The sequence below is a fragment of the Mustela nivalis genome (assembly GCF_964662115.1).
Source record: "Mustela nivalis genome assembly, chromosome: 15".
NCBI lineage: Eukaryota > Metazoa > Chordata > Mammalia > Carnivora > Mustelidae > Mustela > Mustela nivalis.
The window spans coordinates 38,532,108-38,604,196 of record NC_139034.1 but is presented as its reverse complement, the minus strand read 5'-3'; positions in this window follow the sequence as shown (position 1 = coordinate 38,604,196).

The window sequence follows — 72,089 nt, the reverse complement described above, 5'->3', positions numbered from 1 at the left end:
TAAGGAAGAACAGAAAAGAATCAAAAAGGTATTAATTTGATAGTGTACAGATAAAATTATGGCTGATGGATTCTCACTGATGAAAGGTGGTAGAAAGATTGGGAGTACGTAGTATCCTCATCTGTACATTAGGAAAGAAATGGCCCAAGCTTTCTGGGACAAGAAGTCCGAGTTTATGGGTATTAAGTATGCTTGGTAAACCAATAAACTGAAGACAATCTAAAAATTTATATTTGGAAAAGAGATGGAAATGGATGGGGTTACTATTGGTAAGGTAATCTTCATCTTCCTTAAATGAAAATGTAAGATCAAATGTTGATTATTCATAGACATGGAAGCAATTATCAGAGCTGCAAGTACGTAAAAAATAATTGTTTCAGCTCTGGGAGCTACAGACTGCTGCTTTATTGCATAAGTTCTTTTTGATTATTTGTATTTTCTATTGTACTTGACTTTTTTTTACTGTAATTTTTTTAAATGCCATAACACTAAATAGCTGATGGAGAACAAGGATAAATAGGCTACTTAACCTAAATCCATACATAACTACTAACTTAGCCTAAATCCATACATAACCACTAACACATATAATATTGATTCAGAAAGAATAATGCTATTGGGTCTGTGAAGTAGATGAATGGGCTTTCCTTAGTTGGCAGAGGGTTTCAGTGAGAAAAATACCTCAGAGGTGGGTAAGGAGAGTGCTGTGTTGGTTTGAAGATACTCAAACACTCATCTCATTCTCTTAATATTCTGAAGAGTGCTTTGAATAAAGTATTAATAAGATATTTTGGCCCCTAACAACACAAAAATAAAGGCAATATCATACCCAAAATAAATTTTGTTCATTAAGGAATTAACATCTTTTTAAAATCCAAATAGAATGTTGCTGAAATAACTAACCTCAATAAGTCATTTTGTTCTTGAAGACAATATCTCCCAGTATCTTTCTGCAATGCTAAGTTTTATTTTAAGGTATTTTATGAATCATTTCCATTTATTTATTTATTTATTTGTTTATTTATTTATTTTTAAGATTTGAAGGGGGCGGCGGGGGGAAGCAGGTGGGAAAGGCAGAGGGAGAGAGAATCTTTCAAGCAGACTCTGCTCTGAGCCACTCAACTTGACATGGGGCTTAATGTCAGAACCCTGAGGTCAAAACCTAAGCCAAAACCAAGAGTCTGATGCTTAACTGACCACACCACACAGGCACCCTTATTAAAAGTGTCTTAGTACAGCGTTAATACAAATACCTAAATACAAATAGCCTATTTTCTAATTTTCATTGACATTCTAAAAGGAAAAATTCTAACTACACTGGATTTTAATAAAAAATCACTCTCACAGGAAAAAGAAAAATCACTCTTACATGAATACTAGTAAAAAATTTTTGTTAACTGTCCATATCTTTATTATATTGCTCTATATAATGTTCCCTACTTTTTTTGTGTTCCTTAAATAATGCATTATCCTTTTAATAAGCTCTCAAATACTCCATATTCTGCCACCAAGGTCACTGTCCTTTTAAATCAACTCATTTCCTGAAAAGCAGCACTTATGATTTCCTGAGTTATTTGTCAAATTTTTAAAACATTCACTCCATAAAGAGTAAGGTAGAAATTGTGAATTTCTGGTGTGTATATATCCAGTGATATGACAAACATTTTGAACTCAGGTTTAGATCAAAGACATATAAGTGTTTTGTTTTTGTTTAGATAGTGGTCCTGACACTCTTATGATACTCAGGATATTTAGGCAAAGTTTCTATATTCTGTTACATTTTCTAGGTCATATGAAACACATTGATCTAGTAGACATACTGATTTTAAGAATCAACCTAATTGTTCAAGATTAATTTGGGGGCATACAAGCTTAGTTTTTAATGTTCGGTGTTTGAAATTTTTGAAGCAGAGAAACTAATGTAGTTGAGTACAACTAAATACCATTTAGTGCAATAAAAAATGGGCAAATGATACACTTTTTTGAAGATTTTATTTATTTATTTGACAGAGAGAGATCACAAGTAGGCAGAGAGGCAAGCAGAAACAGAGGAGGAAGCAGGCACCAACCAGAGCGCCAGATGCGGGACTCGATCCCAGGACCCTGAGACCATGACCTGAGCCGAAGGCAGAGTTTTAACCCACTGCGTCACCCAGGTGCCCCAAAATAATACATTTTTAATTTAGTTTTATACTTGTGTTAAAAAGAAAAGGTTGGACATTAGTGGAATCATCCTACCAATAGAAACCCACGAAAGACATATGGTAGCCATGATTAAAAACTGAATAAAATGATGTAACACAAAGGATATCATAAAAACTTTTAGGTAAAACTAATTTTATGAACTCTGTTTAAAGAATGTATGATAGCAGCACTACATAAAGCCTGACATAGGCAAATATAATTCTCACGACATGCTATTTCCCCAAGATTAGGATCAAACAAGATCACTTATGGGCACTGTACTTTGGATTCTTGGAGAATTTGTGATAGAAATTGCTTATTTATTCACCAACTTCCCTCTTCCTCCTGTGCACCCAGCTGTGTTGCATTTCTTTCCAGACAATTCCAGTCATGGGGCTAAAATCTGGCTGGAAGAATGCAGGATGGAAAAGTCCTCCACTTGGCCACTTTGCTCCTATTAATCCTCTGATGTGACCCTCAGCTTTTTCACAGTCTTGTACCTGGATCAGGAGGACAAGTTGTTACGTGCCTGGGTCCACAGAGGATTGAACAGACTAGAGCTCCTCCACTTTGCCTTGCACTGGATTGGGACATAGGAAATATGGTTCTATTGCAGAAAGCCACTGAAATTTTGAATTTTACAGCAAGTAGCCTATCTTTAATCTATTAAACATACCAAGTTACCAACAACATAGTATAGCAAACATACCCAGATTAAGAATCAAGAGACCTAGATCCTAGCCTGGACCTGTCTTCCACACAAACAACCAGTTAGCATCAGTAATGTCCCTTCAGACATGCCTCATGTAAGCAACATCACCACTGCTGAATTCTACTACTGAAAAACCCACATGATAGTTACTTTAAATGCTCATTAAGTTGCTTACAAGAGGAGACCTATATTCTGCTAATTCCACAGGTAAAAACAGGCTCAGATTTTTTTCAAATGACATAGCTACAAAGTAGCTGAAGCAACATTAGATGCCCAGGCTCTAAGACTCCCACAGCTTGCTAATGACTCCCGGGGGAACTTCACATAGGCTCTTGACTTCTCCACACTCTAGCTTCCTCCTCAGAAAAAGGAGAGGACTCGGCCAGAAAATTTCTGAAGGCATCGACTCCAAGATTTCTTTACGAGAAATGAGGAATGGTTGTCAAGAAAGCATGGAATATTGGCTGACATCCTCCCCTGTGTTAAGCTATTTCAGCTGTGTTATGTTGCCTACTAACTGCGGGGACAAAGAGAGTGGTCTGACTAATCTTTGCTACCTGCACACCTACCCTGTCTTCCGTAACTTAGAGCAATTCATAGTGTGACTCATTTATTTCACAGTTTATTTGAAAAGGAAACGCCAACCAGAGGGAAGATTAGACATTAGGGAGCTTGAGGAAGACCACCTTACACAGGATATGAACTTTATACCCAAAGAAATTTTACATATTACTAAATTTTCCATATTACTCTAATATTACATATTACTCAAATAGCAATAGTCTTTCATATGAGGATTGCTTTATAAACAGGGTTAGTGATCTCAGTACAAAGTCCTTTTGTGAGTAAGTTGAAATGATCCCTGAAGAACCAGCAGAATTTGTATGATGTTACACAGGTGGGCAAGATGGCAGGTGACAATCCAGCCGAGGAAGTAGAAGGAGCTAAGCGGTCATGAGGGTGAAAAGCAGGAGACTATCCATTAACATAGGGTACAGTGTAAGATATTTCACTCTATGTGGCCTCCCCTTCTACCCCCTGACCTTAAAAATCTGTTTCTGCAGTTCTCCTGGCCTCTTCCACGTCTACCACTTTATCACCTGTATGTTTACGACTTCCACACCTAGGTTTCGTTGAACAAACACATATGGCACTTGACTACCGACTCTTGTCTAAGCAGTAGCAAAAATTAGGTCATTTAATTCCTTACACAACCTTATAAGGTAGGTGTGTTGTTTCAATTCTCATATTCTAGGTGAGAAACAAAAGTAATCACAAAAACTACTCAACATAACCTCCAGCTCCCATGCCTGTCAGTGTGCACAGAATACTGGAAAAAGAACAAGGGATAGAACTCTGGAAATTTCCACTTTTATAAATAAAAGGAGGCAGAGTCAAGGATAGAATTAGAAGTAAAGGCAATGCGAGTGAGGGCTTGCACTGCCATACAATTTGGGGTAGATGGTAGAACAGGAATGTGGTCCACAGTGGCCTGAGTTCTAAGAAAACACCATCGTACTTGACATTCTTGCGACCTGAGAGCATGATCGAGGTCAGTAGGGAGGCAACAATAAAATGGGGGAAACAACTGTAAATTAATAAAGGAAATGATGGTGTGGCAGGCAATGCATTAAGAGCTCTGTTCTGCTGAGAGATTTGAGAATGCCTTCTCCCCACTACCCACCATTTTAACCTTTATTCTCTGTAGTTAATAAAACAGAAGAGTTTGGCTGAATAATTTCTCCTCAGCTTTATGACCTTACCAGAATATTGACTGCAGAGGGACAGAGGAGGTAATTGGGAGATTGGTGTGCTTGTTTAAAGCAAATGTTTATTGGTAAGCATGCTGAGGAGTAACCTGGCTCTGCCAGCTTCCCAGCTATCATGAGACCCAACTGACTAAGTTAGGGACACAAAACCACTCAGAAGAAAGCGAAGTTAAAAAAAACAAAAACAAAAACAAATCTAGTAGAACTTTGTTTTATTTCTAATTTCACCTTTTAAGTGAACATTCTTAGGACTCCTTGAGAGACTGAGGACTAAAATTATTACCAGCAAATCCTTCTTTTCATGTCAGTCCTTAGTTTTGGCCTTTTTATTCCCTTAAGACCCTGGGTTCAGATATAGCCATCAAGTGCTTGGGGTGACCAAAGTGAACTTCTGCTATTTGCCATCATTTATGTAATTTCAGTGTCAACCTGTTCACTTTTAAAATGTCAATAACATTTCTTCAAGCTGAATCAAACAAAAAAACTTTGGGTTGTCAGGGCATCCTAAGAGATCACAGAAGGAAAACAAAGTACTCACTCGTATAGGTTCCAAAGGATGTTAGAGGAAGGACCATAAGCACAGAGATGTTAGGAGCCCTGAGAAAGATGCTATAATTGGTACATATAAACTCACTATTCCAAACTCAAAAACATTCAGTCTATATCAAGGCCAGCAGTAGAGACTAATGGATGCCACAGAGCCCTATGTGAAATTTTGTAATCATAAAAACTACTTAACATAACTTCCAGCTCCCATGCCTGTCAAGGAGATAGAGCGAACAATTCATCCCATTCAAACCTCCTGAATATGGCTTCTCCATCTTGTAACTTTTGTCCAGGAATCCTTATTTCCCCAGGAGAAGACTTTGGCCAGCTGGGACACAGGCATGCTGATTCTGCAGGGAGGCCAATCAGAAACATGCTGCCGTTTCCCTAAAAGAGGGAGAGTGATGTGAAGAGGGCAGAACTGTGAAAAGGGGAAAAGGGCAGAAGGATGTTTAGTTCTCAGAGGCAGCAACCATAGAGATGTAAGCCAGAGACCCTCGTGCTCAGGGGCCCAGGCATAAGACACCTGCACCTGGAGACAGTGGTGATCGAGTTTCCTGTGAAGGAGACGCATGTGTAACAGGGATGTAGGTCCAGGCTATCCATTCACCTGGGCTTAACTCCTTTTCCTCTTGAAAAAGAAGGATGCCTCTTAAAGTCCTTTACAATATCGCTTTCACCTTAAATGGGAGAGGTTTTAGTTTTTGCAATTAAGAATGCTTAGCTTTAAACAGAAAATTCAAACAGCTGATTTTTGAAAGAGAGGAGTATAATTACAATAAAGATTATATTCTGGTCCTGTCCGCTGTGCCAGTTTTGCCCATGACTATTTTTCTGCCCTCTCAAATCTCTTCTTCATCTACACATGGCTTCTTAGCTCTGCTGTCTTCATTCATTTGTGTATTCATTCAGCTGTGATGTAGTGAACATCCATAATGCTTATTGAGTGTCTAGAAGCCAATGAATAATGATGACTGAAACTCTGTCCTTGACTTCATAAATCTCTCAGGGCTAATGGCAGAAGTAAACTAGAAAATAAGTATGTATAATACAATGACATCATACAATTAATACTATGATAAAAAGTAAGCACTAGAGGAACACAAGGGTGAGTGCTCCAGTTACCAGAACCCTAGCCATGGGAAAGTCAGGACAGACCAAATAAGGGAAACTCCACGTCAAAAAACAAAGGATGGGCAGTGGCAGGTCAGTGTGAAGGAGGACTGACAGAAGTAGAAGAATAGTGTAAAGTCTTCATGCCAAGAACAATGACTGTATGCCCAAGGGACGGCAAGGTATGCGGTGTAATTTGAGCTATAATAAAACATGGATGCGAAAGAAGTGACACTAACAGGGAAGCAAAGAACAATGTTCCATATAAAGGAATTGGATAAAATTAAATAAAAATAAAGGAATGGGTCAGTAATGGGAACTCACTGCGGAACTGAGGTCTTTAAAGCCAAGATATGCCCTCAAATGAATGAGGATGAAGAGGATGATGGTGCTATGATGATTTTTTAAAGGGATATTTTTTCCTCTGGTCTGATTAGAAGCAACTTTTTCTACAATGTGCAAAACAATTAAGGGCAGATTGGTGCCTCATAGTAGGTACTGATGTAAGTAAGCCTCTTGGTCGATTTCAATCAGCCAGAGGTCGTATGTGCACAGAAAGTGCTGAGCAGCCACAGAGCTCTCTCCTCATTTCAGATAATACTGACCAGGTTTCTCTCCTGAAGTTATCCCTCAGGAGTTTGGCCCCTCCAAGGTATAAGCCTTGGTGCCTTAGAAACGAACAGTCATATTTATAAGGAGTCTTTATGTCATTACTACCAATGAAAAAAATCCCTGCTCTTCTGACCCAAAATACAGAGCAAAACCTTTTCATATATCCCTGCCTCTTCCAAAACTCATCCTCCTCTGCCTAAAACAAAGGTTCTTCGTAGGCCCAAGTCAGGAAATCCGGTACTTTTCATTTACTTTATCTTCTTCTACAAAGTAATCAAGTCTTCTCTTCACTCTGCTAAAGCATAGTGCCCCAGAACTGCGTTCTCAAAACTGGCTACCTTCCTTATTCCTGGAAGCTTACTTCTTTATTATTTTCCCCTTTCATAGACCCCTTATGAAATAGTAAGATCTGAAGCAATCCTGATCCAAAGCTTTAGGGAACTCTTTCCTACAGTCAGTCATCATACACGCAATGACCGCAGACACCATGTCAGGACTCTGCGAGGTGCTGGCAGAGCAACAGTGAACAACACAGCCATGGTCCCTGGGCCCAGAGCTTAGAGAAGTACATTTTCCCAGTCTGAAGTTCTCTGAAGGTCAAGGACTTAGCATGGTTTGGCTGTACAATGGTATGAAAGTGACAGGGATTCAGGAGAAGCCATACGTTAATTTTTATCTTTTCCCAGGCCAGTGATACGCAGTATGGTACTCTCTCATGATGCTGAGCAGGGGCAGAGAGCCACAGCTCACAGTCATCCGTGAGATCACAAGAATGAACGGCTGATATACCTGCAACCATTCTGTACCCATACAACCATTCTGTTTTTCACTTTTGTTGCAATATTCAGTAGAGTACGTGAGATTTCCAATATTATAAAACAGGCTTTGTTTTAGATTTATGTTTTAGGCAAGGCTAAGTTATGATATTTGGTAGGTTACGTGCATTAAATGCACTTTTGACTTACAGTATTTTCAACTTAAAATGGGTTTATCAGGATGTAACCCCAACATGAGTGGAGGAAGATCTGTAATTACTTTCTTACCAGTACTTAGCTGAACGTTGTGCTCAATTAAAAGCATGCCAAATAGCTATGTATTTGCCGATAGTTGCTCTGAACCACTCAAGGGAAGGTGAATCTTAACAGATTCAGAATTTTTTTTTTAATGCAGTGGAGACACATATTCAAGTCCTATCTATAGCCTAAATAGCTGATATTTTAATTATTTGTCCTCGGCAAGTTAGCTTAGAAAGTGTTTTATTGAATTATTTAAAACTAATCATAACCTATTCTCTATCAAAGTGAATACTCAGATTTTTATTAAGGTGATTCTCTGGTTTGGCATGGAATTGCAACTTTGAGATCAGTAACAAGTGAGCTACACAATGAATGACAATTGTAGCTATTCTTTGGAACATAAGCCTTGGCTCTTCCTATAGACCCCTGATGCTCAAAGTATGGTTCCCAGAATAGCAGCATCAACATCACTTGTTAGAAATGAGAATTCTCTGGCCTCACCCAAGACTTACTGAACCAGAATTCTGGAAACCTGTGCTTTCCCAAGCCTTAAGGAGACTGATGTGCTCTCAATTTTGAGAACCATGCTACAGCAACATTACACCTAGTGGCTTTCAAATATTCAGCTTTAAAGAGTAAAACCCTCACAAAAGAACACAAAATAAGTCATGTAAATGAACTACTTCACTAAAATTAAGCAAGTGGACAATAAACCAATGTTATTCTATGTCTTAATAGACTAGAGAATATTTTACAATCTTGACAGTATTGGTGCAGGCTCAGGGAAACAGATCTTAGTAAAAATATATATTTGTTCACATTCTAGAAGGCACGTTGCTAATGATCAAAAGACTTTAGATATCTGTAACTTTGCCCCCAAATTCCAGTTCTAGAAGTTTAATATGAAGAAATAAGATTGAGAGCTTCAGCTCTGAAGTTAGGCAGACCTGGGCACAAACCTTACACATACTAGCTTATGACCTTAGGGTAAGTTCTTTAAAGCCTCAAAAGGTCAGTCTCTACTGTTTGTGAAACGGGTTTAATCACACAAGCCCTTTCTCAACTTGCTGTGAAAAATGGTATAATTCAGACGACTAGGGTTGCCACATAAAATGCAGAACATCCAGTTACATTTGAATTTCAGATAACTAATGGTGAGTATACATATCCCTCAAATACTGTGTGAGATGTACATACTAAAAAAAAAAAAAAAAACTATGTTATTACCTGACACTTAAATGTAACTGGCTGTCTTGCGCTTTTACTCCATAAATATGGCAACTCTACCTAGAGTGAGGTAGGAATTCAGTAAATATTAGGTGTTTATTTATTGTACTTCTACTTAAAAGATTTATAAAGCAAACTGGTGGCAAGTAAGTTTGCTGGTTTAAATTGTGATTAGCAGTTGTGTGAAACTCAAAAAACATTTGTACTTATGAAAACTTCATGATATGCAGATGAATGTGCTAAAATACAATCTTAAGATGGCTCATATCTAGAAATACCCCTGAGTAATCAAAGACATTCAGTATCTTGGGTTTGAATAAACCCAAATTAACTGGAAAACCTGATTTGTTAAAACATTTTAGCATCTCAGTTCTGCTGCACTATAAGAAAATATTTGCTTATACATGTATCAAAAAACTCCTCTGATAATAGAACAAAATAGAGTGAAAGTAGGTCTGCTGACTTTGTAAGAAAAAGAAAGAAACCCATGTGCTATCAATTTGTTACTAATAAAATGTAAACATCCTGAAACTTAAAACTGCATTTGATTCTGCAACCAAAAATAAATTCATCTCTTTAAAACTGTAAAGTTATCTCTTTATGCCAATAAAACTTAGTGACTTATAATTATGCCCCAAAATGTATGTGACAGTTTAAAACATAAAGTACGAAGTGGAACAGTGATGGTTATAATTTGCCTCCCCTCCCCCTTAAAATCCAGAGCTGGATGCAAATGAAACAGGAGGACAACATTGTGACAGACCCTGTCTTCACTATCAAAGACTATCAAAGACAGTGACTGGATCGTGACTGGACACAAATGATCAAGTCATTCTGGCTGTCTTACTGATAGATGGAGATACTTCCCAGATCAATTCTGCCTGCCACTATGAGAGGGAATGACCTACAGGCGGCTGGAAATGACTGAGCTGTGGTCAAAATCACTGGCTACAAAGATCTGGCTGAAGTTGGGATTGTCCAGAAAACAGTGAGATCGTTTCCAGCAGGAAGGCGTGGGAGTGAAGGGGTGAGGAGGGTGGCTGCTGTCTGAGAAAGATCTATGGAAGAAATATTATTGGATTTTGGTCTTGTAAAGGACAAGGATTAGGTAAAGAGAAGAAAAGAGGCATCCCGGCCAGATGGGAAACACAGAGCTCATGTCCACGAGGGACCAACGAGTAAAGTGGAACAGAGCATTCTTGAGAACAAAATAAGGTGAAATAATTTTGGGTCTGCCTACAGGTCCTAAGGAGTATGAATCTTAGTCTAACCCAAAATCTTGGGGTTTTTTAAACACAGATTAGATTTTCAAAAGGTTAATCCCACAGGAATATAGAAAGTGTGCTGGTAGAAGGAGGGAATGGAGTCAGAGATAGATTAGAACCTCTCCTAAGAGTCCTGGCATTAAGATGTGAGAGATATGCTTTATGGAAATTGCATGAACAGAAAGCAGCCATGATGTAAATTAAGCCATGGGAAGCAAGAATTGCTAAAACTCAGTCTATACTGGGAGTGGTAAGAGGGATGAAGGGGAATCTGGCTTAAACTGGGAAGAGGGCAGGGGTCAATTTAATTAAAGATCAGTGAGGTCTTAGTAGGGTGTCCAACTGGAAATGTCCACTAGCAGCTCAAAATGCAGAATTACATCTTTAAAAAAAAAAAAAAGGTTTAGTGGCATAAATAAAAATCTGGGAGACCACTACTGGGAGGGAAAACAGAAGCAGTGAGAATAAATTGGAGACAGGGGTGGAAAGAGTAGAAGGAGTGCAACTGGTTAACATTTTATACCAAAATAACTCCTGTTGCAAGGGCAGGTGAATACAGAGCACTTACAATATAGGACCAGGAACTGTGAGACCCAAGAGGAGCAATACTAGAGAGACAAAGCTAGCTTAGAATTCAATAAAAAAAGGCGCCTGGGTGGCTCAGTCAGTTAAGGGTCTGTTTTCTGCTTAGGTCATGATTCCAGGGTCCTGGGATCAAGGCCCCCTTCCCAGTGGGGAGTTTTCTTCTCCCTCTGCCTCTCTTGTTAGTTCATGCTCTCTCATGAATAAATAAAGTTTTTTATTTTTTTTTTAATTTCAATCACAAAAACCAAAGTTGAAAGATAATCAAGAGGTGGGAAAAATGTGAAACCTGGGTGGCACATGGTGTACTATATCGAATTTTCTAGTCATTGTTATACATCTGAAACTAAAATTGCATGTCAATAAATACCTGATTTTAAAAAAAGCAGAAGTAGCCAGTGTGGATGGAGCAGGCATAGTAAAAAGAAAAAAAAGATGTTCTAGGCAGGTCAAATGGCCAGTGTGAATTCTGACGTGAGAAAGCTGAAGTTCGGAAGAAAAATAGGACTTGGAAAACAGCAGAGTCTGAACTCCCACCTGGGTTGGAATGCTGATATTCTTCCATTAAATGGAAATAATAATGCTGTTATCAGAGTTTCCAGTCAGGTCATCTGGGTCAGATAACCAGAGCTCCAATCAGTAAGGGGTCAGAGAACATTTCCTAAATACAATGATAAAAATCGATCATTTCTAGAAACTTCTTGAAGAAAGACTGTGTGGTTAGAAGGAGTACTTTAATTAGCTATTTGTTTGGGGAGGAAGCATAATGAGCACTCCACAAATTACTACCCCATCCTTGGCAAAGGCCATTCAACATAGAATTGACCTCCCCTTGACTGAGAAAAAATTGTCGAGTTTTTTTTTTTTTTTTTTTTTTTTTCCAAAGTCAGCTGTGCTGCTATGGTCACATTAAGGAGAATCATTTTTGTCCCTATTCCTATTCAAGACTCACTGTTGCATCTTATTAAACACTGAACAAATATATGAAGAATAAGGTTTAAGGGGGAGCAAATTAGCCTGCCTGAAACACCCACAGGTCTCTGCCCGGCCCTGACTTGTCTCGTTGTAAAGATTAGACATAGATGATGAACCAAGCGTGGTATCTTTCACAATTGTTATCCAACTAATGTGGCTTCACCAGGGGTCTTTATAAAGCACTACAGAGAGATAAAAACACAGGTTTAGGGGAGAACATGGAAGGTGTTATGCCAGACCGAGGGGTGAAGATGAAGGGAGACACTGAGATTTTTGTAATCCATGTTTTCATGTGGGCAGCCCTGTTTTAATCTCAGCCTACTGTTTACAAGCTGTATGAGCTTGAGCAATACACAAACTTTCTTGAGTCCGTCTGCTCCCTAACTCTAAAATTAAAAGGACACTTAGTTTAGAAGCATGTTGTGGCAACCACTGACAGCCAGCAATAGAAGGTGGTAGAAACCAAACTGAAGGGGGCTAGAAAGGGGATAAATAATAGAGCATGACATCAGTTCTTACAGACATTTAGAAGATCACCAGAAAGAGTGGCCACAGAGCCAAGGAGGGCCCAGACACTGACCTACCTGCCTAGCCTCCTCCCAACTCCACCTCCACCTCCCTGTCTACCTCCTTCTCCCTAATTCTCAACGTGGGAAGAACTATCACTTATAACGAAGAAGCCACCGGCACAGTTAATAAAATGGTAAGTACCAATCCCACTAAAAATTAGGGTTTCTGCGGGGGTTCCTTCTTTTTCCTTTTTTATACAGCAGAGAAGTACATTCACATAAGCCATTAAATACAGAGTTTCCCTGAATTTGGGATCGTTGTCATCTCGTTATGGATTGCTTGTCAAGGATTCTCCCTGTCACTAAGAAGTCAAACTCATTTCTTGACTAAGAATACGAGGAGTAGATAAGTCTAATGCTGCCTGGAAAGAGATGCTAGATAAACAGGCCCCAACAGAAAGCCCTTTGAGGTGCTGTAGCAAGCAGTCCCTTGTGTTTCACTGAAACCCTGCTCATAGACAAACATGCCTCTCAAGGATAGGGAGTAGATGGAAATTGAATGATACTGTGACACTCGGAAAAGTCTGTTCTATCAAAAAAAAAAAAAAAAAAAAAAGCCAATCTTCCATGTCTTTTTTCCACCCGATTCTTGTTTTCATTCTTGTTTCTTAACGCATGAATCACATAAAAATACCCTTTGGGGGCACCTGGGTGGCTCAGTGGGTTTGGCTCAGGTCATGATCCCAGAGTCCTGGGATCGAGCCCCGTATCGGGCTCTCTGCTCCGCAGGAAGCCTGCTTCCCCCTCTCTCTCTGCCTGCCTCTCTGCCTAGTTGTGATTTCTCTCTGTTAAATTAAAAAAAAAAAAATACACTTTTATTCTGGTCAAGAAAAGAGTGATGTTTGAATTTTAAAACCACCAAAAATATTCTCTTCCCATCCTCATTATCCTCAGTTCTACACCATTAACAGATAATTACTGAAACCAATAATTGATACAAAGCTTTTTTTTTTTTTTTTTCCTGCTTCTTTTCAACCTATTCATCCCAAACTTCTATGAAGAAAAACATTCCCTGGGCCAGGGATGTGATTTATAAGGAAAGCCAGAGCTTATATGAAAAGGAAAATGTTCAAGTTTATGCATCTATAAACAAGGAGTGGGTGACAATCCCCGAAGATTTGGGGTGATTTTCATTTTAATCAAATGGCATAAACTATTAATGTTTCCTCTTAAATTTATAATCATGGATTCAATAGTAATATTGCTATCTGGGAGAACAGACACCATGGGGCCAGTTGCCTTGAAATTGCATTAATAGAGAATACAGTGGTTGTTTTGGCCTTTGGTCTGTCGTATTTTACATTCTTTTTAAATTTTTTTAATTAATTTATTTATTTTCAGAAAAACAGTATTATTTTTTTCACCAAACCCAGTGCTCCATGCAATCCGTGCCCTCTCTAATACCCACCACCTGGTACCCCAACCTCCCCCCCTCCCCACTTCAGACCCCTCAGGTTGTTTTTCAGAGTCCATAGTCTCTCATGGCTCACCTCCCCTTCCAATTTCCCCCAACTCCCTTCTCCTAACTCCCCATGTCCACCATGCTATTTGTTATGCCCCACAAAGAAGTGAAACCATATGATAATTGACTCTCTCTGCTTGACTTATTTCACTCAGCATAATCTCCATATTTTACATTTTTATTTTCATTGGTGTTTGAAGTGATAAGCCTCAACCACCATTTCTATAAAGAGAAAAAAAAATTGTATCTTTGCTTAATTGCTAAAAAAGTGTTATAATTCCATTTTAGATTCCACTTATTTGAAAAACATAAGTGAGCAAGTCATTTTTCTAAGTCAACATGGCAAAGTCAAGTATAGATTAACTCAACAGTGGTTTCACAAAACCCAAACGTATAAAACCGTATCTTATCTCTCACCTGACTTCAAACACAACCCCATTTACACCATCTCCGATGGAGAAAACCCTTCTGCTTTTAAAAAACTCCAGACAGACTTTCGTCCCTCATTTTCCTCAGCTTCTAAGTGGCTAAAATTGACCTCATAAAACTGGAAGATTAATTATGCGTGGTACTTAGTACACTGCCCAGCATACTTTAGCTATTCAAAAAATTAACTATTATTTTCTTATTACCCAAAAAACCTCATGTATATCTATAAATATAAATGCAAAATATTTAAGACTGCAGACTAGCCTGAATTTCCCTACAGAACCATTTATTTTAGGCTGCATTGTTTTTCCTCAAACATTTCCTGAGCATGCACCACATACCACACTATCTGTTGGCACTAGTAATAAAGAAAGCTAAGCCCAGGACTTGGCCTCATGGGACTTGCATTATTTTACACTATAACAGCATGCAATTCCCAGCATGCTTTTGTAGGCTAGTAGCTCTAATATCTTATATAAGAACTCTTCAGAAAGCTACAATATCAGGATGTAAAGAGCTCCCTAGCATAACAGGAAGAATGCGGGCGTAAATTGTTTTTGTTTTGTTTGCTTATTTTTGTAAATCAGATTTTTATCTTGCTCCTAAAATGAGGAAATGAAATCTTGATTTATCTCAAAATCAACAGGGTATGAGGGATGCACAAATCACAGTTCAATACCCATTACCTGTTCCAAATCTGTTTAATGGATAAACTCACAAAATTTGAAAACTGTAAAAACAAAAGATTCTTCCTTTAAGCACAGCAAATTACATAAGTAGGAAACTAACAAAATGGTGTCCCTTCTTTCATATAAAAATAAACATAAGAAATGACAAGTTAGCCCAGCAGCCTATTAACCACCACCATGGATTGGCAGTAGAGCATTCTTCCACTACTGAGATGGGGAAGGGTAGATAATACATGTCACTGAACAGTAGAAGCACAGTGGAAGATTTGGGAGGCTACTCAAATCAATTTGAGCTTCTGAAATGAAGAATCACTTTGGAAATGCAAATGAAATAAAAAGCGAGTACGACAAAACACACACACACACACCCCACACACAATTACTCCCTTAAGACTGTCAAACAAGGATATTATGCATGCTACCTAAAGCAATGACTATGTCTCCACCATGAAGGAAATCTTCTTTTAACCTGTCTAAACAAGAGAAACTGTTTACCTAGTCATATAAATATTTGTTCTGTGTTTGTACACTATGTAATTCAATAGGAAACAGAAGCTTATTATCCATCCTTCTCTTGCAAGGGGATCTATACTTCTTCATTTTTTATTCTGATGGCCGTGTCATTGACAACATCATCAATAAACACTTACCATTAAGCCAACAACATTGTAGCTGTAAGGGCAAAAATTGTACTGTTACACGTCAATTGCTCAATTGAAAGTTTAAAATTGTTCAGATCCTGTGAATGTTTCTAGAACTCTGGCATTTAAACACTCCCATCCATTTCCCAAAGGATTCATAACCACTGCCCTTGTGCCCAGGCACTGTGCTCGACATTAAAACAAGTTCAGTCTAGTGGTAAAGATGGATAGTAAACAATATGAAATCTCAAATCTGTAATTATGTATGCCAGGGGAAGATCTCATTGACTTTGGAGAATGAAACAATAGTCTTCCAAATGTAAAAACCTCATAATGTGGTTAAAAAAAAAAAAAAAAAACCAGGATTCCCTAAGTAGAAAATATCTGTTGGCAAAGGAGAACAGGAAAGAAAAGAAAAGCATACTGTAAGATCTTGGAGGTGGTGAGAATAATTATTTTATGAATTTCTTTGGGTCTTTGGTTCTGAAACCTTCCTTTAAAAATGTACTAATGTATTGTTTTCTTGATGCAGCATTGGATATACCCTACAGCAGAAGTGTTTTGACCTCCTGGATGGAAGAACACTTTACAGAAACTGTTGTACTCTTCACACAGGCAAGGAAAGCATGAGTAATCTTTGAAACCAAATGTATTTCTCCCATTTCACATTTGACAAAAAGCTTTAGAAAAATAATAAACAAGTTATTAGAACCCTTATTGCGTTAATCTTGAACAGTGATGGATTAGTTACAAAGTGTCCCAGAATGGCACCTTTTGGCATATTTATTTTTAATCAAAGACCATTTCTGGGACACCAATAGCCCATTGTTCCAGAGTATTGGGTCTGAGGATTTTCCAGAGGGAGAAGGACATGTGGCTTCAGGATGGATGATCTTCTCTGTTACCTGCTCTTTCTGTACAAGCCCTCATTTTATAGGGGTGTGTTACTGATTATTAGAAAGAAAGGGATATCAAAAAACAACAAATCAGGTTTAGAGAAATCTTGCAAATACTTATCATTGACCATGGCTTATCCAGGTGCCCACAAAAGACAACTGAATGAATGATGTCTATTCACTAATGCTTCCTTTGTCCCATTATTTAATTTGGAAAAGAGGGAAGAGGTTTTTTTTTGTTGTTGTTGTTGTTTTCTTTTGTTTTTAATTTCCTAAGGTATTAGTAGCATTAGACTGTGACCAAAGAATAAGAAACTCAGCTTTCAAGCAGAGGTCAGCTTTTGGTCTACAACTGGATCTCTTTCAGATTCAGACACGAAATAAAAGAGGGTTTTTCAGTCCTTCTAGTCGCAGAGATGGACAGCTTGAGTAATGTGGGGTAAGGGGTGTGGTGGAGGAGAGAGGTGTGGTGAAATAGATGGCTGTAACTATGTAGATAGTTTGAATTTCGTAATATTATTTCTCTCTACGTGAGGGAGCCAGAAGCACTGAGGAGGTCAGTCATTAAAACCAGTTTATAGAATCTCCATATCCTAATCGTATGGTCAAGAGCCATCGCTTGTGATGAAAAAAATACCTGAGACCTTAGGACACAGCGAAGTGCAGAACTAACCTGTATGTGAGAGAACATCATCCCCAGACAGCCTTCCTTCCCTTTCCTCCACACCATTTTCTCTCAAAATCATCAATCTCTCAACCCTCTTCCTCTCTTCTCCTACCACTTTGGTCAGCAGCTGCCAACACTCTTCAGATTCTGACTATAAATCACATTCTGAAGCCCCCGCTGCCCAGCCCTGTCGCTGCCATCACGTTTGTGTTTGCGACGACAGCACCAATATCTCTTTAGCTTCGAGTGCCTTTGTGCCCCTCTTCCTCCACATGCACGATGTGGCTACAGCCTTCCCCTCAACTGTGGTCTCACTACAACTTTGGTGAAGATCAACAGAACTGCCAACACCACAGAAAAACAATTCCTCAAAACTTTTCTGTACCTAGGTCTCATACAGGCACAAAATTCAAATTTTAAAACTAGAGAAATTCTGGGGCGCCTGGGTGGCTCAGTGGGTTAAACCTCTGCCTTCGGCTCCAGTCATGATCTTAGGGTCTTGGGATCAAGCCCTGCATTGGGCTCTCTGCTCAGCAGGGAGCCTGCTTCCCCGGACCCCTGTCTGCCTCTCTGCCAACCTGTGATCTCTCTCTGTGTCAAATAAATAAAATCTTTAAAAACAAACAAACAAACAAACAAACAAAAAACTAGAGAAATTCTTTAAGAAGTATTTGATAAAAGAGAAACTCTTAACTGAATAACTGGAAGTCTATCCCAATTCACAAAATTGATTATCTTTAATTTCCTTTTCCTGTTCACCTGTAACAAAAGAATGTAGTTACCATGATCCTTCTTAAAAATCCAAAAATTTCCAATTTCCTAGACCTAAAAAAACACAATTATTTGCTAACTACCTACTTTTCAGAAAATAGGGTGCTTAGCATGGTGGCAAGTAACTAAGTCGAGGCATCCAAAAATCTTAAAAGCAAGAGACAAATGCATTTAAAACACTATAAATGCAAATGTCGTGAAGAGATTAATTCCTTTCATCTACAGATTGTGTCTTCACATAGCAGTCAACCTCCTCATTAGAACTCTTCCCTTAGACTTGTTTTAAATGCCACCAGTATACACAACACAGGAAACCCACTTTGCCTGAAGGCAGTTTCAAAATCCTTCCCCAAATTGTTTTTAAGAGATATAAATAGTGTAGACAGGCTTTAGATATTCAGTAATCCTGATAACATTTAAAAATTTCCATTACTCCGACAACTTTGCCCTCTGAATAATAATCAGGACCTTTCTTTTGAATAATATCATAGTAGTATCTGCTATGCATTTGCCTATGTGCCTTATTACCACCAGGGGATCAATAGACCAGTTTTGAACTTCTGTTTTTACCATTTTTCTAGACAATTCCAAAGCTTTGAATACTTTCTTCCACTACATTTCATAGATTATATAACTAGTGAAAATCTCACACTAATCTTCTCATGTCTTCACTCCTTTGGTTGCAAACCACATTCTATTATTCTATAATTTTTTTTTTTTTATAAATGAATAAACCTACAATTTTTTCTTTAAGCAATTTAGAATGAGCTCACGGAAAATAAGTTTTCAAAAAGCATCCATTTCTATTCATTAGCCATCAAATTTAACCGATCTGGTATTTCAAATTTTTCTCCAAAAGGTAAATGGTTAAAAAAAAAATTAAAATTTACAATTTTCGTTACCTGAGCTCTGCAGTTTCTGTGATACACTTAGAAATCACTGATTAATTATGTCAATGCTTTTATGAAATGAATATTATCTCTATAGTTATAGGATTTTAAATTGAGTCTTTTTTTTTTTTTTTTTTTAATAAACCTGAGCATTTGTAATCTATTTTAAGTAGAATTCAAATCACTGTCAGGGGAAATGTTTTAATGTGTGAATTTGGTGATACAAAGCAATTTGTCAGTGTATGGTTTAGATTAATTCTGATTTCTTAAATTACCTTAGGACATAATGAAAAATCTTATATGTTTTAGGACCAACAGTTAGTGAAAAATGTTTCTATGCCAAAGCCCAACAATATTATCATTTAAAAGACCATGAGGCTGATTGCAGAGGTTTGCAATCCATGTGTTTATAAGGCTGCCAGCTTAAAATATTGATAGAACTCTTTTAAAATTTAGCATATTTAGCATAAAATTTGGTATTAAACTTTTATGTGAGAATTTGTACTAAAAAACCCATGACTTCTCATTAAATCCCAAGGAAGCATAAGTGAATAAAATTAGCTAATCATTATCATCATTCTCTCGTCTCTCTAGTATACCAGTGCACATGCTGTCCCTTCCACTTGAATTTGATATTTACTAAGAGTGAATTATCTCTGTTTTAAGACCTACTCATGGAAGTTTTAATTATGTAATTTAATAAAATATAAACTGATGAAATATGAGCACAAAACAGAAATATTTTGTTTTACTATAACTATTATAAATGATTTGGAAATTTTCCAAAACGAGGAGTTTTTTTTTTTTTTAAATGCTTTCAAATTTGGTGTAGGTGAAGCCATTACAAGAGACTAATAATTATAAAAGTACAGAAAGATCTACTGTTGGATTGTATCACGAGTATTTCTAAGTTCCCATTGTACCAAAAACAGAATGAAATTGAACTCAAAAATCATTCCTTTCTGCCATATGAACATGGTTTCTTACATGGTTTTTTACAAAAAAAGAAAACACAAAGAACATGGTGTCCTTTCACTCAGATAGGATACTTATGTTCACTCCTATGTTGTAAATTAAAATCATTTGTGGATCATTTTTAAGGACTCTACATTTTATCTGATGTTCTTGAGTTGTTAACTAAAGATGCATCAAGAAAGGATTTGATAAAAACATTTCTACTGTAGTATCTTAAATCCTGAGGAAAATCAACCATATAGAGAGTTCTCCTCCAGTTTTTAGGGTTCTGAAAATATGGATTTATACCCTTAAATAATGATGTTCATCCTATTCTTTCAGATAATAAAGATGGAGTAATCAAGACCAACTGTCAAAACTCAATTTGGATAACTTACCAAAAATGCCTTTTTTTCCAAATTTGCTTCTACTTCTAAGTAATTCCAAACCCTAACAGATGCCAAGAACCCTTTTCTCCTCTGTTCAAATGCCTCATTTATATTTGTACTCTTGGACCATACTTATAGACATCACTCTCCTTTACTCTAATGTAGAACCTGATGGGGCTCAGAACATGCTACACTAAAATACTGCACCTTGGTATACTGCATATCTTAAGCTGAAGGAGTTTGGGAAAATAGCAGATGCAGGAAGGTTACTCTGGACTCTCCCCACTTCCCCTAAAGCAGGTCACAAGACCCTAAGAGGTGCCCTCTCTATACCCAGAGGAAAGGAGCATTCTTATCTCTAAGAGTGATGTAGGAAAGACATTAGGGTTTGAAGCCGATGGCCAAAAAAGAATTCTTGAGACATCTTTGGTGTAAAAAGGTGATTTTATTAAAGCAGGGGGACAGGACCCATGGACAGAAAGAGCTGCATCGGGGTCACAAAGAGTGACTCATATATTATATACCTTCAAGTTGGGAGGAGGTTAGGGATAGAGTAAGTGGCTATAGGAATTTTGGAAGCAAGGTTTCCAGAAACTTGAGGGGGGCTGGCTGTTGTTGGGAAAAGGTCATTTACATCTGAAGGGTCTCTTGACTAAGGTTTTTCTTACACTGGTCTTGAGACCCTTCAGATGTATATCAGTAAGCCATAAGCTTGGGAGAGGATTGCTAACATGTATCTTGGTGGGTTTAGAGACAAAGTTTCCAAAAGAATTTTTATATGCTAAAGTAGGCTTATGGGATCCTGGAAGTGGGGGCTCGGGTGGGGCAGATCAGGATAGGATTCCTTTTTGCCCTTAGCAAAGTGTCAACATCCAGGCAGATGAATCCCTAGAGGAATGTCACTCTGCTGTTTCAAGGACTTGTCAGTGGGCTGTAGGTCATAAGGAAATTTAGTAGTTTTTCTTTTGCCTTTGTTTCCCATATCAAGAGGGACAAGAATCCACAAAAATAAGCCTTGCTCCTTTCCCCCAGTCTCCTGCACTTCATACTCTGCCCGATAATTCCCCACGACGGTCTAACTCCTCATCAAACCTAGTTTAAAAATAGCCAAGTTCAACTGTTTCTTCAGGTCTTCATTTCCTTTTGAAGGTTCCCATGCCACGTAAAATTTATCTTAAATCAATGTGTCAGCTTTTCTCCTATTAATCTTTGTCAGTTCAATTTTCAGACTGAGCCAGGAACCCTAAGAGAATGAAGAAAAACTTTTCCTCCCTTGCAAAGCCAAAAGAAGAGCTTGGCTAGTTATGCTCAAGTGATATATTGAGAGAAAGCCCATTACAGAAAAACAACGATTTGCTTCAATTCTTTCTTCTCCCTCTTATCTGCATGACCCTTGAGAAAACACTTTGGGACCTCAGTTATTTTATTTGAAATATTAGGTAGTAAAACTAGAATTAAGATACAATGTACCAGACACTATTTTCCATTTATTGTCTTTTAATTCTTACAATAGTCATATAAGGTAAATGTTAATACCCCCATTCTACATATAAACAAACAGAACTCTAGGAGTCAGTAGGTGGCAGAGATGAGGGGGAAAAGCTGGGTGTGTCTGAACCTTAAGGTCAACAAGGTAATTTGAAACTCCTTAAAATGAAGTCAAACTTTTTTTTTCCTACATGAACCAGGCTTGTTGACTGCATGATTCAACTAGTTTTAGTGTTTAACTATTTACCTACTGTGTCAAGCCCCAACAAAAATAAGCCTAGAAGAAGACAGAAGAGAAAGACAGCTTACCCATTTTGCAACATTTATAAACGGAGTTTCAGGTTGGCCACTTCACCTCTGTGAGCCTTCTGACACATGTTTAATATATATGTTTATTTATACCACCCTGAAAGGAAACAAAAGGTCTCTGGGTCAGGAACAACCTATTATTCACTGCAATAAGCACATTGATTCCTTATGCACCATTTTTCCCCTTCAGGGCAATGAAAAAGGAACCAGAAATATCTTATGCAAACTATACGTTTCTTTTTTTCCCCCCACTGCAGGAATGAACCCCAAAATTATGAAACTATGAGTTTATGTAGACTACATGCTTCCTCTCAGCTACCCTCTCCCCCTGACCCAGAGGAGAAGGAGAGAGACTTCATCTTCATTAAGGAAACAAATTCTCACTGGGAAGAGAAGAAGGAGAACATTTGGCTCTGGGGGGGCTACATGAGAGCAGATGGCTCCAGGATAAAAGAGAAAGCCACTCTAGCTCTAATGCCCTTGAAATATGAGGAATGAATGTATCTAGAAAAAAGTTATTTTAATTATATATTATTCTCTATACTTACAGCATAGTGTTTATTTTGCCGAGAATGTCCCAGTCATATAGTAGTATGAAAGCATCCGTAAGGCTTGTCAGCATTTGAGTATCTTTGCCTGCAAAATAAAGGATTTGCTATACAAGGTCTCCAAATTCCATCCATTTAAGATGTTTTAATAGAAGTGATAGCTCCACTTAGGAAACATGCAATGGCTAAAAACAAAGTTAAGACCCCTACAGGCAAAATGGCAAACTGAAGAAATCGCTGAGCTAGAGGTCCTACCTCTCATCTGTGGCAAGTCATGTAAACTTCCAGCCTCCACGTTTTTAAGTGGCTCAATGAATAGGTTGGACAAAGATAAATAATACTCCTTTCAACTGTAAGGCTATGAAAGTACTCCTGAGTTAAAATAAGTGAATATGTGTGTTTTAAAATTTCATTCCTATAATTTCATTTCCATTCTCAAATTTGCATCAGTGATGCTACCGGCCAGATTCTATAGTTACAATGTAAAGTAAATATTTCAGTCATTCATATAATTGAGGTCATGAATCTACTTTTCATCAATCATAGCTCACTGCTGGTGTTGATTTTCTTTACTTTTCCAAAGGAGGCTGGGAAAGAGGAGGATATTTTGAACTCCAACTTGAGCAGGCAACAGAAAGAATCATCCAGAGATCTTGCTTTTTGCACCAGTCTCTAATTCAGTACACTGGGACGAGTCTCAATCACTTGCCTGTTGAAGGCCCCATGTGACATCAATACTGCTGGTCAAGGGTCCACACTTGTAGAACCACTGACTTACAGATCTCTAAAAGTGTTTCTAAAACCTTAATTAATAGAAATCCCTTGGGGATCCTGGAAAAAAATGCACTCTGATTCAGTAGGTCTGGGGTGGAGCCTGCCATTCTGGGTTTCTAACAAGCTCCCAGGTGATGCTGTTTTCCTGAGCAACAGCCCACAGGACACTCCCTGAGTGTAAAGGGTCCCTATCAGCATCACCTGGAAACTGTTAGGCTCACAAAATTGAAACTCCAACATACTGACTGCATACTATGTCTCACACACTGTAAAAATGGCTAGTGCCCCCAAATTAATTACATCCTGCCTATGAACTCAGTAAAGTTTAGGGAGGAAATCAGAAATTTAAACACATGTAAGCTCAAGATAAAAGCATAATAAAAAGCACTACAGAAAGAAAAATCATGACCCACTTAGCTTTGACCAAAGGGTATGAGGTTTGGAAACCTCAGCACAGGGGGACAGGTCTTTCCTGGAAAAAAAAAAAAAAATGTTAATATTGTGTATTTTACTGGAAAGGCCAAGAAAAATTAAGCTTAAGACACAACGTGAACATTTTGAACATCTTTGGATTAACACACATACTAGAATAGGCAAGAAAAAAGAAAAAAAGCCCTACTTTAAATACTTAGACCAAGCAACAACCATTTTCACTTTAAAAAGATCTAAACTTAGCTAACCAAATAAGCAGACATGTTAAGCCTCCCTTTAAAAATAAAATAAACAGAGGCGCCTGGGTGGCTCAGTGGGTTAAAGCTTCTGCCTTCGGCTCAGGTCATGATCTCAGGGTCCTGGAATCAAGCCCCGAATGGGGCTCTCTGCTCAGCGGGAGCCTGCTTCCTCCTCTTTCTCTGACTGCCTCTTTGCCTACTTGTGATCTCTCTCTGTCAAATAAATAAAATCTTTAAAAAATAAAAAAAAATAAACAAATAAAATGAACCTGAAAGACCCCTGCCCTGAAAAGTCCCCTCCCCTGGCAGATAGGATAACTAACCGCTTGTTTGCTTTTCTGTGAACCGCTGGCTTTTAGGCGTAGATTAGGTTATTAATTGCGTGATTAATTGCTCTTTTGCCCTTCTGTAATTGCTTGGCTTATAGAAGACGCCATGATGGCATTCCTACCTTCCCCCTTCTTGTTCCCCCTCCCTGCCTCTCTCCTCCCGCGCGCGGGCCCTCAGAACCAATCAGCTTGTTCCCCCTTCCCGCCTCTCTCTTCCGCGCGAGCGGGTCCCCAAAGCCAATCAGCAAACTCCACATATGCCTTTTTCAAAAGTTCAAACTGTCAACCAATCAGTTGCGCCCCACCCAAAACTTGTTTGCACCTGTCTATAAAAATCCTGCACCACCCCAGCCAGGTGTGCTCAGCTAGCAGGAGCTGCTGACCACCCGCAGGCGCGCGCTGACCACCCGCAGGCGCCTGCGTAACAATAAAGAACCTCTTGCTGATTGCATCCAGTGGCAGTGTTGGATTCTTGGGTAAGGGGATCCGCGGGTCTTTCATTTGGAGGTCCCACCGAGATCATCGGACTCCTGCCCAAGGATCCAACAGACTCCCACTGGGAGGTAAGCTGGCCAGCATTTAAATTTTAATAACTATGTGTTTTTGTCTCCTGTCTCGTGCTCTTGTTTGTCTCTCGTCTTGTGAGGCCTCTGTTCTGCCTGTTCTGCGGGTAGCAGAATAGGACTGTACAACAGCGTGCGTTGTTGCTCTGTATTCTGTAGGCAGCTTGAGAAGGAGTTGACGAACTCGGACTTCTCCCCTGCCACCCTGGGGGACGCCCCAGGGATCTGTCCGCCGCAGAGAAGCCTTTTGGTTCCCCTGGGCTGGTTCTGTCCGCCGCAGAGGAGCCTTTTGGTTCCCCTGGGCTGGTTCTGTCCGCCGCAGAGGAGCCTTTTGGTTCCCCTGGGCTGGTTCTGTCCGCCGCAGAGGAGCCTTTTGGTTCCCCTGGGCTGGTTCTGTCCGCCACAGGGAGACCTCGTGGTTCCCCTGGGCTGGTTCTGTCCGCCAAAGGGAGACCTCGTGGTTCCCCTAGGCCGGTTGAATTTGTATTTTCGGTTTTGTACCGAAATCGCGCAGCGCCTTCTTGTTAATTGTTTTGTGTGTCTTGCTTATTGTCCTTGGTGTTTTCTTGGACTCCGAATGGAGGCCAACAATGTATGTCTTCATGCATGTCTCCATGTTATGTCTTTAAATGTGGATATATGTTCCTTGTACTGGTCATGAAGGTTACATTCTGTTTAAGGGGACTCTGGCTTTATTTCTTTCTGTTACTCCTAATAGATGTGGGGGGCTTCTCCCTCACTCACTTCCCATGTTAATGGCTATAACTGGAGCCAACTGGGGTTGGTCTAACTCGAGACAGAGACCATAAGGAATATTCCCAAGCAGCTGCCGAAACTCTTTTTGTTTCGGGGAAGTTTCCTTGTGTTCTCTGGCCTGACTTGGACTGCCTAACCCCTCCCCCCTTGCTGGTGGGAAAGCATGGCCTCTGCTCCTCTGTTGGGGCTTATGAGCTCTAAAACTGGTAATCTTTTCTCTGCCTCCTGGTAGCACTTTGTTTCTTCCGTTTCCCCCTTACATGTTTCTGTACCAACGTGTGTGCAGCCTGCATGACTGGCCTCTAGATCATGCACCACGGCTCCTTCTCTTTTCACTGTCAAGGAGCAAGAAGAGCCCCCCCTGGGCCTAACACCCCCACTCCAGATCTTCCCACGCATGTCTCAGGTAAACATTCAAAGTGGAGTGGGCCCAGGTGGAACGTAAATCAGTATTGGAACTAAGTTAAGTTTGTTGGTTTAATTAAGACCTGTCTTTTAAGTTATCAGCAGTAAATGTGAAACTTCAAAATTTACTGAAGATCAAATAAGCTTGTGTTACTTGTTAAAATTTGTTAGCAGAGAAATGACTAAACTGATGGTTAATTGTCTGTCTCAAAGTTCTAATGGGTAATTGCTGAAGTAGCTTTCAAAGTCTTTGGTAACCTGAAAGTTTTAAAGTTTTGCTTGGATGACAAATGGAATTAAATTGTGGACATCTAGGTCTTAACCAAACAGGATAAAATGCTAAGTCGTTAAGTACTGAATGTAGGTTTGTGCTTTTGACTTTTACTGCAAAGAAACTAAGAGTATTTAAATCTGCTGGTAAACTTGTTTTCCACTTAACTGATTCATAAATTTGCCACCTGAAGAATTCTGTTGTAACAGTTCACAATTGGTTAATAACTAAAGGTGTTTCTAAGAATACAAAGTTCTGCTTAGTGTAGCTAAGACTGATGGAAATAAAAGGAAACTCTGTATGTAGGAAAATAGGAGATATGTAGGAAAGATTTCAGGAATGGGAATACATTTTGTTGAAGGTAAAGAAAGATAATTTTGTCCTAAATGAGATGGTTGTTTGGAAGGAAATGGCTTGGGACAAAACCTGAATGCAAAGGAAAGTTGTAGAAGGTTTGTGAAGGGAAATCTTCAGAAAAGAAATTTTAGCTATGGTCAAGAATGGATTAAGATTGAAATGAATGGGTTTTAAAGGTACATTGGTACAAGACTGAAATTCTCTGTTCAAAGGACAATGTTTTCTTAGATCAATTGATCTGCTGTTAAGAAAATGTAAATGGTTTTTTCTTTGCCTGCCCAGAAAAACGAGTTTCTATGTTCAGTTTTATCAGGTGTTTAACATCCCTAATTATATTTAGGCATGTGCTTTAAAACTTTCTAAGATTTTAGCAAATGTTGACAAGATTTAAGTTGTAAATCTCTTTAACTCAGGTTAAAGGTATGCGAAGTTGCTCATGAAGTACTACTGAACCAATGATAAACCTTGGGTTACATTTGGGAAAATGCTATAACTGTTCTAGAGATTCTACGCACTTCCTAAAGTTTTAACGTTTTGAGAGATCATCGCTTGATACTGTAATTATGGAAATGTTATGTATCACAGAAATAACCTGATTTCCTTGCAGCTAAATTGTAAACTCCTGTGTCTCTTTAGCTCTAACCATATCCATTCTGAGTTTTCGTCATTTATAATTGTTTTAATTCTCTGGTAAAATGAGTTTTATCTTCAAGGAGATTCCTATAAAGGACTTTTACAGATATTTGATATGCTTGAAAATCCTAAAACTGAAATGGGTAAGAATTTCCAAAACTGACTAAAGCCGCATTCACCAGATTTAGTAACATGGGACTAAAAGATTATAGTGTTGTGTCCCTTAATGTTTTGTCTTTAAACATTGCTGGTTCTCTCTAATGTTTGCTCTTCCAGACTAGGGATACTCCCTCCTAGTTATCTGTAACTTATAGAGATGTAAAAGTGCTCATTTGTAAAAGTGCTCAAGGCATTCACCTTCTCTCTCTATCTGAACCCTCTGAAACCAAAAGGTCTTAGTAAGTATTCTTTCTTCCAAGGCAATCAGTCATTTGCATAAGTTCAATAAGAATCTGTTCTCCTTGTAACAGGAAAGAATTGGAAACTGGTTATTTTACCAAGGCTTTGACTGGAATGTCATATTTGAGAAAGACATGCATAGACTCAGATATGACCAGACAGCTTTAAGGAACTAAGGTTGACTTTATAAAACCTGGAGCCATAAAGCCCCTTGGGACTGTTGGCCTGATACCTTGCTTACAGAGTTCCCAGCAGCCCCACCAGGTGAGTAAAGAATGTCACTCCTTGGTAGGTGCAGTCTCGGGAAGAGGAATTCGCCCAAAGGCATTGCAGGCATGCCTCATGGCAAGTACAGGGCTTGGCTTCTGGCCTGGAGAGGCTACTAAAAGTTCAACCTAGAGATTCCTTATACAAAGTTCCAGCAAAGCAGATTCTAAAAGATCTATTGATGACACTCACTGTTCTTGCTGAGCTTATGTAAATAATTAGGCCAAGTTTGTTAAAACTGGACTTGTTTCACAAGTGAATTAGTCCTGATTTGGCTATCTCTGGAAATGAGGGTTATTTTAGAGAGAAAAATTGTTTTAGTAACACACCTTTATGAATGTTAAATTCTAGATTTGATTGTCTTTAAATGTTTACCTAAGCTAAACAATTTGAGATAAACTTCAGAGAAGTTGTACAATCGCTTCTTTAGTCAATCTTACTGTTTTGTGGGGATATTAGCAGACCCCACAGCACATGATTAAACAACTGGAAAATGGGATTGATTCCCCTACAATTGTATAACTTAACTAACACCTTATGTGTGGCTGGGATAATGAAATTGCCTAAAAACCACCATATCGCACTCCATAGGATTAACTATGGACTTGTGGAGATAATGGATGACCCCACTTTCTTTGAGTGGATTGAATGATCCATGGGGGACTCCCCTTATCTTTTGACAAGTTTTCTCACTTGCCAGTGATCCTCTGTAATCAGGATATTGTTAAGGCTGGACCACTCAAAGGTCTTATTGGTTTTATCCCTTAGTCATATTTATCTTAGAAGTCACCTCTGTTGAGGTGCAATTGCAAACAGATGCTTTAGCTAAGCATAGAACAGCCCTCATAAAAAGAGCCTCAAAGCTCACTATGGGACAGTCCTTGACTGTAATGATGGCACATCAGGTCCAGATTTGTCTTAGAAGCCAAAGGCCATCAGTGGATGATAGAAACAAACTAATTAAATATTGGACTATACTTATAGATATGCCATAAGTAATACTTAAAACTTGTCATACTTTAAACCTAGTTACCTGTATGCCTGAACCTGACCACTGTACTTCTTTCTCTATAGAGCAAAAATGTTCAAAAGTTATTGATCTTGCTTACTCTATTTGTCCAGATTTAAGATGCCCCTGTTAAAAATACGAATGACAGTTGGTTTTCTGATGACAGTAGTTTTCATAGAAAAAAATAAGAAAAGCTAGGTGTGCCATAGTGCTCACTAGCACTTTGCAATTGCCAAAGCCTAAGAATTAACATTTATACTGACTCCAAATATGCTTTCCTGGTACTACATGCCCATGGAGCTATTTGGAAGGAAAGGGGATTGCTATCAAGCCATAACTCCCCAATCCAATATGGGCCTAAGTTCCAAAACCCTCCTCATCGCTATACTAAGGATGGCATATATCAAATCTGGGATATACATCTGTGTCTCACACCCATGATTGGACAGCTCAGTCAGAAGGCAGTTTTATGCTGGGAACAAGAATCATACGAGTGGTACTTGGGCAAATAACACATGATGTCTAGGATGGCTCACTAGAAATGTGTTCCCAAGTACAAAGGCACTCAATGATTCACTAAATAGCATCTCCCAGCTTAATACTGAAGTGTCACAGATATGCAAGGCAGTCCTACAAAATAGGATGGCCTTGGATGTCCTGACAGCAGCCCAGGATGGCACATGTGCAATTATCAAGACAGAATGTTGTGTGTACATCCCAGACTATCACAAAAATGTCACAGGAATAATAAAGGATATGAACACCCAGATTAAGGCCCTACAAGATCCTTCTCTCTCAGTAAATGGTTAAGTTCCTAATTTGAAGGAGGACTATGGCCGAATCTCTTTTTCGGGCTTTTCATTCTTATCGCCTTATTAATCTTAATATGTTGCTTTGTTCCATGTTTCTCTACTTGGTGCCGAGACTCCATTGCTACAATGACTTCGCCACGACAGACGATCCTTGTCGCGCGCAAGGACGCCTCTTCACTGTCAGCACTGGATTCAGCTGCCTCCACCTTTGTAACTCCCCTATATATTCTCCACTGATCAATATTGACCCGAGCAGGTAGGGACAGCTCTACGCCCCTATTCAGCACGAAGAAGTTACAGAAGATGAGACCTTCCACCTTCAACCCCCTTAAAGATTTCAGGGTCAAGATTGTTCAGGGGGAAATGACGGAGCAGGAGGCTGGCTGAGGAGAAAGCAAAAGCTGGCGCCTTGCACCCCACTTAGAGCAGGAACAAGACGAATGGATATAAGATTCTATCCATGATAAAGAAAAAGGGGGGAATGAAAGACCCCTGCCCTGAAAAGTCCCCTCCCCTGGCAGATAGGATAACTAACCGCTTGTTTGCTTTTCTGTGAACCGCTGGCTTTTAGGCGTAGATTAGGTTATTAATTGCGTGATTAATTGCTCTTTTGCCCTTCTGTAATTGCTTGGCTTATAGAAGACGCCATGATGGCATTCCTACCTTCCCCCTTCTTGTTCCCCCTCCCTGCCTCTCTCCTCCCGCGCGCGGGCCCTCAGAACCAATCAGCTTGTTCCCCCTTCCCGCCTCTCTCTTCCGCGCGAGCGGGTCCCCAAAGCCAATCAGCAAACTCCACATATGCCTTTTTCAAAAGTTCAAACTGTCAACCAATCAGTTGCGCCCCACCCAAAACTTGTTTGCACCTGTCTATAAAAATCCTGCACCACCCCAGCCAGGTGTGCTCAGCTAGCAGGAGCTGCTGACCACCCGCAGGCGCGCGCTGACCACCCGCAGGCGCCTGCGTAACAATAAAGAACCTCTTGCTGATTGCATCCAGTGGCAGTGTTGGATTCTTGGGTAAGGGGATCCGCGGGTCTTTCAAACCCACAGGATTTCAAATAAAGTAAATAATGCGCCACAAAATTACTCAGATGCCCAAAGATTCAGGTAATGCAAATGCCAAGTAGGCTAAAGCAAACAAAGACTCCATGGGTCCCAGAAGGAAAAGGCACCAGTGGGAGGCACCTGGACCAAATTTAAAGTGCTACCGGGACTCTGATTGGCCAGGAATCTCTACCTCCAAACATTCCCTGTCCTGAGAGGGCAGTTTCATTCTGAGGCGCTGTAGACAGCTGAGTCCCATAAATTTGAAAGCCTACAAGGAAGTATTTTCTTCTGATCTAATGGAAAATGTGGACTCCCTAACTTCTCAGCTAACAGTGTTTTTTGGATTTTTGGTTTCTGGTTTTCATTTGTGTGTGGGGGGGTGGCAATAGAAAATTAAGACAAAATGACAACAAAGCTGTCCTTTCTAAACAGAGAAATAACTTATAAATTAAAACTTAAAACCGTCATGTAAACAATTAGATATAATTGAGTCAGCACTTGAAAAAAAAAAGAAAATGGTTTCTGGTAGAGTGTCAAGTCACTGTCACCACATGAAGTGAAGAGAATAAACATACCACATGATGTATGGGGGATTTGTGTGTGTGGTTTTTTTGGTTGTTTTTGTTTTGTTTTGTTTTGTTTTTTTGTTTTTGTTTTTGTTTTAAGCTGTGCTATTAGGAGGAGGACATGAAGATAGGACAGAACTCTGACCAGAAAAGAGAATTGGCCTTTTCCCTCAGGGCAGGTGAGAAAGGAGGGGAGCTGGGGCTAAGGCACCGCTGAATACAGATGAAAATCCTCCTGTTCTCACTGCTCTCCGTGTAACCTCAACGGCCGACCTCGTTGTAGAAAGTCAAGAGACAACAACTAGAAAAGAATCACCGCAACACAGCAAACAAATGACTGTGTGGAGAGTTCAGGCTCAAGGGTCTTCCCGCTGCGTCCAGGAAGAGGGTTGAAACAACATTCAAGAGAGGGATTCCCACAAGGGGGAAGCATACCCACCACTAAGGAGCCACAACTGCCCAAAACTAGTTTGGATTTTTGTTTGTTTGTTTGTTTGGGGGGTGGTGCTTGTTGTTGTTATTAACAGATTAATGAGGGGAATTAGCACTATTAATTCCTATGACTTAAAAACTGACTGTAAAAATGACGTTAAATGGGCTCATTCTTTGCCAAGTTTGGATTATGCTCAGTGTTTACTGAACACCTACTACACATTAAAAGTTATAAATACAGAACCTCGGGGTAAACTTCATAGTAAAGTTGAGTTGTTTGGAGTTTAGATTACATTGCACCCAATGGAACCTTATCCTGCCCAGAAAGCTGTTGGCCAGCACTACAACAAAATCTGGCCAGCACATGCCCTCCGTCCTTGCATCACAGAACACCTGGGTTGTGGCTCACCTCTTGCTTTCTTCATTTTAATGAATGCAAAAACTGAGGGAGATTTTATACACCCAGGACTCTGGGTACTGTCCCTTAATGGAATAATTAAAAATCTGCACAATGCATGGCCCTGACTTGTGGACAAACTAAATGGAGGGGGAGAAAGAATAGGAAACATGGTTTTATTTTGTTTAAATGAAGCAAAAAAAAAAAAAAAAGTAAATAAAAAAAATAAGGAAGGCATTACATCACTTTGCTTTGTTTTGCTTTGTTTTGAAATACCTGTTTCGAGAGTTTAACACATAACAGTTAAAGCCTAGGCAATAAAATACAGAAAAGAAAATGATTGTAAACATTTTCTGAGAACTGCTCTTTATAGATTTTAATGTGATGTTACCCTCTATTTAAACATATGCTTGTAAGTTCACTGACTCAGAGTATATTGGATGTGTCAGAAGGTAGAGTTTTAATAACTAGGAAAAAAATCTCAGATAAACTCGACTCTTAGACATGAACAAAAATGTCATTCTCTTTGCAGCTAGATTTTAATACATCCTTCAAGGTGTAAGGAGTGTGGGAAATCAATAGCAAATCCCAGGGCCCTTCTGCTGAGATATTCAAAATGTTAACTCTAATGGGAGTGATACCAGAGAAAAAAGGCAGATATAACCTAGGGTTGAGCAGTTCACTCAAGAGCTAGAAAGAATTATTGTGCAAAATCTAAACACATCTTGTGTCTTAAGCAACAGCACAAAAGCTTGTATTTGTCATCATAATTTCAACAAACAATGTAGCCATTTTTCAGAACCGGAAGCACTGATACAAAGGTAGATAATTTTGGAGAAATTATTTTCTCTTGTTTAGTAATTATCATTAATGAAAGAAAGATTTCTTAAATACTAATAAATCAGGGCTGAATTGACTGACCATGCATCCAAATTGCTGCATTATTCACACTGGAATTACTCCAAAGATTAGCTGCAAATTGTCCTCTAAATTGAATTTATGGTTTCATTTTTCATAACTACTGTGTTGTGACAGATGAGAGGAATCTGAGAGGAAAATGACAGCGATGGACCCAATTTCTTAGTGCTCTATCTTCAAGATAGAGCCAAACTATCTCCATAATTTATTTTGGCAAGCATAAAACCCTGAGAGGCTAACATCCAGGAGATTCCACTCCATGTTCCTTTCAGGAAAAGGAAAAGGTCAACACTGTTTTTGTCAAGTGGAGGGTAATCAAATGGACATCCATAGAGAAGAAAGGAAGTTCACATATGTGACACAGTTATGTTGTGTGTCACATTCTTTGATTTAATCCCTACAACAGCACCATAGGTTAGGTCCTTGTATCTTCATTTTAGAGAAAAGGAAAAAAGTGAAGTGCTGAGAGACTGGAAATCTGCCCACATCTGGACTTTTGAGAGGACTCTCTAATGGCTAAATCCATGGCAGATCTCCCGCTACGCCACCACCCTGAGAGGGCTACCACTTTGAAACCATTACCAAGGCAAACACATTAATTTTATGTCAGGCAAATCATTCTGGGGTTCCTTTTCCCGCCAAAGAAAATAAAAATGACCACAGTACAAGTTAGACTTGGAGGGGAGTGCAGGAAGGCACACGAAATGATTCTACAGACTGGGCATCATGAACACATCGAAATCTTTAGCACGACTGTTGTTAGACTATTATTGAAAAGCTGAGACAAAATAAGAGCACCAGATCAGAGGGACAGTACAGGCCTCCCTCTTTATATGAGGTGTGTAACTTGGTGCAGTACAGAGAGGGGAAAACAATTTTGTTAGCCTTTGAATTGGGTTCATATCATCCAGGACTTCCCGGTTAAAAATGATTGAAAACAAATATTGGATTGGAGTTCGCGACAAATGCAGTTGATGCCTTCAGGTTTATGAGACACTGGTATGTGAACATACATTGTGTTTGTAAGACAAATGATTAGGCAGCCTCCTACAGCTTTCTGTTTCTAAAGGGTTAGGACGAGTCACCATCTTTCTTCTCTAATGGTCTCTGGTATCCTTTCTTTTATCAAGCTACCTCTCACGTTGATGCACGGATACCCAGACATTAATGGCATTTCTAAAATGCGTGGTGGCCAGAAAAGTAATTTTCACTTAAAAATAAATGTTTTCACTTTTGTTTCTTGGCTTTTTTGTTTTGTTTTGTTTTTGTTTTTTAAATGTAGGTTGCTAAGAGGGGATTGAAATGTTCCTTTAAGAAGACAGAAGGAAAACCTTTACCAGTTAGAGGGGAAATGGCAAAGCTCTGGGTCTCTAGATAAATCTTTGTGTCCTTTACCCTTCTAATGTATTTACCTTATCACTGATTTTATGATGTATCTTTTTGTAATGCATATGATTTAATTTTTTCTCCTCTGAAGATAATTTTTAATAATTTAACTTATGCTATATAATTTAACTTACATAAGTTTTCAAATAAATATACATCCACTGGTACCAATGCTGCTTTTATCCCACCAAACTGGACCATTTGGGTTTTCTCTTGGATCATTTTAAAGGAAACTAAAGTGTTGACAGTTGAATTCAAATTTAAATGCTATTCTTAGCTGACAACAGATGTGAAAACAAACTTTACTCAACCATTCTACACACATAGACAATATAATACTAACTCTGGATGTCCAGAATAACTAAATTCTTTTTATTTTGGGTTTTACCACTACGTAGAAAACACAAGCCAAAATCCATGATACACAAGATACTTTAAAAGTTCAGCTAACCTCTGTGACCTCTGGTAAGCTCCTCAACATCTCTGGAGCTTCTTCACTAAGGATGTGGTTAAAATTGCCCACTCACAGTGGTGTTGGGAGGACGAAAGAACCATGTTTCTGGATCTTATTTAGAAGGCCTGTCCTCAAGACTGCATCATTTATGAGAAGAAGGAGTTCAACATCACTGTTGAATAAAGAGGAAAGGATCCAATGATGAAAGAGGAAAACAATACTAAGCCCAAGTCAATGGCCTGGATTTTGGTTTTCAGGAAGATTTTCCATGTACAGTATGCAAACATATATGATCAAAGAAATCCAGGGGGAATATCCACAGTTTGAAAACAATGGTTACCTTGGGAACCAGGTTAGATGGACTTTCATTTCCTGTTACCTATTTCTGGAAGGTTTGAAGTTGTTTACAATAATCATATATTACTTTTGTGATAAGAAATTCTAATAAATTAAAAAAAATAAAGTAAAATAAAATAAAAAAGAAATTCTAATAAATATTAAAAACGTAGATTATTGTAGTACTCAGTTAATGAGTTTCTTTTCTCATCTTCCAGAGTCACTGGTTATAAAAAAAATAAATACAACTAATATTTATTGACTGCCTACTAGTTCTGAGCTCTTCTGGGTGCTGCTGATTCAAAGTGAAAGGAAATAGACAAGTCTCTGTCTTTCCTATGTGACAAGGCATAGGGAAAGTTAATAGAACTTTCAAAATTTCCTACAAGGAAATTTTTCAAAAGCTTTCTCTCAATCTGATTCTCTGTCAGTTAAGTTCTTACCACAGTGAGTCTCCCCATCTGAAAATTGGCCAGTATTCTCTGAAAAATAATGTTAGAAAAATACTTCAGGTATATGTAAACAAAGTATAAATTGTTGTGATACTATGATATCCTTTTCTGAGTAAAACATTCATAAGCATATATTTGCTTGAACTATGTATATAATTCCTATTTTTATAGGTCAAAATGGCCAAAGAACAATTTTCATGAGCTAATGTTTACTCTCAAGATAGTTTCAAGACAATATTGCATCCATGTTTCAAGGAAGATCCCCACAAAATAAACACATTTCTCATTTTACAAACCTGGCCCTGAGTGCAGCTAAGAATTCTCAGAATAATTTTCTAGACAATTTTTGATATCTGCATGAATGGATGGGAGCAGCAACACATACGAGCCGAACTGACTGAAAGTCCAAAAGTTATTCACATATGGCTTTCAAATATTCCCCAGAAAGCACAAGGATATATGCCTTAATGAATGATATCAACAAACGTCTCAACCACCCATTCTGTTCCACCATATCAATAACTCAAAAGCAGGGTGTGCAGAACAGAGAATCCTCAACTCCTCCAGAAAATGCTTCAGTGATTTTGTTGTGCCAGTGATTTAAGCAGGGCAAACTCTAGCAGAGCAAGTCTCATTCCCAGAACAAAGAAAATCTTCCTATACAGAAGCATTGTCCATTTATCATCTATACCTTAATTGACAGAAGCTGAGAGCTAAGTCATGACAACAATGCCGTCGTAGAAAACAAAATAAAACACTCCCAAGCAGAAGCTGCCTCTGTGGTTAAATTTGTATAACCCTGAAGTGTTTCCTGGCACTCTTAGAGCAACATGAGATCAGTGCCAACACTCAAGCGGGAAAGTGCAGAGCATGACAGGATTTCTGAACTGCACAGAAGCTGGTGTTGATAACTAACCTGTTTCTGACACACCTCTTTGAGCAAGGAACAGAGAATCTGGGGCTTGGCACTGACACGGATCCTGGGGGCTAACAGTAGGTGGGAGCACGCAGAGATGGCCTCAGGGATAGCAACCTGGGAAGAAAAGTGGTTCAGTGGAGCAGAGAGCGCAAATGGGATTCTAAATGTAAGGTCAGGAGTAATGAACCAGGGCAGTGGGCTAGAGCCTGTGGCTTAACCTAAGGATAAATTTAATTCTCTTAACCTCCTTCTGTCTTACAGGTTATTATTACTCTGTATTTTAGTTCTGCCCCACTTACAATTTCATAATCTGAACACAACTGATCAATGCTTAGCCTTCATGTTAAAGGTAATTGCCCACTACTGCTTCCTGCATCTCATGCCTACCTTCTAAGTATAATATTCTTCTTACTCATATATATCTCAGTACTTTCTTGATAGCTAAGGTCTCTGGGTCCTATACTTTTCTTCTCTCTGTCTGAAAATGTTTTTATTTTATCCATTTTTTACAGATACATGTGCTATATATACAAATATACATACGATTTAGTTGGAGTACAACATGTTGAGAAATGCATGTGAGACTGATGTGAATTTTTGTTCTGTGAATACATCCATGTAACTGTAACCAGGGCAAGGAGTAGAACATTATGATCACCCCAGAATCTCTCCTCATGCCCCATGACCCATGGCCCTAAATAACTGTAGTCCTCAATGGGTAATTACTTCTAACACCACAGATTAGATAAGCCTGTTTTGTTGTTGTTGTTGTTGTTGCTGTTGTTGTTGTTTTTTACTTTATATACGTGGAATTATGCATATAGTCTTTTGTTTGTGTTTCTTTCTTTCCACATTATGATTATAATATCCACTCATGTTTTATAGAGGGTTCTTTCTGTTTTGGTGTTCATTTTAATTATCATTGACTTAATTATTATTAATTAATTATTATTGACTTAATTATCATTAATTATCATATATTTCATTGCCTATTTATAACATAATTTATTTCACCATTGTGGTGTTGTGTACATTTGAGTTGTTTCCAGTCATAAGTTACCACAAATAGGTCTCATTATGAATATTCTTGCATCTTCTTTGATGCACATATGTACATAGTTTGGAGAGAAATGTACGTAGTATATTAATATGTTCACCTTATTAGAGAGACTGCCAGTTTTCCAAACCAATGCTACCATTTCATACTCCCACCAGCACTGTAAGAGATTAAAAGATATTTTTCAAAGTAAGATAAAATTATTGACTCTCATAAGATATAAAAATGAGCACGTTAAACATTTTATTTAACATATTCAAAGAGAAAGTCAAGCTGATGTTATAATCAGGTTGAAAGCGAATCCAAAGAAAAACATTTTCTTGTAGAGTTGAAAATAGCTCAAAGATAATAAACAGAAATAGAATCAAATAACCAGAAAGAGCATGGCTTATGTAGAAGATGCAGTTTTGTAAAATAGTTTCAAGATAAAAGCTAGAATCAAATGACGTACAGGAGCGTCCTCTAGATAATGCAGTTTTTCACTGAAATACATTTTTCCCTCCTCTATGCAGTATTCCAACCGATCAACAAATTCTTTAACACTCATTAGGTCTTTTTTTTTTTTTTAATTTTAGCTATCTTGATGGCTGTGCATTGTGACTTGATTTGTACTTCACTAATGATTTATATCTATGAACATGTTTTCATAAGTCAATTGGTTCATTGGCAACCTTCTTTAGAAAAAGGTCTATGGAAGGAGTGCGTCGCTTTATTCTAGTGTGTTGACGTTTTTACTTGTGCATTTGTAGAAATTCTTTACCTATTCTGGATGCAAGTTCTTATCAGTATATGCATAAGTATTAATTTGTGGCTTGTCTTTTCACTTAACTGCATCTTTCAAAACGCAGAAGGAATTACGTTAAAATAGTCCTTGCTTAATACAATTCTTGAATTCCAGAACTCATGTTAGGTTCTTTTTTTTTTTTTTTTTTAATGTTAGCCCTGTAAATATCTTACATTTTTTTATGCCTCTAATTTTGCTTTTGAGATAAATAAGTTTATTATTTCTCCACAGGTCTCTTTGCCTGCTTTTACGGTCTTTTTCTTTTTTTCTTTGCTCACAGGACCTTTATTTTGACTGTAAGATTATACAATCTAGATAACTTGTGTCAGGGTGTGAATTTACTCATATTTATTTCCACTCGGAAATCTTTGTATTTCCTAAATCTGAGTAATCAGGTCTTTCAACGATAGTCTTCAAATTCATCTCTTGGAATCTTGTACTTCCCTCATTCCCGCTACTGCTCATTCAGGAGCTCAGGTCAGACATTTGATAAACACCTAGTTACCTCCACCATGTCTCTGAACTCTTCATATTTTCCATCTCTTCATCTTACTCTGCTGCATTCTGTGTAACTTCTACAATCTGTTTTCCAGTTTGCTAACTGACTCTTCTGCTCACTATAATCTTGCTTGACCCATTTTTTGTGTTTTAAGTTTTAATGACAATATTCTTTCCTTAAAAGTTCAGTGTGAAAAAAAAAAAAGTTCAGTGTGGTCTTTTTACATAACAATTCTACACTTGTATTATTTTGGGGGATTCTTAATCTTTTTTATTTTTTCAATTATGTTTTCCATTTTTTTCTCTATTTGTCATGGTAAACATGTAACATAAAATTTACAATCTTTTTTTTTTTAAGATTTTTTATTTATTTATTTGACAGAGAGAAATCACAAGTAGGCAGAGAGGCAGGCAGAGAGAGAGAGAGGAGAAAGCAGGCTCTCTGCTGAGCAGAGAGCCCGATGCAGGACTCGATCCCAGGACCCCGAGATCATGACCTGAGCCGAAGGCAGCGGCTTAACCCACTGAGCCACCCAGGTGCCCTAAAATTTACAATCTTAACCATTTGTAAGTGAATCCTATATTTGATCATGATTGACAAGTCTCCAAAGCTACACAATGGAAAAAGAATCCTCTCTTCAACAAAAGCCATCTGGTCCTGGGCTGGTTTCTGTTGTGAGGTGTTCCTATAGTGATTCAATCTCTTTAGTGGTAATAGGTCTATTCAGACTTTCTATTTCCTCATGAAGTCATCTTGGTAGATTATATGTTTCTAGAAATTTATCCATCTCTCCTAGTTTCTTCATCTTATTGGAGTTCATTTACTCATTATAGAGTGTTATGTTCCTTTTAGTTATTGTGGCATCGATTTTAATGTTTCCTCTTTCATTTCTGATTTTTTAATTTGAAACTTCTTTATTTTTTCTTTGTATAGTTAAGGGCATGTCAATTTCATTGCTCTCAGAAAAAAACAATTATTAGTTTTATCTTTTTTCTGTTTTTCCATTTTCAATTTTACTCCTGCTACTATTACTGTTTTATTTAGTTTATTATTCTTTTTTAGTCCTTGAAGTATAAATTTAGGTTGTTGATTTGAGATCTTTCTTCTTTAATGTATATATTTATCACTATAAATTTCCCTCTTAGTACTGTTTTTGCTACATCCCATAAGTTTTAGTATGTTGTGCTTTTATTTCCATTTGTAATTATATTTTTTTAAATTTTTCCTGTGATTTCTTTTTGAATCATTAGTTTTTCAAAAGCATGTTGTTGAATTTCCACATGCTGGTGAATTTCTCAGTTTTTCTTTTGCTACTGATGTCTAGTTTCATTCCATGTGTTGAAAAAGGATTGGACCTGATTTCAGTCTTCTTAAGTTTAAGAATCGTTTTGCAGGATAACATGTGATCTATTCTGAGGAATGTTCCATGTGCATTTGAGAAGAATGCATATTCTGTATATGTCTGTTAAGTCCAATTGGTCCATAGTGTTGATTCAAGTCCTCTGTTTTCTTACTGATCTTCTGTCTGATATATCCATTATTGAAAGTTAGGTGTTAAAAGCTCCTATCTATATATGACTATCTATTTCTACCTTTAATTCTGTCAGTGTTTGCTTCACTTAAATGGAAGCTCTCTTGTTAGATGCTTACTAATTTATAATAGCTATATCTTAGAGAATGGATTCTTTATTATAGAATCTTTTTCTTTTATAAGTTATTACTTAAAATCTATCTTCTTTGATATAAGTAAATATGGTCACCCTGATGTTCTTTGGTTACGATTTGCATGGAGTATATTTTATTATCCTTTCACTTTCAGCCTATGTATATACCTATATCTAAGGCAAGTCTCTTGAAGACATGATTTAGTTGGATCTTATTTTTTAATCCATTCCACCACTCTATGTCTCTATGTCTCTTGATTAGGAAATTTGATCCACTTACATTTAAAGTAACTATGCACAAGGAAGGATTTACTATTGCCATTTTGTAAATTGTTTTAAATTGGTAATTTCAGTCACATGTATAAACTCTTCTACATCTTTACATATTCCTTTACATGTCTCTGCCCTCACCTTATTCTATTGATGTCAAAAATGAATTTTTAATAATTTGTATCCATTAATATAGTGTTATGGTTATTGTTATTTCTTGCTTTTATTTTTTTAATTCTATGCCTCTATTACAGGTGATTTATGCACCATTACAGTATTACAGGGTCTGCATATGTATTTGTCTAAGATGTATACATTTTCCTTTACCAAAGATCTTTATATTTTCATACTTTTTTTGTTGTTTTCTAATTGCCCTTTGCTCCAATGTGGAGAACTCCTGTTAGCAATTCTTTTTTTTTTTTTTTTTTTTAAGATTTTTATTTATTTGACAGACAGATCACAAGTAGGCAGAGAGGCAGGCAGAGAGAGAGAGGAGGAGGAGGCAGGCTCCCTAATGAGCAGAGAGCCCAATGTGAGGTGCCATCCCAGGACCCTGGGATCATGACCCAAGCCAAAGGCAGAGGCTTTTTTAACCACTGAGCCACCCAGGCGCCCCCTCCTGTTATCAATTCTTAAAGGCAAATCTAGTCATAATAAACTCCTTCCAGTTTTGTTTATCTGATAAGGCCTTTATTTCTTCATTTCTGAAGGATGGTTTTATCAGATATAGTTATTCTTGGTTGGCTGGTTTGGGGCTTCCACCATTTTGTCATCCTGCTGATGTCACTCTCCTATCTTCAGTGATTTTTATCATACTGTTTTAAATCTTCTCTAATTATCATATAATCTGTTTTGGTAGACTATTACTCTGTTGTCTCAGCTGAGACTTCTTTGGTACGCATTTCTTCCTCATGTATTTGAAGTTCGTACTGTGGCTCACCATCCTGGATACTGTGAAGCTTGAGTTGAGGCATTGTGCATGCAGAGCAGTTTTTCATATTTTAACTAGTCCCCAAAGTGATTATTACCAGCTAAAGACCAATCTTATGATAATACCTTGAGTAGTAGATTCCTGAATCATGCATGTAATGGAAAAATAAGCCCCCCCTATGGTATGAAATACATTCCCATAGTTACAAATTCTCAGGGAAACCTTCCAACTTTGTATATTTGCTCAGACCTGAGACAGAACTAGCAAACCTCTTTGTCATCTCCCTGAGTCGGTGGTCAGATTTTCTTTTTTTTTTTTCCCCCATGTTCTAATCTTAAAAAGAAAAATGTATTATTTTATATTAGTGTCTGTTAAAATATTGCTCCTTAACCAGGGCAAATATATTTCTTATGTCATAATTTTTCCCTCTACTACTTCAGAAGTTTATACTCTATTTCAAATTTGCCAATACATAAACTTAATCAACATCATTACCTTCCTCAAATATGAGGTAGAAAACTTTAACATCAGTCACTCCTCCCCTAATTTATAGATTATAATTGTCTCTTTCTTTATCAATTTTTATATTAATTTCAATATAGTTAACATACAGTGTTTTATTAGTTTCATGTGTACAATGTAGTGATTCAACAATTCAACGCATTATTCAATGCACATCATGATTAGTGTACTCTTAATCCCCTTTACCTATTTTACCTATTCCTCCACTCATCTCCCCTTTGGTAACCTTCTGTTAGTTCTCTATAGTTAAGAATCAATTTTCTGGTGTCTCTCTTTTTTATTCTTTTGTTCATTTATTTTGTTTGTTTCTTTCTTTCTTTTTTTAATTCCAGTTTAGTTAAAATATAGGGTTATATTAGTTTTAGGTGTACAACTGTCTCATATTTTTGATATATGCTCCTTAAAATTTCATAAATTTTATTATTTTGGTCCTTATAATTAATGGTTGTCTAGCCATATATTTACTACTTCTTTTGCTCATAATTTTTGCTTCATGTGCAATCATTTTCTTTTTGTGGATAGTACATGCATTAGAATTCTTATTAATGTGTATCTGGTGGTGGTAAAGTTTCTTGGATATGTTGTAATTTTCTTTTGTATCACCATTTTGAAAGATATTTTCACTATGAACACAATTTTAGATGGACAGTTATTTTATCTGAATATATTGAAAACAACTTCTGTCTTCTGGTTTTCATGATTATTGGAACTCACTTTTCAAGCAAAATTTCACTCCTTCAGAGATGATCTGTTTTATTCTTCTGCTATAAAGATTTTCCTTTTGTCTCTGAAACTTTTCAAATTTACTGCAATAGACCTAGACATGAGCTTCAGACCCTATTTTGAATCTAAGAATAGAAATTCTTCATAACTTCTGAACAGCATTCAACCATTTCTCAACTTATTTTTAAACTTTTTTTTAGCTCTTTGTTTCTCTATGCTATATTCTGATTTTTTCACTTAAGTATCAACTAAACTGCGGGTAAAACTACCCATTACTTTTTCATTTAATACATTATATTCTTATTTCTAGAGTTCTATATGGTTGCAATTCAAATTTTTTGGTCATCCTGTTATGCTCAAATATGTAAAAATTTATTTTATCATCATTATGGTCTGAATGTTCATGTACCTCCAAAATTTGTATGCCAAAATTCTAAACCCCAAAGACAATGGTGATAGAAGACAGGGACTTTGTGAAGTGATTAGGTCATAAAAGTGGAGACTTCAAAAATGGGATTAGTGCCCTATTAAAGAGACTCCAGAGTTCTCCAGACCCTCCCATCATGTGACAACATAGCCAGAATGTACTGTGTATGAACCAGAAAGTAGGGTGTCACTAGACACTAAACCTGCCAGCGACTTGATTTTGGACTTCCAGCCTCCAGAACTGTGAAAAATAAATTTTTGAAGTTTATAAGCTACCCAGTCTGTGACATTTTGTTATAGCAGCTTGAAGTCTAAGACAGTCATACTGCACATATATTATATTCTGAAACAGATACTTTCTGAATTCTTAGCATATCTGTTACTGTTATTATTTCTACTGTATGCAATCCATGATGACTTGTTCCTTTGAATGTTTTGAAATTTTTCACTGAGGGGCACCTGGGTGGTTCAGTCAGTTAAGTGTGTGCCTTCAGCTCAGCTCATAGTTCCAGGGTTCTGGGATCAAGTCCCATGTCAAGCTCCCTGCTCGGCAGAGAGTCTTCTTCCTCTCCCTCTGCCTCTCTTCTCTGCTCTCTCCTCTCTCTCACACACACACAAATAAATAAATAAAAATCTTTTTAAAAGATGAAATTTTTCACTGAGGCCCCATATTTCTTAAAATTTTATCTGTGAAAGGAGGGCACATGCTGTGATGAGTACTGGGTGTTACACACAACTAACATATCATTGAACACTATATCAAAAACTAAAAACATACTATACAGGGCTTACAGAACATAATAAAAAAAATGTACCTGTGAAAATTATGAGTCCTAGTATGAAATGTTAATTCCTCCAGAAAGGACTTTTTCTTAATCTGCCAGGTATCTGTCTTAAGTTTATATGCCCTGCCATGTAACATGGATTTGGGTTGCAAATCCACTAGAGGTCCAGTTTTTAGACACAGAATTTCAAAAGGGGATTTCTCTCATCTCGACTCAGCACCAAAGTTTATGACAGATAACTTTCCTGCAGCAGAGCCCTATAAGGTAGCAGTTTATTGGTAATCAACTGTACACTATTAGAATAATTTTTCAGGGTGTTCTATGTCATTTTTCATCACACGAGAGAAATAATTAAAAGGCCTAAGCCAACTCCACTGTTCTTACTCCAAAGGATCTGCCTTTACTTAGTTTTTAGCTTCAGTGTATGCTTTTATTCCTATTAGCCCATTAATACATTTTAATAAACACAGTAAGAGTGGAAATCAGATTATAAAATCTATCATACTGGAAAAAAATGGCAGGCTTTTTCTGTTTTGTTTTGTTTTGTTTTTTTAGTCCATTTTCACTGAGCATGAAGCCCCTCAAAGGAACCAGCTCAAAAGTATGGTCTTTACACCTTCTCCCTTGGCTCAATGTGGGCAACACACATGTTACCTAAACCAACATCCTCCACCATTCTCATCCTCCGTCCTCAAATAGAACATCAGCAGGGGTTTAGCTTCTTTGTTTTTACTCTCTGCAGTAAATTTTATTTACTCCAAATTATATGGAGTAATTTTTAGTTACTTTATTTAAAGTTCAGCCTGTATTTAAAGAAACACTTTTGGTATTTTACAAATATTTTACAGCATTTCTAGACTTTTATAGCAGATGTTTCATCATCTTAGATATTTCACCAAATTGGTGAAATTAAATTTTTGGCACACCTATTTACTGAAAGTCAATGGAGTAAAAAAAATAGAGCTGCATTTGCGAATTTTAAAATAGCCCATTATGTGGCTTAATTAAACTAACTTTTATCAGGACATTTTGTACTGTATAGAATTTATATTGCCTTAAAAATCGAATATGGTATCTTGCACATTTTCCACAGTAATTTTTCTGCGATTTCTTTTTCAGTTTGCAATAATATTGTCGTACTTAGGGGAAATACTCTATTTGTTTTCTCTATCCCAAATATTCCATTTCCACCCAAGTCCAGCACTACAATATAATTCTGGCACTAATTATCCTATTGTCACACTCTACAGGCTTAAGGGCTCAGTAAACCAGAAGAGTTCCCTTAGTTCAGATGCCAGCCACACTTTTGCCTTACTAGTTACAAAGTTAGCATTTCCCAGGATCCCCTCAGCTTCAAATTAGCCAGAATGCCTCACAGAATTCAAGAAAGTGCTATACTCATGATTATAGTTCTCTTACAAAGTTTACAACTCCAGAACAACCAAGTAAGGATGAGTCACAAAGGGGAAGGTCTGGGAGAGTCCAGTACACTGAGTTTCCAGGCTCTTTGTCAGATGAGTCTAGTACATTACCTTCCCTGTGTATCATTGGGTTCACCCATCAAGAAGCTCCATAGAGCTTCAGTGTCCAGAGTTTTATTATGGTTTCATTATTTAAGCATGATTGATTAAATTACTGGCCACAAGACAGAGCTCAACCTCCAGTCTCTCTCCTCTACCTGAAGGTCAGGCTGACCCCAAATTCTGACACTATAATCCTGTGTCTGGCCTGTTTGGTGATCAGTCCCCAGGCCTTAAGCTATACAGACACACATGATGAGTCATTCATTAGCACAACAAAGACACTCATCACTAAGGAAATTCCTGGGTTTTTGAAGCTCTACTTGAGGAACCAGGGTCAAAGACCAGATATGTTCTTTATTATACCACAATCATATATATCAAAATACCATAAAATATGTAAACTTATGAAGTACTTCAGAAAAATGAATAGGTTATAGACGTAATGAATAGGTCAATTCATTCCAAACACGTCTTATATCTAATATAAGTGGTATGTACTTCTAAATAGTCTAGGTGCAAATTTATATTCTTAATATCATCTTCTGAAGTGTTTAAATAGGTTGCCTGGGTGGTTCAGTCAGTTAAGAGTCTACCTTCAGCTCAGGTCATAATCCCAGGGTCCTGGGATCGAGCCCCTCCCGGCTCAGTGGGGAGCCTGCTTCTCCCATCCCTCTGCTGCTCGCCTACCTGTGCTCTTTCAGGGAAAGAAATAAAAAAAATTTTTTTTAAAGATTTTATTTATTTATTTGTCAGAGAGAGAGAGAGTGAGAGCGAGCACAGGCAGACAGAGTGGAAGGCAGAGGCAGAGGGAGAAGCAGGCTCCCTGCGGAGCAAGGAGCCCAATGTGGGACTCGATCCCAGGACGCTGGGATCATGACCTGAGCCGAAGGCAGCTGCTTAACCAACTGAGCCACCCAGGCGTCCCAAGAAATAAAATTTTTTAAAAAAATAATAATTAAGTGCTTAAACATTAAAAAAGAGATCTCCTATACTCGTCATTCCATTGTTATGTCCAACTTGCAAAGTAGTATTAGCATGCCATTTTTACAGGTAAATTAAGATTTAATGACTTGCCGAACTCATAAAACTGTAGCAAATCTAGAGTAAAACTGACTCCAAATTAAGCCATCTCTACCTAATAACATAGGTTCCATCTTAATGCCTGTGATTTTTATCAGATGAAATAGAATGCATCTTTTATTTATTATTTTGTATTTATGCTCCCTCACCACCATCAGCAGAGATGAAATCGTCTTTGTCTTTAAATCCTTCAGAGTCCTTTGGCCACAGCCAATTAATGCTGCTGTTCCTTTGACCTGAGAGAAGGATGTTAATTTGGTTAAAAAGCACATGGTGATTTGTTTATTGTAAGTCAGAGTTAGCTAAAGAAGCTAACCATAAAGCAGTGGTTATATTCCTTTCTCTCACGGAAGGCCTCTGCTGAACTTGATTTAATGCAAGTACAGTGCTGCAAATGAATATTGCATTTTCCATTTCTATAGTGAACTAACATAACCTATTGTGAGTGTTAGAATATAATAATCCATACATTATTATGTTTTATTGATAGACCTTTACATTCTAGAATCCATTCAGGCATATCCAACCCCAAATACCTTTACCTGAATTTAATTCTGTGCATGAAAGTTATTATATACATCATCACACTTTTTACCTAACTGCACAACATTTAATTTCATGACTGTAATGGAACTGTAGACATTAGCACTATTTCCATATATCGGATTGGAAAAAAATAAAATTCTCTTTTTAGTAAGATTGAGGGTGCATTGTTACACTACGGTACTTAATTGAAACTAATATTCAGTTGAAGTGATTGCTTCTTCCAAATTCTTTAAAAAAATAGAGGTGATGGATCAATTAAAGTCAGGAGGTTATAATTCATCAAAGTTCATTTAGGCCAGCAGATATTCTATGAGGGCAAACACAAAATGTCATCCTTTTATATTTTTAGTTAGTAATCAATTTTTATGTCTAGAATTTAAATAAGCATCTGATTTTTCTTCCAATATATGCAAAGGATATTTTGACATAGAGAAGCATGGCAAAGTAAGACATATTGTAATAATTAACTGAATTATTCCTGGCATGCCGTGAACAATTACAGGATTAATAACCACCCAACCAAACGGTGTTATGTTGGAATAAATTGACCGACAAGGTTTCTCAGCTAGGAAATGAAGCTCAGATAGATCATCAATAAAAACGACTGTGACAAGCATACTTGTGCGAACTCCAGTGTTTTAAATTTACAAAATATGTCCGTGGTAACTGTGCTTAATGATTGGAAGAGGGTATTTAAAAATTCATTTAGAATATTTTGCCCTTTTTAATTGCCTGCTGAAAGACATAATGTTTGATGGTCACTAATGTACCATACAATCTACATTTAATTAAATACCTGTAGTAAGTTCTGAAAGCACTGAGAAATAGTCTTTCCTAAATAAAGGAAGAAAAAAAAAAAAAGAACTGCAGTTTATTTGGAAAATGTGTTGTGCCATATGCATTCATACCAAGAATAATAGTGGATAAAAAACAGAAAATTTTAAGAATGAATGATGTCATTTGCAATGCTATGTATGTATGCAATATGCAATCAGATGGCAGATTTTACAACATGCCTTGTGAACACAGTTATTGAAAGGTTCAACTTCCTGGTAGAGTACCAGTATTTACAGTTTTGTCATATACAGTTTTTGCAGATGTCTGTTAACTTTAAATCAGAAGAGCAGGAAAAAAAATACAATGTTAAGGAAGAGGTAAGTGTAGAAAAAGGAAAGCTCAGGACATTGAAAATGTCATGCACATGAATGTCATAAAATATTTTCAGACTAATTGGGTTCACAAGGATATGATAAGTAAAATCATATCCTGCTGCAAACAGGAAGGATGAATTTGTAAACTAATTTGAACTCTCCCTAGATCTTTACTTACCAGTCATCTTTCAAATAAATAGCCTGGCTAAACCATTGACTTAACTATACAACAGGAGTAGTGTAACAACCTATCTTTAAGGGAGTTTCCTCATTTATAATATAAAGGCAATTGGCCCAAGAAAGACTACTCTGAAAAGTAATTAAGTGGACACACTTAAAAACTCAAAAACATATTCACGTAGGTATGAAGTAGATAGCAACCATAACATAGTACCGATTCCAGAAGCCTGTCTCTGTGGCCACCTCCATGGAGCCTTCCTTTAAACACTGTGATTTCCCCAAAGTGACAGTTTCTCCTTTCATCTCTCCTTAACCTGCCCACTCTTCCCAGCAGCTCAAGGCTCAGTTTCAAGCATAACCTACATGCACGTGTCTCTCTCACCTTCTTTTCCCCCCACTTGGATGCCCCATAAATACTTTCAAACTCAATGTGTTCAAAACTAAGATTAGCATATTTGTCCCTCAAATCCCTTCCTTTAAAAAAAAAAAAAAATACACCTGGGTGGCTCAGTTGGTTAAGCAACTGCCTTCGGCTCAGGTCATGATCCCAGCGTCCTGGGATCGAGTCCCACATCGGGCTCCTTGCTCGGCGGGGAGCTGGCTTCTCCCTCTGCCTCTGCCTGCCATTCTGTCTGCCTGTGCTCACTCTCTCCCCCTCTCTCTCTGATAAATAAATAAAAATCTCTAAAAAAAAAAAATACTTATTTTACAAATAGATAGGTAGATGGAGGGGACAGGAAGAGCAGAGGGGGAGGGAGGAGGGACAGGCAGACTCTGCGCTGACTACAGAGCCCAATGCAGGACTTAGTCCCACTGAGATCATGACCTGAGTGGAAATCGAGAGTCGGATGCTTAACTGACTGAGCCATGCAGGTGCCCCTCAAAGCCCTTTCTTTATGTTCCCTATGAGTTCATACTAGGAGTGGTATGTCTCATCCTTCTCTCTTGTATCCTATTAGCTCCCGAGTCCTCTCATTTCTCCTATCTTCCACCATGATATTATCCATTTTCACTACCTGATTTTCTACCACATCTTCATAAAGGGCCTCCGTGTCTCCACGCTCACCTCATTCTAACCCGTGCTCATGCTACTGTCAACCGAAGTCTTTTGCTTAAAATGTCAACAGTCCAAATGTTCTCACTATAAAACGCAGTTTCCTCAACATGAAAGACAAGTTCCTCATGAACTGGGTTTTGCAAACCCCTTCATCATTTCTCCCCACTTTCTCTCTTGCCCGTAGGTTCAAGTCATACTAATCTATTAGAAATTTCTAATGTGTGAAGCTCACCTACAGGTCACTGTCTTTGTACACTACTGCTTTCTCTGTCCAAAAATCCCCTCTCCTCCTTGCCCATAGCTTTGTGTTTAACTGTGAGTGGTACTAAAATCTAAGTTCAGAAGTCACCTTCTCTAGAAAAGGTGGTGTGACCCCACCTCTACCACAATCAGAGCTACATGCATCTCTCCTAATGACATAGGGTTACATCTACCGGAGTAATTTTCAAACTATTATCATAATTACTAATGTTGTGGCCCCTCCAGCCAGACAGTGAATGCTCAATGTACACAGGGTCCCTAGGAATTGGATTCTAAAATATGGGTGTGCCCACCGGAAGTTTATCCGAGACTGTTTTGCATCCCCTGGATCAAAAACATGGGGAGGGAAGGAAGCAGGGTTGGATAGAGAGAGAGAACTGTGAATGAATGCAATGACAAAGAAAGCTTCAGCCAATCTTATGAGGAGCTCTAAAGCTGAAACAGCCCTTCAAAACTGTCCCAAATTAGGGCAATAATAATAATAATAATAATCCCCCTATTGAGCAGTCATTATCCCAGTGGCTTCCCTCTGGGATAGAAGCATAACCTTGGGTGAGGTGGCTTTCCTCAGTTATGGGCAAGGCCCCAAGAGAGAGTAGCTAAGAGCTGTCAGCCACCAACATCCAAGCAGCTGGGGTGACAATCTATGGGCACAGCACCATGGAATCCACTACAGCTCCTTAAAGACAAAAAGGTTTTCTCGTTCATTTTTATGTGCCCTGAGCTAGCAGAGACCCTGAATTATAGGAGGCATTCAAAAATAAATGTTTATTGAATGAATGCATAGTATGATTTTTAGTCAAATTCATCTTTCTGAAAGCAATCTGTGCTGCAGATACCTTATGTTCAATCTGAAAATAAGGACCAAAGAAAATACAAAGTACAGAATAAATAGCTTTTAATCTCACTGCAGTCCCTTGGCTTCTTAGAAGACTCATAATGATCCTCTGTCTTTAATCTCCCCAACAGAATGAAAAGTTAAAAACACAGCAGCCAGGACGAAAATACAGAAGAAAAGTCTTTGTATTAAAAGGACATTCATATGTTTTTTCATCTGAAGAGAATGTAAGGCTGCAGCATTCCTAATATTAGCTGAATCCCAGCATTCTGCTCTTATTTATGTTTGGTAAAAGAAGGCAAACCGGTGGCCATCACACACTTGATGGTTGCCTTCGAAGTTTGCACTTAGGCGGAGCAGACAGGCCAAATGTGAAATGCCTTTGCTAAATGGTATGCATGTTCCATGCCAAAATTTTGCCTCAGAAATACCGAAAACCAGGTAAAATGACACAAAATGACACAGCCTTGATTCAGGCTTACTAATACACAGCAGAAATACTGGAGGTGAGGAAGGGGCTGGGCATGGCTATTGAGAAGAGATCAGTAGCTATTCAGTAAATTGGGATTAAGCTGTTAATTGGGGCACTGCCAAAGAAGTTAAAAAATTACCAAAGATGATTAACAGGTGGTGGGGTAGAGAGTTAAAAATAAGTGGGGGTACTGAAGGCACTGAGTCTGGGGACACGGGGTCTTTAGGGCGTGAATAGAGACGAGGGTGCAGTGACTTTAAAAATTCACAGGGAGGACGTGCAAGTCAGCTCTAGAGAACTGGGAGAGAAAAGGGGACAATGTTCCTGCTCCCACACCTACACTCACCAAATGAGAAAGTCAGGGAACCATGTGCCTAACCTCATAGAAGGCATTAAACAGGAAGGGCACTTGGAAAAGTCAGGGAAGATCTAAAACCCTAAAAGTCTCCATGCATCCAATATGTTCATCTCAAAAAGTGCCTTCCTCAATACCATCACCCAACCAGCCCATCCCCCACCTACCTCCCAACATCACCCCTCAGTCTGACAGAATTATTACTTTGTAGTAGTTCAACGTTGTACTATTTAATTGACCAGCCATTTAATATTTTTCCTTTTTCTGGGATCTGTGTTACCAGTCACTAGAACTTTCTAAAGAAATGTTATCTCTGCCACATGCAGGCAGAGGTCATTTTTCTTGAGACAGGCATGCATTTTGGAGGTGGGAGGTAGGAAGCAGACAATACTTTCTTCCCCTATTCTCAACTCTGATCATTTTCTCTAGACCAGAATACCGAAGGCACCAGTCCTCTAAACCAACACACTTTGTATTAAAAGGGGCCCGCTACCTACAAGAACTATAAAAAAGAATAAAATCTTCTGGTAAGCTTCTTTTTTTCATCGACATTAGTCATATCCCCTGGAGGACATAATTTTGGGGGGCTCGGAGTAGAAATAGAATTTTATTTAAGAGCAGGTCACAAGTTTCATACATTTTCCCTTGTAATTCCTTTCTACTCTCTCAAAATATTTCCACTTTTTAAAATCCAGCTTCTTTGGTAGGTAGAAACCCACATACAGTGAAACTGGTTATGTTTTATGAGTCATTTCAGTTCAAGATTCCAATTTTATTATCTGTAAAAAAATACATATATAGTGCTTATCCTGTGTCTCTCTACTGATTCAGCAACTAACCCAATTAAATCCTGGACAACTGTTATACCTCATACATGTAAGAGATATGCTATGGCAAAGCTGTCTATTATTTTGTTAGTCACATCGTTTTTCATAATATTTGACAAGCTGTGTGAGTTCTCTTCAGTTTCCTCACCTGTAAATGAAGGGGTTTCAATCAATAGCTCCCCAGGTCCATTCTAGTTCAAACATTCTATTGTTATATAAATACTAACAGAAGTCTACTGTGCATATCTTTATTTCTTATTCTTCTTATAGATTATTAAATCTATTAATTGTTCACATAGTAAGCAATCCTCTCCTAATTACTTTTTTTAAACACAAATCTCTACTTTCCATTTCCAAGTTGACTTAAATTGGAGTTCAAAGATTTTTATTGTAATCCTGTGCATTATAATCATTAATTTTACTGATGCTAAATATTCAAAGGTAATCTCATCTCAAAGAGCAAGTTACAAAACATATTTAGAACAATGGTAAGGAATCAAATCACTAAACCATTACAGTGAGACCTCAATTATCTGGCAATAGTAGTAAATTGGGTCTTTTCTTATAACTGAAATTTTAAGTTAATAGGATCACCAACTACATGGTAAACCCTTGGCAGTAATGTTCCTATATTTAATTAATAGATACCTTTAGGAAGAACGTATTAATGCACTCATGAAAAGTCAGGCAAAACTTGGAAATAAGTTTAAAAAAAGGAAACACTGTTTCCTTTTTCAAAACAAATTATGTATTTACATTTTAATAGACTTTATTCATAGAGCAGGCTTAGGTTCACAGAAGTTGAGAGAAAGGCACAGAGATTTCCCATATACCTCCTGACCCCATACATGTGTAGCCTCTCCCATTATCAAGCTCACCAAAGTAGTAAAATTGTTGCAACTGGTGAACCTGCAATGGCATATCATAATCACCCAAAGCCCATGGTTTCTATTAGGACTCACTTTTGGTGCTCTATAGTCTATGGGTTTGGTCAAATGTGTAATGACATATACCAACCATGATCACACAGAATATTTTCACTTCCCTAGAAATCCTCTGTGCTTCACCTATTCCTCCCTTTTTCTCCCCCAACCTAGGTAACCACTGAAATGTTTACTGTATCCATAGTTTTGCACTAGTATGTAGTCTTTTCAGACTAACAGAAAGCCTGTAGCACTCCCTGGGCCTCCCCACCCGAATTCTGGCACCTTCTACAACTGTGCAAGTGTTTGGTAATGCTGTCTATCTGCCATTGTCCATGGGTTGTGGTCCCAGGCTTAAGGAAAACACATCTTTTTAATATCATTCAGGTGTGAAAGCAATGTCAGCATTATCTAGAGGAATATACTGACAACTAATCACTATTTCACATTGATTAAAGTCTTCAGAATAAGTGAATTCATACGTGAAATTGTAGACTTTAGTCCAGAAAAGAATCAAATAATTTTTGCCTCATGGGATGGAGAACTTCAAAGATTATGGTTTATTATATTATAAGATATTCACCTGTTTTGTATCTATGCCAGAAATATTCCTGGCTGTCCTAATTAAATAGCACACAGGCACATACTCACCCCTTGCTTTTCAAATGCTCTTTGAACTGGTTTTAGTATCTTACTGATTCTCTCATTAATTAATGAACTGAATAAAATTTCTGACATGCATTTATTTTATACATATAAGAGAGGCATTATTTTGCCTCTTTGAAAAGTAGGTTGTCAGTTCATTCACTGTAAATGTCTTTAATATATAACATGACTCGGTCATTGTGCTATGAGGCACATGGAACCAACAAATAAAGGTCAATCCCAGCCCTAGAAAACCTCTTAATCTAATTAAACAGCTAACTAGAGAACAGAGAGATAAATATCTGGCAGAGGGTTGATCAAAATGCCAACACACTCTGACGGAATCTTATACTGACTGGATTTAAAAACATAAATAAATAAGATTTCAAAACAGTGTAAGGTTAATTTCTAAGCTCAGCACATAATGTAAAAGTCATTCATAAACAAAATTACCCTTGAGGAAATTCTTTTTTTTTCCTTCTTTTTACCCTTGACGAAATTCTTAAATTCTTAATTAATTCATAAAGTGGAGCATATATTTTGATTATATAATCCTTCATGGTACTAGGTACTTACCAATGTAAATAGTAAGATAAGGTAAGCAATCTCCGAGAAAAGCTATATTCAGAAATCTAATCACTTAAATGTTTTGTTGCTAGGAAAATTCAAGTAAGGTTAAGGCTTTTCTGTTCTTTTTGTTATTTCTTTCCCTATAGACTATCTTTTTAACTCTCTTCCATAGACCAGTTCTTTTAACTGTATATTAGGCATTGTTTCTCTGTGAATAATTCTGCAAATAAAGGTCATCACAAACAATTTCATGGCCAGCTGAACAACATATTTCACTTCCTCATTAATTGTCAGGAATATATTAAAATTCCTCACATATTTTTTCCATTGGTTTTGACCAACAGACATTTACTACTTCAGACTTAATTGCATCCATTGTCTGGGTCATCCACTCACCCTACCAAAAAGGGGAACACTCACAAACTCTACAGATTTCTTATGCTATTGTTTGTAATTTCTGTGCCTGTTCCCAAAATGGATGAGGGGGTTTGTTGCCTTTCTCCACGTGTGTATATTTGAATTTAAATAAATTAAATGTTTATGTACCATAGTACTCCACTGTTACAGAGAAGCTACCAAAATGAATACAAGCAAAGGGATTAATAGGATAAGTAGTACCAAGTGGATTCAATCGATAGGGCAGATTTGAGTAATAAGGCAAATCCTGGATTGGGTATAATCATCTTTTTTCCCCCAGACTTACTGAGATATAATTAATATTAACATTGTGTATGTTTAAAGTGTATAATGGGGGTGCCTGGGTGGCTCAGTGGGTTGAAGCCTCTGCCTTCGGCTAAGGTCATGGTCCTGGGGTTCTGGGATCGAGCCCCATGTCAGGCTCTCTGCTCAGCAGGGAGCCTGCTTCCTCCTCTCTCTCTGCCTGCCTCTCTGCCTACTTGTGATCTCTGTCTGTTAAATAAATTAAAATTAAAAAATTTAAAGTGTAGAATGTATTGGTTTGATACACTTACATATTGTGAAACGATCACCACAGTAGGATCAGTTAATAACTCTATTGGCCTGTGAAGTGTGTAAGCCTGATGATTCACAGACCTGTACCCCTGGGGCTAATGATACATTATATGTTAATTAAAAAAAAAAAAATTTAAAAAAATAACTGTATTGCCTCACAGAACTACCATTTCTTTTTTGTGCTAAGAACATTTAACTCAGAAATGAACCCACAACTATATGGTCAATTAATCTCTGACAAACCAGAATAGAATAGCCAATGGGAAAAAGACAGTCTCTTCAACAAATGGTGTTGGGAAAACTGTATAACAACAGGCAAAGGAATGAAATTGAACCACTTTCTTAAACCATACACAAAAATAATTCAAAATGCATTAAAGACCTAAATGTGAGACCTGAAACCATAAAAATCCTAGATGACAACACAAGCACTAACGTCTTTGACATCAGCCATAGCAACTTCATTCCAGATATGTCTCCTGAGGGAAGGGAAACAAAAATAAAGATAAACTATTGGGACTTCATCACAATAAAAAGCTTCTGCACAGTGAAGGAAACAGCCAACAAAACTAAAAACAACCCTCAGAATGGGAGAAAATATTTGCAAATGAAATAACTGATAAAGTCAAGCAGAGAATCTTTTCATAAGAAAATATGTTAGCTATCTGTATGTCTTCTTTTGAAAAGTACCTATTTGTATCTTCTGCCCATTTCTTAACTGGGATATTTGGTTTTCGGGTGTTTAAAAAAAAAAAAAAGAAATAACTGATAAAGAATACCAAAATATATAAAGAACTTATAAAACTCAACACCCCCAAAATGAATAATACAATTCAAAAATGGGGAGAAGACAGGAATAGATATTTTTCCAAAGAAGACATTCAGGTGGCCATCAGGGATATACAAGACATACAGATCATCAGGGATATACAAATCAAAACTACGATGAGATATCACCTCACACCTGTCAGAAGGACTAAAATCAACAACACAAGAAACAACAGGTATTGACAGGGATGGGGAGAAAGGGAACTCTTTTGTACTGCTGGGGGGAATGAAAGCTTGTGCAGCTACTCTGGAAAATTCTCCTCAAGAAATTAAAAATAGAACTACCCTACAATCCAGCAGTTGTACTACTAGGTATTTACCCAAAGAATACAGAAATACTAATCTAATACTAATTTTAAAAAAATACTAACTAAATTTAATACTAGATTAAAGGAATACACACTTCCCAATGTTTATAGCAGCATTATCTACAATAGCCAAATTATGGAAACAGTCCAAGTGTCCATGAACTGATGGATGAATAAACAAAAGGTGATATTTATATATATCTTTTATATATGGGAGATATATATATATATATCACTTAGCTCTGTGGGCTAAGTGTTCAACTCCTGTCTTTATCTGACTTATTTCATTTAACACAGTGCCCTCGGAGTTCATCCATGTTGTCATAAAATGGTAGGATTTCCTTCTTTCTAATGGCTGAATAATATTTCATTGTATGTATTTTCTTTATCCTTTCATCCATAAATGGGCACTTAGATTGCTATTGTGAGTAACGCTACAATGAATATATATATATATATATATATATATATATATATATATATGACTTAGGGATATATATATATATGAATATTACTCAGACATAAAAAGAAGAATGAAATCTTGCCATTTGCAATGACATGAATAGAGCTAGAGAGTACTATGTTAAGCAAAGACAAATACTACATGACTTCACTCAGATGTGGAATTTAAGAAACAAAACAAACCAGCAAAGGGGGTGGGGAGAGAAGCAAACCAAAAAACAGGGTAGCTCTGTGGGCTAAGTGTTCAACTCCTGATTTTGGCTTAGGGCAGGGTCTCAGGGTCATGAGATTGAGCTCTGTGCCAGGCTCCATGCTGGGCATGGAACCTGCTTAAGATTCTCTATCTTCATTTCCCTCTGCCCTTCCCCACTACTCATGCTCTCTCTCTCTCTCTCTCTCTCTCATTCTAAACAAAAATTAATAAAAAATACAAAAATAAACAGAATCAAGTATAGAGAACAAACTGATAATTATCAGAGGGGAGGTGCTTCGGGGGATGGGTTAATTAGGTGATAGGGATTAAGGGATGCACTTGTGATAAGCACCGGGTGTTGTATGGAAGTGTTGAATCACTATATTGTGCACCTGAAACTAATATTACACTGTATGTTAACTAACTGGAATTTAAATTTTAAAAAAAGAAAAAAAAAAAGAACATTTAAGATCTACTGTCTTAGCAACTTTCAAGTATATAATACAGTATTGTTTACCATAGTGACCATGCTGTACATTAGATGCCCAGAACTTATTCATCAACTTACTCAACCTATACTGAAAGTTTGTACACTTTGATCACAACTTCCCATTTCTTCCACCCCTGAGCCCTGGCAACCATAATTCTACTCTCTTTTCCCGTGAGTTCTGGTTTTTTAGATTCAACGTATAAGTGATAATATTCATTGTCTGTCTTTATCTGACTTATTTCATTTAATACAGTGCCCTCAGAGTTCATCCATGTTGTCATAAAATGGTAGGATTTCCTTCTTTCTAATGGCTGAATAAAATTTCATTGTATGTATTTTCTTTATCCTTTCATCCATAGATGGGCACTTAGATTGCTATTGTGAGTAACGCTACAATGAACATAGGAGTGCAGTTATCTCTTATAGTTCCTGATTTCATTTCCTTTGGAGATGTGTCCAGAAGTAAGATTGCCAGATCATATGAGAGTTCTATTTTTGATCTTTAGAGGAATCTCCACATTGCTCTCCGTAGTGGCTGTAGCAATACACATTTCCATTAACAGTGCACTAGAATTCCTTTTTCTCTACATCCTTGCCAATACTTATCACTTGTCTTTTTGATGACAGCCATTCCAAAAGCTGTGAGATGATTTCTTATTCTGGATTTGATTTGCATTTCCCTCATGATTAGTGATGCTGATCATGAGGTTATTTGGATATCTTCTTGGGGAAAAATGTCTATTCAGTTTGAGTTGTTTGAGGAGTTGTTTTGGGTGGGGTTGTTTTGCTATTGAGTTATATGAATTTCTTATATATTTTGGATAGTCACCACTTATAAGAGATATGAGTTGCAAATATTTTCTCCCATTCTGTAGATTGCCTTTCTATTCTGTCAATTATTTCCTTTGCAGTACAAAAGCTTTTGCTTGATGTAGTCCCAACTATTGATTTTTGCTTTTGTTACTTGTGGTTTTATTATAAATTGTATATATGGTTTAACTATTTTAATTTAGTAATAAAATCAATAAAGGAAGAAGTAACACTATTAAACATCAGAAGTCTAAAACTATAATAAATTGAGAAAATTATTTTATAAAGACACTCACTAGATACACAATTTAGAATTACTTGCTCAAAAATGGAATATATCACAAATAATCCATTATTTTAAAAATTTGAAAGTCATAATAAATTGACAAATGCCTCTAATTTAGATTTAAATTAGTGGGGGTAAAACTTATCCAAACCCAATTTATTATGGGTGAAACAGTTCCTATAGCTTAAATCAATTCTGAAGTGATTATTTAGAGCTAAACAGAGCACAAATAAAAGATTATAAATACATGACAGAGGTAAATGTTAAAAGATTAAACTATAAAGAGTGGCCATGGGTTAGGAAAAGATTTCTTTGATATGGCTCCAAAGGCATAATCTACTAAAGGAGAAAAGAAAGGAAAAAAGGGAAAGGAAAGGGACTGGGCTGGACGGCATGGGAAAGGAAGGAAAGGAAAGGAAAAGAATGAAAAAATTGGACTTTAGCAAAATTAAAAGATTTCGGTTTTTGAAAGATACTATTAAGAAAATGGAAGACAAAACACAGACTTGAAGAAATTATTTGCAAACATACATCTAATAAAGGAATTGTGTCTTGTATAAAGAATTCTTATAACTCAGTAATAAGACTAACTACTAATAAAAACAGGGCAAAATATTTGAATAAACACTTCACCAAAGCGGCAATGAGTAGCTGATAAAAGGCTTAAAATCATGAGTCTTTACTTACAATAAATGTAAATATATTTTACATTTAAAATGAGAAAATGTGGGGCACCTGGGTGGCTCAGTGGGTTAAAGCCACTGCCTTTGGCTCAGGTCATGGTCTCAGGATGCTGGGATCGAGTCCCACGTCGGGCTCTCTGCTCAGCAGGGAGCCTGCTTCCCCTCTCTCTCTCTCCGCCTGCCTGTCTACTTGTGATCTCTCTCTGTCAAATAAATAAATAAAATCTTTAAAAAAAATGAGGAAATGTAATGACATATATAATTGTAACTCAATAAGGCTGTTTAAGAAAATACACCAGATTATCTTTTTCAAACACTCTCTTCTTCTATTGGGATATTGTCTACTGGCCTATTTTTTTTATTTCACTAATATCTTTTACTGTATCTAATCCACTATTTAACACTTCTGGTAACTTAATTTCAGTTATTGTATTTTTCAGATCTAAAATTTCCAATAAATTTGTTTTCATAAATCTCAGTTATCTATTGAAACACCCCATCTTGTCACCGATTCTTAAAACATAGTAATCATAGCTCCTTTGTTGTCCTTTTCAGATAAGTCCAATAAATTGATTTTTATCGAATGCCAGATAATACATATGAACAATTTCAGAGGGTCGGTGTGATGTTATCTTGTTCCAGATGGGATTTAATTTTCTTCTCTATGGTGGACTCTGAATTCCATTTTTTGGCTGTTTCCCCAGCACTATGAGATTGTCAGAATCTTCACTTATCTTCTTAACCTCTTAGCCAATGTTTTCTTTGTCCTTATTTCCTACAATCCAGCAGAATTTATGAAACTACAAATATTTTAAGAAAAGATTGCCAGAAGCTAACTTTTTATCACTTCCTATGTTCCAGACCCTTAGTCACTGAAGACCTGGCTGCTTTATCCCCCAACACTTTTTGTCTCTTTGATCCCCTGAGATTGTCAGTGGGATTGCATTGACTATCTGCCTGGCATGTTAGCCTGTGCTACTTATGAACAGACAAGAGGCTAAGTGGCAGAGTATCTAGCTCCTCTCAAGATATTTCTGCATTTCCTTATGACTTGGCCTCTGTGAAGTCCTGGCTACCAGAGGTATTCTCTGCCTGCTTTTGGATTTGACCTTTTGTATTGTATCCAGGTTTCAAAATTCTTAACTGGAGAGATGATCTGATATAAGCTATTCTCTCGAAACCAGAAGCAAACACGATAATACCACTTTATAATTTATTGATAATTGTAGTGGGTTGAATAGTGGTCCTCAAAAAGGTATGTCTACCCAGAACCTCAAAATGTGTCCTCGTTTGGAATTAAGGTCTTAGCAATGTACTTAGGGCAAGGATCTTGAAGTGCGATCATCCTGGTTCAAGTTGGGTTATAAACCCAATGACTAGTGTCCTCAGGAGAGACAGTAAAGAAAACACACAGAAACGCTATGGAGAACGCCCTATGCAAATGGTGGCAGAGTGTGGTGTTATGCAGCTCTAAGCTACGGAAGCCTAGAGCCACAAAGAGCTGAGAGAGAAATGGAAGCTTTCTCCTTTACAGTCTTTGGAAGAAGCTCCAACCCCATCAAGACCTTGATTTCAGATGGCCTCTCTCTGTGAGAAAATACATTTCTGTTGTTTTCAGCTACTGTGCTTCTAATCATTTGTTATGTCAGCCCTAGGAAACTAATATGGTGACAAATACTGCTTTGTAATTTATAATTAATTAAATAGAAACAGTGTATCCCAAAATTAAAAAGCACTGAAACTCATTCTTAGATTTATTGGTTTATATATTATTAACAAGAGCATATTATGTCAAAAATATTGGAGATGCAGATTTAACTCAGTTTTCTTATTTTCAAATGAGGAATTCATGGTTCTCAGTAAAGGGATTTTTGTGTCTTAATCTGTCACCTCCCATGCAACATTTTGATAATATACTTTGCCTAGTCTATTTTGTGATTATTGATAGACCAACACAATCACTCTATTTGACGTCCTTGTCTTCTCTCTAAAAAGAGGCAGTTTTTCAGTGCAAATTCCCATCTTTGATTCACTGTGATGATAAAAGATTGGGGCACAGATCATCTGGGCCATAGCATTCTATATTATATTTAAAAATGAAGATTCCATTTTTTTTTAAGATTTTATTTATTTATTTGACAGACAAGTAGGCAGAGAGGTAGGTAGAGAGAGAGAGAAGGAAGCAGACTCCCCGTGAGCTGAGAGCCCCATGCAGGGCTTGATCCCAGGACCCTGGGATCACAACCTGAGCCAAAGGCAGAGGTTTTAACCCACTGAGCCACGCAGGAGCCCCAGAAAGATTCTCTTTCGATAACTCTTTGGTATTACAGGAGGTTAAGCCACCCACATTTCATTTCTTCTAGGCCTCTTCATCTTGTTAGTACCTGGGCTATCAGTCTAGTCAATTATCTTTCTAATCAGTTATCTAGATATATCCAGCTTCTAGCAGGCCCCCAAATACCCAGCACCTTCATGACTCTGGTTCTCTCCTTTGTACCACCAAACTCTCCCACTCTTCTGGTCTAAGCATAGTGTTTAAGGCTGTTCACTCATCTTCCACCGGCATTCTCTGGTGGGAGCATTCTCTGATATCCTCCCTCCCAAACCTTGAGTTGAAGTTTCACTTGTGCACTACAACAATCCTTCAAAATTTTACTGTTAAGTGCCGACCTTCTTTACTGTGACCTTCTTTCTTGTGAGTGCCCAACAGCAACAGATCATGTGCTATTTATTTACCTTAGAGACTTTCAGTATCTGGCAATAAATGTATACTGAACTAAATGGAACTAATGGAGGAGCAAAGGTGTCATAGTCTGAGGAGTGTTTGCAGGACTGCCCCACCTGGTTGTGAAAGTAGCTAACCACACAACTCCAGACACCTCATTCACACGTAGTAGTTAAATAAAGGGAATACCACAGGTTCATTCAGGGAAGTCTTGGCAGTTTTTCTCTCTCATGCATGCCAACTACATTGAGAAGGTCATCCTTTCTGCTTCCTCTAATCCACAATCTATCTTCAGCTTGTGTAAAGGATCTTTTGTAATAGAAATCTTCTATCAAGAAATGACACAGTGCTAGGCCCTTTACATATATTGTTTCATGCATTCTTTAACGCGATTTAGTTATTCATCCTACGAATAAGGAGATGGAATTTTAGAATGTTTAAGTAGATCCAAAATTTATAGCCGTGAACATCTGACATAAAATCCATCAATTTTCTGCTATATCATGATGTTATTGCCCATAATTTTCATAGAACTTGTTTGACTAGTTTTGTTTTTCTGAAGCTAAACCTTCAAGTTTATAGCCTATGGTATGAAAATGTGACATGAATGTATTATTCAGGAATACACAGTTTCCATAGTAAATATTACCCGTGGTGCAGTTGACACAGCTAACGATCTCTTATTAGTGGGCACTTGTATAAATATCAGTGTAATGGAAAGAAAAACTACTGTCCATTTTTCTCAAGTTCTTTCTAAAACATTCAGATCCAAAGCTCAATTTGGAGTACAAACACTTCTCTTTCTTTTTCTCTGGATTAAGTTTAAAAGTAAGAAAGCATCACTTTTTCTTTGTCTTTTACCTTCTTTTGCACTGGATACATACCATTTAGAATGCATTTTCATCACACGTCCTGTCAATACTCATACTTTTGAAGCAGTGTTTTTATTTTTTCCTCTAGCCTTGCAATATGATTTCTAGTTTCTTTGTCTGCGTTGATTATTTTCCAATACACTGATCAGTTGTCAAGTATTTGCTCCCTGACTTCTATTTGGTTTGTGGATAAAGGAGATGTGTGTTGGCAACTCTTTGGAACATCCTTGGTTCTCTGTTGCAAAGCAAATTTTTAGTCCTTGGATATTTCTTTATAGTTAGTGAAGTATAACTTTCTGACTTGAGGGAAAAAGGCTTAAGAAGGCTTATCCAAAAGACACACAAGATTTCTCAAACATCAAAGAACTCTTAAAAGCAATGTGTTGATGAATAAAATGCAATGAATCATAAAGGCTGCTTGAATCTTGAAATGCATGTAGATTTAAAAAGGGAAAAGTGACTGAAAGAATGTATTTTTGATAGCTTCAGATGAAAATATATTAAAAAGATGTAGCACATTTAAATCATTCAAGTTCTCAAATAAATTCTTATTATCAAATTACCAATATTCATTTGTTGCTTCAGGTATTTTGAAACTTACTCATGAGCTAGAAAAATTTAGCTATTGAGTTAATAAGCACAACCCTTGAACTCACGGGCTTTTAAAATTATTTTGCAGAAATTATTAAAGAAATTTATTTGAGGAAGTCAATTTATTTGAGGAACCAGTCATTTCACACCACCACTGTATAATTCCCAAAGAACTTGCCAGTCTTCCTTTGTGTAACACCTGCTCTAGACAATTTTGCATTTAAAGACTTCTTGCACAGTTATTATTTTATTGTTCGTTTGGGCTAGATTATCTCTACTGCATTGGTCGAGAGCTTTTTCCTACGAGCCCTTCCTGGAATAGCCAAGCCCAGTTTCTAGCTCTACTGTTCATATCCAGTAGATGACAGAGAAAGGGGGTGGGAGAGGGAAAGAGGGAGCAAGAGAGAGAGAAACCTCAGCAGGCTCCATGAGCCTAACACAAGGCTTGATCTCACAAGCTTGAAATCATGATCGGAGCAGAGTCCAAGAGTCAGATGCTTCACCAATAAGCCACCCAGGTGCCCCAACATTCATGTATTTTTATACTGATAACAATGGCTTCAGATTTTCAGTAATGCAGACAATCGTCCATTTTCTCAGCTCTTCTTCCCAAGCAGAATAGGAGTTCTGTTGAAAGCTCTTTGGCAAGGCTGAGTAGACATGCTTGAACTCTTTGAATTTACCTTTTCAGTGTTCCATAATCCCATGCTTTTACACTGGTAATATAAATGGAGTCAATAAACACTTCTGTATAGTCTTGCTATATAATAATTGTTTTCTCCATTCTAAAAAAAATGTATTTTTCTTGGTGTTGGCCATTTCCATCCTTTATATTCCTTATCAATGTCCCACCATTTTAAAGATATGTATGGATTGGCCATACACAGATTTTTCTCTTAGAATACTGTTCCTTAATGTTTTTATTTCTTTAATTAGGAAGCGGATTTGAGTCCTGTCTGTGCAATTTCTTTCCTTTGTGCCCCAACTATTCAATTCTACCTGGTTCTATAAATGAAAGACTTTCTACTGGTTTCTTCTTTTATCTTCCCAAACCAAAGAATTTCAAAAGCTTACAATTGTTTCATATTCTATTATTTCTTTTCACTCCTTACATTTTCTACTGTTTACCTTGTGTTGTATGCCTGACTATTTTCTAAGATTATCCATTACAAATAACACAAAGCTATTTCCTTTAGTCAAGTTTAATTTTAAAGTAAAATCGATATGCTAAAAAACATGCTTTTATCATAACTTAAAACTTTTCTGAATAAAATTTCTAGAGAGCTGATTTAAGAAAAGAGGTTTGAAAGTTGAATATAAATTTTTGACACATATAATTTTAAGGTAAAGCATATGTGATAAATTCTTCACAAACTAAGTATTCCTCAAATTACTACTATCTTAATACTGGTTCAAATTCAAATTATTCTTAATATTAGCTAGAGCTTGAATTGACATTTTTATAAATATGCTTATTGTGGCAATCTTGAGATTATCTATAAATGTCTTTTTTTGTATTCAATTTTGTCAAGCACAAGTAAAGATTTTGCTAATTAACTGGGCTTATAAAGTATTACTCACACCCTTTTATTTCTGATAATTGCTGATCATTAGAGGTGCTTAAATTAGTTACAAAATTAGTAATTTTCTATTTATATTTCCCATACTTGACATTAAATGAAAAAGCTTGAATTTAGTTGAATTTCAAGTTTCAGCAAGGATAATTTTTGGTCCAGATAAAATAAAAGGAACGATAAGGGAAAAAATGATAGACTTTTAGAAAAGTAAGCAACATGAAACATATTTAAATTATATAAAAGCTAGCGCTATGATGAGAACTACATGATTACGAAGTTAAAAGGAAAATTAATAATCATCAAATTGAACTGATTCATTTAATCAGTGATGAAGAGTATGCCCTGAGAAGTTTTAACAACTTAACAAGTGTCCACCATCACGTACTTAGCTACTCGTTTAACAAGGCCAAAACTCAGGTCTCCATGCTCTGAATGCTATTGTTGGTTTTGCTGTTTCCACTATGTGTTTCAGAAATCATATCTGGATGATGAGAAATCTGAGAGTGTGCCCTTCTACCTATTCCTGCATTTTAATTTCTTTTGTTAATGCCCTTCAGCTAACTTTCAAAGTAGCAATACTTGGAAGGCTTTTCAAGCATTAGGAAACCTTGAATACTTCTTATTATCTAGATATGATAGTGATTTGGGGTGTACATATTTTAGTCTGCTCATCAATACATCATAAATCTTTGGAGACACCTCCAATCTGTTTAGAAGTTGACTTCTCAATGACACTGAACTACATTTGGCACTGGGATTAGCTTTATTTATTTATTTATTATTATTTTTTTTTTCTTTTATAATTTTTATTTTTTATAAACATATATTTTTATCCCCAGGGGTACAGGTCTGTGAATCACCAGGTTTACACACTTCACAGCACTCACCAAAGCACATACCCTCCCCAATGTCTATAATCCCACCCCCTTCTCCCAAACCCCCTCCCCCAGCAACCCTCAGTTTGTTTTGTGAGATTAAGAGTCACTTATGGTTTGTCTATTTTTTAAAGATTTTACTTATTTATTTGACAGACAGAGATCACAAGTAGGCAGAGAGAGAGGAGGAAGCAGGCTCCCTGTGAGCAGACAGCCCCATGCGGGGCTTGATCCCAGGACCCTGAGACCATGACCTGAGCCGAAGGCAGAGACTTAACCCACTGAGCCACTCAGGCGCCCCTGGGACTAGCTTTAAATGGGATTTCTACATGGAGTCAAACAGCCATTTTCAGGATTCTAGGGTGAAAAGCAGGGCTCCTAGATCTATCTCTCAAATAGGTTGACATATTCCCATCACCTATATAAGTTGTTTGACACATCTTAGCTCTGACTGTTGGGTAGATAATTAATAGCAACAATCAATAATGCCTCAAAATCGTGAGTCTTAAATAGTTGATTTCATGGTCTCTTTTGGTCCTAGGATTCTCGGATCATCTTCCACATGATAGCATCATAGAGGCTACGAAATATAGAGTGTATATCAGGAGTATAATAAATGTATCAGGTACATTCTATAGAATTTTATGTTATTTTTTTTACCTGCAAAACATCGAAACTTTAACTGTCAACCTTCAGATTAATGGTAGAGTTGTTGGAGGTTTTCATTGAAGTATCACATAGATACAGAAATCACATATTATTCATGCCTTTCTCAGGTAGATATATTGCAAATATCTTTTCCTGCTAATTTTTCCAAACTGTCCAAATCTGTGTAACCAGTGCCTCAATCAAGAACAACTAACCAAAAGTTTATCTTGTGCCCCTTCCAGTCACTACCACCTCCACTCCCCAATCAGAAGTACTATGCTGAATCCCAACACCATAGATTAGTTTTACATCTTTTGTGCTTGATATAAACAAAATCATGAATTCTTTTATTTATGGGTTCTCTTGTTTGATGTTATCTTTGTGAAATTCATCCCCATTTTTGCGTGTTAAATGTAGCTCATTCATTCTTGTTGCCCTATAGTATTCCACTGTGTGAGTTTGTCACAATTTATTTTATTGCTAATGGACCTCTAGTAATTTTCAATTTTAGGCTATTACCAACAGTACCATTAAGAACATTCTATTATGTGTCTTTTGGCAAACACACATTATATGTCTTTTGGGTATACACTTTGGTGTTAAAATGCTGGATCAGGAGAATACGTAAATTCAGCCTTAGAGCTCACTGCCAAATATTATTCCAAAGTAATTTTACCTATTTACACTTCCATATTTTGGTCAATATTGGTTGTTCTATCCTTTTCTTTTTTGCCATTCTGATAAGGATATATCTTATACATTCTTACATTCTGATAAGGATCTTAATATTGTGGATTTAAACATGTGTTTACCTACTAACAAAATTGGGCTCCTTTTCAGGGTTACTCAATTACTTTCTTTCATAAAAATTATCTTCAGTTCCTTTACCTACATTTGCATTGGTCATCTGTATTTTTCTTATTGATTTGAAGGAACCTTTTATATATTTTAGATAAGAGGTTTTTCTCAGGTAGATGTCTTACAAACGTCCCTTCCCACTTACATATATTATTTTCTCACTCTCCAAACGGTGTCCTCCGACTAACAGAAAGTTCTAGTATTTCATTTTCTTGTTTATTGATTTATCTCTTTCATGGTTAGTTATGTTTGTTCTATGTTTACGAATTTCTTTCTTTGATGGTTAGTCATATTTTTGTGCTACGTTTAAGAAATCTTACCTACTCCCTACTCTAAGACAATGAAGATATTCTTACTAAATTTCATACTAAAATATTTGTTTTACCTTTTGTATTTATATCTGCAGTCCACTTGGAATGTGTGCATATCTGTGTGTGTGTTATGGAGTAGGAGCCAAGGTACATTTTTTTTTTATGTGAACATTTGGTTAACTCAGCACCTTTTACTGAAAAGGCTATACCATTTTTTTTTTCATTTCCATTAAGTATTTTAAGTACACTCACTTTAGGTTTGGACTGTCCAAAGCAGATTTTTACCAAAGAACTTTCAAGGTAGGTGATTCAATAATTGATTAAATGTTATAGTGTAATTTCCTTAGGAGAAAATATTTTAAAGAATTGGGAGAATCTGGATGTCTAGAAACGAATTAAACATTTTGCCATGTGTTCAATTTGCATATAACTAGATAAAGTAGTTTTATAATATTTCTATGTCCAGGCATTTAGATTTCTTTTTTTTTTTTTTCAGGCATTTAGATTTCTTCAGGAATGTTTAACATATCTAGTAATTATCTGTATCTTCAGATCATTAGCCCTTTCAAACTAACTACACTATTACAAAGAACAGGTAAGGTTAATTTCCTAAGATTATTTCCTTTGATAATGATCTCATATTTGCTACCTACGTGCTTTATAAAGGATTAATATTACATCAAATGTAATTTTCTTCTTTTTGGAATATCACTATAGAGGAAGTAACATTGACTACAGACTTAGACAGATTTGTTTCCACTATGAATTTGGAGGAAAATAAGTACATTCTGAGGCCCAGTTTTCTACTCTTATAAAAATGGAAGCAGTAATAATGCCCACTCCACACCATTACTGTGATAATCAAGTGAGATAATGTTTGTAAAACACCTTGCCAAATAAGTGATGCTGAGGAAATAATCTTTTTGAAAGAGAGAGAATGTGGAGAAATGCAAATTGCTTGAGCTTAATAGTCAAATTGATCAAATCCAAATGCTGCACTGAATTTTCAATTTAAAATAACTTTGGCTATTCAATCACAATGTACATTGCTCCTCCTCCCCAAAATATCTGCAAAAATGTTGCAAATGGCACAACTTGAAATAGTGACTAAAACTAAAACTATCAGTTTACCAGAGTCGCTGGAATTCGATTAAGAAAAGCAAGAATTTTACTCATGTTTCCATCATAAAAGAAAGCTGGGAAAATACTTATCCATCTCATACTCCCCCTTTGCTCAACACTAAGAAAGCAAGGGTGGGTATTAATTGAAAAGCTGGACAGCTATCCTTCAATCTCTTTGGTATTTTATTGTATTGTGTGTGTTGTGTTGTGTTGTGTTGTGTCCCATCACATTCCATGTCATTGCCTCACGTCGTATCCTGCATAGTATAATATGGTAGTATATTATTTTGTACAAAGTGGCCAGAATAATGGTCTTGTCTCCATGTGTCTTTATACATCATTCTGTTTTGGTCTTTTTGGTCTCCCAGAACTCGAGAGAAGGGACAGTAGGAAGACAGAGTGGGGATAGATAGGATGATGTGAGCACACTGCATCCTGGGAGGAATGGTACCCTTAAGCAAAATTCGGTTGGAACACCTTGTCAGTAGCATTTGGGAATTGTATTTTTTTGTAAATCTCAGTGCCATAGAACTAGATGATAAGTTGCCATGTCTGTCCATAAAAAAACATGCTAGAAAAATTCTTTCTTGATACCAAGAAAATTCTTTCTTGATACTTATTGGAATAAGAACTGTGAATTCCAGTCTCTCTTCCAGATGTAGATCAGAAAAGTGAATTATTGAGCAAGTGGATATTAAGCAAGATCAAGGACAATCTAAAATCTCGATGTTGTGTGTTAATAGAGTCATCCTTTTTTAAATTAAGAGTAAATGGAGGGGCACCTGGGTGGCTCAGTGGGTTAAGCCTCTGCCTTCAGCTCGGGTCATGATCCCAGAGTCCTGGGATCGAGCCCCACATCAGGCTCTCTGCTCGGCAGGGAGCCTGCTTCCCCCTCTCTCTCTGCCTGCCTCTCTGCCTACTTGTGATCTCTGTCTGTCAAAAAAATAAATAAATAAAATCTTAAAAAAAATGAGTAAATGGAAAAAACATATAATTTATCCTTGTAGCATAAAATGCATCTCAAAACCATAGTGAAATCTAGGCATAGGAAATCTATAATACCATTCAGAACTTTCAACATGATATAATTATATGAGACTATAAGGAAAAAAGAGCAGCAAATCATAATAACAGATCAGGATAATAGTCTATACTACTAGGATGAGATGGGAAAACAGGATAATACGCAAGATAATTCTTCATTGGTAGAATTAAATCATCCATTGGAAGCAATTAAGGAACAGAAATATTACTAAATGAAATCAAAACAAGATACATTGGATGTATTTGCAATGTATTCTCAGAATACAGAGGAAAGGCACAAGAGTTACAATGATGAGAAAGATGTTGATAGAGAGAGGGAAGATATGGTGTATTAGATATTACTAAATTAATACTGACTTTGTTAGGCATGGTAAAAACATTATAGTGACATGAGAAGATGCCATTATTCTCATAGAATATCCCAAAGTACTTATCGGAAAAATACCATGTCTGCAACTTACTTCCAATTGACCAAGTCTATATATACACACACAAGTGTGTGTATGTACACACACATACACATTACCTAACCATCTTGATCTTGATCAATCTTGATCAATCTACTGATCAATATATATGTTATCTATCTTTTTCTTTTTCTGTCTCTTTCTCAAGCAAATCTATTACCAATATGTGAAAGACTTACAGGTATTTATTGTCTTATTTTATGCGCTTTTTTATAGGTTTTATAGTTTTTAAATTAAAATATGGAGGGACATAATATGATGTAAAAGCAGCTAATGTTTCAGCAAAAATTAAAGAAACATGATTTACATAATGAGAACAAATATTGAATTATAATTTTTTTTAAATTTCATAGATACAGAAGGATAACCAAACACCTTGTAAATAATGAAACTTGGTTGAGCTCAGATTTTCCTAATGTGGCAATAAAGGCTAGATGATAGTGAAAATATCAACAAATATTTTATGGAAAATATGGCAATACATGATAGCTTCCATAGCCTAGTAAAATGGTGAAACAAATGAAGGCCATTCATATGTGAAAAATTAAACACTTGTTCTTCTTGGGAAAAAAGAGGAATTCAAATCAACTAGGAAAGAAATCACAAGTAAGAGAAGGAATGACATAAAACCAAAAAACTAGGAATGGTTTTAACTATTACATAAAACACTGTTATAACTGCCCATAAAATGCTGGATGCTATGGTTAAAAGAAACACTTATAACAAAAATTATAACAAAAACTTAGATCCAAGTTTAGATTCTATTAAGAAAGACTGAAAAGCTGAAGGAGAAGGGAAAAGTACATAAAAGTATAGAAGTCAGAAGGTGCCATTTTTCTTTGAGTTTGATAATCAATAAAATATCACTGAAGGGCTGTTATAGTAAATGATTGTGATAATGGTAAATATTGTTAAAATCTAAAAGTGCCTACTCTCCAAATCAATACAGAACATAAAAAGCAAAGGAAACAGAATCCAAAGATAGAAGAACAAAGAGAAAATGCATGTGTTAAGGTGCAAGC